This window comes from Petaurus breviceps, unplaced genomic scaffold (assembly GCF_028583685.1).
Source record: "Petaurus breviceps papuanus isolate PSGF00001 unplaced genomic scaffold, PetGlider_PUasm1.0 688, whole genome shotgun sequence".
NCBI classification, from domain to species: Eukaryota; Metazoa; Chordata; class Mammalia; order Diprotodontia; family Petauridae; genus Petaurus; species Petaurus breviceps.
This window is the reverse complement of record NW_027186457.1, coordinates 29,074,192-29,144,862: the sequence shown is the minus strand read 5'-3', so window position 1 is coordinate 29,144,862 and position 70,671 is coordinate 29,074,192. Positions and strand designations below refer to the sequence as shown.

Below are 70,671 nucleotides of genomic sequence, written 5' to 3'. Positions count from 1 at the left end.
TTCTTCCATATGAAAACATTTCAAATCTTTGAAAAAGAAAAAAAAAAAGCAATGTTTCCCAACCCCCTCCAAGTCTTTTCAAAATAAGTATCCTGATTTTTTTAACTGGTCTTATATGGCATGGGCTCCAAGTTCCTTATAACCTCCACACTCAGTTTAATGTACTTCCCCAAATGTGGTTCCCAGAATGTTGCTTACATGTTTATCTTCAAAATGTATTTTGGGTATGTCATTGAAACATGCAATTATTTTAGCAAACTAAGGAAGAATAGTTAAAGGGTTATTGAAAAATGGCAATAATAATAAACGTCCATACATACATAAAAATTCAGAATCACTCTGTTCACAATGACACTGGCATTGTGGGTGGCAAGGGAGGGGGGGGAATGAATCTGCAATTCCAAGTTTTAAAATCAAATGTTAAAAAAAAAAAAAAAATATATATATATATATATATATATACTGTTATTATTACTATTTTACATGTAATTGGGAAATAAGATATACAGGCACTGGGGCATAGCGATCTACCATGCCCTACCAGAAAAGTAAAAAGAGGTATAAGAGAAAATATGGGAGAGAGCAGATTGGAGGAAGGGATAGCCTGTGGGACTGCTATTATGGGGTGGTAGGTAGGGGAAAAATGGGGAGAAAATTTGTAGCTCAAAATCTGGTGGAAGTGAATGTTGTAAATCAGAAGCTAATAAAGCATTTGAAAAAAAAAAAAGAAAACCGCAAAAGAGGTCATGAAGTGCCAGACATGCGTGAAAAAATGACTAAAACAAAATGTGGCTCTGGGTAATTGCCTTAGGGAGAAGGTTCTTGGAAGGTTTGTGTGTGTGTGTGTGTGTGTGTGTGTGTGTGTGTGTTTACCATGTAAGTGTCTGTGTTGTATCTCTATGTGTGTACCTAGGAAAGGTCTTATTTATTGATGTATAAAAAGTTCAAGAGACATAATTTCTGGGTAACAAATCATTTTTATTAATTATTGCTAGTGAATAATTAGTAAAGGGGTCATTTTGCTGTCTCCCCTAAACCAAGGATGGATTGTGCTGGCTTCTTAAGCTTTTATGCCCTTTGAATAGTGGGTATTCCTGAAAGGAATTCTGATTGGTTAACAATTAATGACAAAAATGAATATTATAATGAGAGTAATGAAAGGTGGACCTATTTCAATGAGGAACTAGGGGATATGAGTTTGGTCATGTCACTTTTACTCCCAGACCACCCCCAGTCCCAGCCCAAGGCAATTTAGACATAATGCTCTATTCCCCCAACTCCATGCCCATTCACATTGTAGTAGAACACAATGGGCTTCCATACTTGAGTAAGGTTTGAACAGGATTGAGGAGAAAGCTAATCCAATCTCCTTATCAGCAATGTTCTTCAGATGCTGCCTTAACCTACAAGGGGTTGATTTCTGAATGAAGAAATAGGAAGGTAAAGATCTTGTCTTAATTTTATAATTGATTATTAATATAAGAGAGAAATAATCCTTTTTCTCATTGGGCATAAGCTCCTTCAGGTCTTAGAGAATACACAAAACATTCAGTGCTTGGTTGTAGGGTTGGTATTTGCTGTTTCCTTGCCATGACCTTCTGAGTCCTTTGTTATTCTCTTGGGCCTTCCTCTGTCAAAGATCATAGGACCTCTACAGTCAGATGCCATGGGACCCTAACATCCAATCTGGTAAGCAGAGCAATGTGAGTGAGAGAAGGTTCAATTGGATATAGATCACAACTACCTTTACACATACAAACAAATACAAATCCTTCTGGGGAGTGTTAAACATATTCAGACAGACAGCTCTGAAAGAATTTCAGAAGCCAATTCTGCATACTTCACATCTAACAAATGATACCACCACTGGCTAGACCCATGAATACCAAGAATTCATTAAATTTTGATCATATCCCTTTTTTATACTCTTTGTACTACTAATTTACATGCATCTGCACTCTTGGCTTCAGACCAAAAACAAATTTTAAAGTGCCAAAATATCATTAGAAAAAGCAAGAGTCCCTATCTGATTTTTTGCTCCCAGAGGAACTGGAATGTAGTTCAAAAAAGAAACCAGGGCTATTTCCAGTATATCTTGTATAGCTCACCCAGCTGCAAAAAAGCATATAAATTAGAAACTTGTTATAAATCCCCAGGTCTGCCCAGGCAGTACCCTGCTCTTAGAGCCTCTCTGTTCACGGCATCATAGCCTGCCTGTCTGCATGAAAGCTCTGTCTGTCAAATGGAATGGGGCTGAATTAAAGCTGAAGCTGACTAGCTGTAACAGGACATTGGCCCTGATCTTTTCTTGTGCACTAGAGTAGCTTAACAACCTGATCAATAATTCTAGATAATTACAACTATTAGTAACGTTCCATGTGTTTCCAGTTTATTCAACAAAATGCTAAGGTCCTTCTGTATCCTTCCTTGAGGAAGGTCACTGATAGTCCAGTTTCAAGAGGTTCTTTGCTTAGGGGAGTCACTTAGAATTTTGTAACCCAGGCAGGGTCCACAACTTTTTTTTTATTTGTAACTGTATTTAACATAATTGGTTTCCTTTGTAATCCTATGTATTCATTTTATGCATTTAAAAAACTTTATTCTGAGAAATCCATAGGCATCACCAAATTATAAAAGGAGTCCATAACACAGAGTCACAGAAACACAGAGACACACACATACAGTTATGAGCTCTTACTGGAACGTCCTGGTTCAAATCCTACTTCTCACACTTACTACCCTGGTGTATTTGAATAATTGTAAAGTGCTTCGTATGTAATAGACACTATATAAATATTAGTTATTATTAATATAGGCAAAAATCACTTGCCCAAGGTCACTTGAGCTATGGATAAAGGAACTTCTCATGAAAAATCCCAATCATCCTATAGATAACCATGGATTTTGAGATGGAATATCTAGGTTAACTTCCTCATTTTATGGATGAGGAAATTGAGCCCTTATGGGGTGAAATGACTTGCCCTGGGCCACACAGGAAGCAAACATCAGAGGTAGGACTGGAAAGTAGGCCCTTTGATTCCCAGTCAATGTTTCTTTCTTCTCTTCCATGTTATTCCACCCCCAGCAATGTTCTCCTTTCTGGGCCATCCCACTCTTCATATGTGTGGGACATACTGTACCAAGGATTCTTATCCAGTATAATTTAGATTAGATACTAGGTGAGGTCTCTTACAACTTTCAAATCCAGCAGTTTCTTTATTTTAGAGTTAAAACTAGGAGGGCTTTGACTCAGGGCCTTGACAGGAGATAACACACTTTCTTCCTACAGCAGTCATCCTCTCTGACATCTCCATCCCCCTTCTAGACTTCCATTGCCCTTTTACTCTGCAAGGACTACCCTACTCCCTCATTTAGCTCTGGAACACCATCTCCTGGGTCCTATTGACATTTTTTTTCCTTTCAGAATCACCTCCTCCTTTACATTTTAAAAATTATTTTTGACTGAATATGTATGCATGTACCTAGGTACATATATGTATGTATGTCTGTTCTACTCACTCCCCATATTGAAAAAAAGATGAAAAACAAAGTACTCCAAACTAATATGCAGAGTCAAGTCAAACAGATCTCTTCATTAATTATGTCAAAATGTAGTTATAGATATAGGCAAACAAATGATGGACACAGATGATGGCTAGATGGAAAGATGATTGATAGACAGACAGGCAGGCAGATAGATGATAGATAGATAGATAGATAGATAGATAGATAGATAGATAGATAGATAGATAGATAATGTCATACACTGAATCAATCACCTCTGTCTCAGAATATAAGTAGCATACTTCCTCACTGGCCCTCTGGAATCATGGTTGATCACCATTGATCAGAGTTGTTAAGCCTTTCAAAATAATTCCTTCAAACAAATAATTCTTTTGTTGTTTTCATGTTAATTATTCTCCTGGATCTTTCCCTGCTGTTCATAGGATGACCACATAAAACTGTTAACCCTAACTTTCTAGTCTCCACTACCTTATTGAATACTTTAGTGGACATACTCCCCATAGTCCTGAGAGGTAAGGAAAATATCACCCTTCCTCTTTTCCCTCCTCTAAAATTTACTCTATCTGCATGAGTTTGTAAGCATATCACAACCCTCTGCATTGCATTCAATCTCTTGTCAGTGATTGACCTATCAATTAGCAAGCCAAGACTCCTTTTTTTGCTTGTGGGTCCCTCACTAATTTACTCACAGAGCTGTGCTATAAATGTTTAACAATCAGTTCTCCAGAAAAAAAAGTATGTTACTCACTTTTAAGTTTGATCTGTATTAATACTTTCTTAAGTCTAGACAGTTAACAAAACAATAAATCAAGCTCTGATTCTAGTGTTCGTTGATTTCCAAGGTACACACAAGTACACTGACAATTTCAGCTCCAGCACACCACTGCTTAGAACTAGAAGGATGTTAAAAGTCATCTCAACCACCTCATTTTACAAATGGGAAATCAAGAGACTTGCCCAAGGTCACATCATTAGTAAATAGCAAAGTCAGAATTCAAACTCAGGTCCTCTGACTTCTAACCTGTTCTTCTTCACTGTCTTTAGATTGTCTCCCTTCTTTTGTCTCTCCCCTAGGGCACAGAAAATCATGCTTCTAGGATGTTGAATTGAACAGCTCAGTTGCTATCTTTCCCAAACACAAATTAGTGCCTTTTGAACCCAGGTTAGAATGGGTTGCCCTCACCACTAAGACTTAAATGACTTTTTCCATATACTCTAACCCTCCACTTTCCTTAGGTAATCTTGAAGGATAATCAGTTGATGAAGAAAACTGTCAAACAGCATGAAACTATTCAATCCCCCCATATATATATATACATATATATATATATAGTTGTTTAAAAGAGTCTTGTAATGATATTGTATAAAGCATTGGTCACATATTTAAGAAAAATAATTGTTGGAGTATCGGGGGGAAGAAAAATACAATATATTGCTACCCATAAAAATGCTGTATACCACAAAAGCTATCCTAGCTTTTCTGTGAAAATGTTATTCAACAATTAATTTCAAGAAACATTTATTCAACAAATGTCACTTACCAAGCATTGCCCTAGGCACCAAGGACACAAACAAATCCCTAATTGCAAAGAATTCATGTTCTACCAGGGAATATCACTTAGGATCCTAAATCTAGACTCCAGACTTTAAAGGTTATCCTGTTCAGTCACCTCACTTTACACATGAGGGTCTTGTGATATGAAGTGACTTGCGTAATGACAAACAAGTAGAAGCATCAGTAAGCATCTGAACTCAGGTTATCACTGGAGGCCAGAGTCAATGCTTTTTCCACTGGGGAAAGAAACACCAGTAAATAAATATATGATATTTTAATGGCTTATGGAGCATTAACTGGGAGATGTGCCTGGGTGGATGATTCAACGGATTGATAGCACCTGACTGAATCTTCCAGAAAGAGATAGGGCTTCAAGAAATAGGTGATGCTTGTCTGAATCTTTAAGAAAAAATATGTAATCTTTGAGTAGACTTTTTTTTTGCTTTTTTGGAGGGGAGAAAGCATGGCAATTTGGGTTAAGTGACTTGTACAAGGTCATATCACTAGTAAGTGTTAAGTGTCTGAGGACACTAATTTTGATTTGAATTCAGGTCCTCTTAACTCCATGGCCAGTGCTCTATTCACTGTACCACCTAGCCACCTCTTTAAAAATGTGGATTCTAGGAGCAGCTAGGTGGCACAGTGAATAAAACACTGGCCCTGGACTCAGAAGGACCTGAGTTCAAATCTGGCCTCAGACACTTGAGACTTACTAGCCATATGACCTTAGGCAAATAACTTAACCCCAATTGCCCTACCTTCACTCCTCCAAAAAGAAAAAAAAGGGGGGAGGGGCATTTTTCTTTCTTTTTTTGTTTAAAAATACATTTTTGTAAATTTATTTTTAGTTTTATACAGTCATTTCCACAAGATTTTGAGTTACAAATTTGAGTTACAAATCCTACTCTATTCTATTCTACAAATTCTACAAATTTTCTCCCTGTCTTTCCCCTACCCCAAGATAGAAAGCTAGAAAGCATACCGAATACCCCTTTCCCCAATCTGCTTTCCCTTATATCCTCCCCCATGACCCCTCTAACTTTCTAGTAGAGCAAGATGGATTTCTATACCCCAGTGCCTCTATATCTTATTTCCCAGTTTCATGTAAAAACCATTTTTAACACTTGTTTTTAAAACTTTGAGTTCCAAATTCTTTCCCTTCTTCCCTCCTCACCCACCTCCACTGGGAAGATAAGTAATTCAATATAGGTTGTACATGTGTAGTTATGTAAAATATTTCCATAGTAGTTATATTATGAAAGGCTAGCTATATTTCCCTCTATCCTATCCTGCCCACTGCTTATTCTATTTTCCACTTTGACCCTGTCCCTTTTCAAAATGCGTGCTTCTAACTACCCTTTCCCCTAATCCGGCCTCCCTTCTATCATCCCCCCTCTAATCCCCTTCCCTCCTACTTTCCTGTACAATAAGATACCCAAATGAGGGTGTATGTTATTCCTTCCTTAAGCTAAATTCAATGAGAGTAAGGTTGACCCATTCCCTTTTACCTTCCTGCTCTTCCCCTCCATTGTAACTGTCTTCCCTTGCCTTTTTTATATGAGATAATTTATTCTATCTCTGTTTTTCCTCTCATTATATTCCTCTCTCACCTCTTAATTGTATTTTTTAGATATCATCCCTTCCTATTCAACTGATCCTGTGCCCTCTGTCTATGTATACATGTACACACACATATACACACTCATATATGTATTTATATAAACATATACCCTCCTATACATACATATACATGTATGTACACACATATATGTATATAAATATATATTCCCTTCAACTATCCTCATACTGAGAAAAGTCTTATGAGTTTAAATTATCATTTATCCATGTAGGAATGTAAATAGTTCAACTTTAATAAGTTCCTTATGATTTCTTTTTCCTATTTACCTTCTCATGCTTTTTGTATTTGAAAGTCAAATTTTCTGTTCAGCTCTGTTTTATTCATCAAGAACACTTGAAAGTCCTCTATTTCATTGAATGTACATATTTTCCCCTGAAGCATTATACTTAGTTTTGCTGGGTAGGTGATTCTTGGTTTTAATCCTAGTTCTTTTCACCTCTGGAATATCACATTCCAAACCCTTCCATCCCTTGTGTAGAAGCTGCTAGGTCTTGTGTTTCCTGATTGTGTTTCCACAATAATCAAATTGTTTCTTCCTGACAGCTTGCAGCATTTTCTCCTTGACCTGGGAATTCTGGAATTTGGCTATGACATTCCTAGGACTTTTCTTTTTGGGATCTTTTTCAAGAGGTGATTGGTGAATTCTTTCAATTTCTACTTTGCCTTCTGGTTTTAGAATATCAGGCAATTTTCCTTGAGAATTTCTTGAAGGATGATCATGGATTTCAGCTAGTCCAATAATTTTAAAATTATCCCTCCTGGATCTATTTTCCAGGTCAGTTGTTTTACAATGAGATATTTCACATTGCCTTCTATTTTTTCATTTGTTTAGATCTGTTTTATAGTATCTTGATTTTTCATAAAGTCATTAGCTTCCATTTGTTCCAATCTAACTTTGGAGGAATTATTCTCTCCAGTGAGTTTTTGAAATTCCTTTTCCATCTGGAAAATTCTGCTTTTTAAGGCATTCTTCTCCTCCTTGGCTTTTTGGGCCTCCTTTGACATGGGAGTTAGTCTATTTTTAAGGTGTTATTTTCTTCAGTATTTTTGAGTCTCCTTTAGCAGGCTGTTGACTTGCTTTTCATGATTTTCTTGCATCATTATCATTTATCTTCCTGATTTTTCTTCCACTTTTCTTACTTGATTTTCAAAATTCTTCTTGAGCTCCTCTATGGCCTATAACCAATTCATATTTTTCTTGGAAGCTTTTGATGCAGGAGTTTTGACTTTGTTGTCTCCTTTTGGTTCCATGTTTTGATCCTTTTTGTCCACAAAAAAGGATTCTATGGTCTGATTTTACTTCTGCTTGATCGTCTTGCCAGCCAATTACTTGAGTTTTGAGCTCTTTGCCATGGTAGAACTCTGCTTCCAGAGTGGAGAGAGCTATATCCCAAATCGCTGGGGTTTTCACAAATGTTTTCAGAGCTATTAGGAGGGGGCCCTATCTATAGACACCCCAAGCTTTGGTACACTGGCCACACACCCCAGGACCACCACCCAAGACTGCGTGACCCAGATCCAAGCAAGTCAAAGCAAAAGCGATGACCCTCTGAATAGTCGCTTGGTTCCCCTACTATCTGCAGGCCAGGAGCTCTGGAGGCAGCCATGAAAAATGCAGGTTGTTAATGAGAAATGAGGGTGGAAGGATTACATGCAGAACACTGAAGGTGAGTTTCAGACTTGGAAGAACCAATTTCTCCAAATGTATGAAAGTGGGAGGTGAAATTTCAAATCCAAGAAGCAACATGATATGCATGCAGGGAAATTATATAAAATAAAACAGGAAAAAATAAGACAGAGATTTTGTTCCAGACCAAGAAATTTGTCTTTGAATATGGTGGCAATAAGAAAAATTAAATGTTTTTGAGAAAGGGAATGGTATGATCATAATGGTGCCTTAGAAGTACACTGAGATGGTCTCTGTTTGGAGGGTTTTCTGGGAGAGTTTGGGGAATAGCAATGGTAACACTGAATTACAGAATCACAGAATTTGAGAGTTAGAAGAGTGCCTGCTCCATAGCAAACAAAATCAGGGATAGATGGCCATAATCTTCATCTTGCAATTACCCCACATGTGCTACTTCCATTGTTCTTGGGTCCTGAAATTCCTTTATCCAAGTATAATATTTTATCATTCTATTTCCCCCTCTGCCTTATGACTCCTAATCTTGTTTTTAATCATCAGTATGAACTACAATCTCTGAATCCCTTAGCTCTTTCTCAGACCTTCACCCCTACACCAGCTATACTGCCCTCACTTCTCTGTCACTGACCTTGCTGAATTGGTTCGACTGTACTCTACACTCAAATCCCTTTCTCCCTTATCCTATCTCCTATGATGACTGTCAAGTCCCAACCTTGGATAACTCTTCAATCCACTGTCTTGACTCCTATTCTTGTGTTGTTGAACAAAGCTAGAAAAAAACAGGAAATAGCGTTGCCTGGGTATACTACAAATTTATGTTAAATAATTTCAAATGGGGCCCCACTGCTGCATCTCACACTTTTAACTTTGCCCCTATTCTTGTAGGGATGTCCATCATCTCATACCTGAGTTATATCAATAACCTGTTGTTTTGTCTTTTTGATTCATCTCCTCATTTCCAATCAATCTCCCAATCAGCTTTCCAAGTGATCTTAAGTTACAGATGTGAACAGGTCATCCCCTACTCAATAAAATCTAGTGACTTGCTATTACTTCTACTATCAAATACAAAATCCTCCATTTTTACACCTTTTGCAGCTTGGCCCCTTTCCAAACTTTTCAAACTTCTTCCCCTTTACTTCTCTACATGTTCTTTGTGTTCCAGACACTGATTTTCTAGTTCCTGACTCCTGACATGCCATCTCTCCACTTCTTGACTTTTGTCTTATTGTTCTCCATTCCTGGAATACGCTCCCTACTTGTCTCTGACCCCTGGCTTCTCCAGTTCCCTTCAAGTATCAGTTCAAATCTTACCTTCCACCAGAAGCCTTTTCCAAATTCCTTTTAATACTAGTTTCTTTCCTCACATTTCCTTCAATTTAACCAATATGTATCTTGTATGTTCCTAGTTTTCTCACTATCTGGAATGACAGCTTCTTAAAGCCACGGACGACTTTTGCCATTCTTTGTATCCCCATCACTTAGTACAGTTTGGCTATGTAATAAGTCTTTAATAAGTGTTGATTTACTTGGCTTGTATTCATTTGAACCACATATAAAAGGAATGATTATTAGGGGATACCTAACAGTATCTGAGCTATGAATGTTAATCTCTTCTTGGATTCTAAAACACACACAAACACACACACACACACAATGGTGAGCATGGGGTTACTGAACATTGGGTACTCTGAAATCAGCAAACCTGTTAGACCATGAAATTACCCATCTGTTTGGCTACCTTACATCTATCTTTTAACTTTGCATTTCATCTCAGAAGAAGCAAGCAAAGTCATGCCATGTCATTTAAAAAAAGTTTCATATAAATGAATGTTTGGTGTTCTCATTTGGTGTGATAGCCATTTTGCAAATGAACAACCCCCATGTGTCCAGCTAGCCTAGTCAGTTTCCAGTTCAATGTTCTAGCACATTAATTTAAAGCAAAGTAGATTTCACTTGCATGTCAGGCTTCCAACAATGACAGATATTTCTTAGTCCATCACTCCGTTCAGCTACATGTTCTGAGATCAATAAGTATTTCATTAGTGAATTATTTATGACTTTTTCTAAATAATTTATATTATTAAATCTTTGCTTACTGATTGTCCCTTCATTAGTGGGGACCAATTTTAGAAATCAAGCTGTGTTGGGTTCAGAATTGCTAAGGAAAAGCCTCACCTCTAAGTGTATGTGTTTTCATATCTTTGATTAACTAGATCTCTGTCCTTTCCTCCAATTTGAGAAAATTCTTCTTGAGTTACCTATTTGGCTTTCAGAGGTTTCAGAGAAAAGGGCAAAGGACACTGCCATGAAACATTTATTTTTCCCTTCTAGTGGCATTCCTTTCTGATGTTCAAAATTAATCTCAGGACAGAGATAATGAAATCTATTAAATTAAACCAGTGTATACTCTGGAACCACTGGACATAAGGATGTAGTTCATGTTGTTTCAGGCTTCCTGACACTGCAATTAAAAGTTAGAAGGGATGACACAGCTTATCTAGTCTGTCTTATACCTGAATCAATAATCTCCCTACAACATATCTGACCAATGTCATACATTCTCCTCAGTGACTGGAATATCATCATCTCCCAGGGTAATCATTCCACTTTATGACATATAATTATTGTTCCTGACCTGAAGTCTAAATTTACCTCCTTTTAACTCCCATAAACTGCCTTTAGTTCTTCGAGAACAAATCTAGTCACTATTCCACATGAAAGCTGCCTTCAGATTTTTGAAGGCAGCTATTCTGCCCCCTCCAACTCTGAGCCTCCCTTTCAAAAGTAAATTTAATTTGACTTTTCAATTAACAATTTATTTTCTCTTTGTCCCATACCCACTGGAAAAATGAAAACAAAACTCATTGTAACAAATATGCATAGTTAAGAAAGTTAATTCCCATATTAATATCGATATAAATTTATATTTCTGTCAAAAGTTGTGTGGCATATTTCAGCATGAATTTTCAGGAATCAAGGCTGGTCATTGTATTGGTCAGAATTTTTAAGTCTTAAAGTTATTTGTCTTTATAGTGTTTGTTATTGTATAAATTGTTGTCCTGGTTCTACCCCTTTCATTATGCATCAGTTCACAGAAGTCTTCCTGCTGCTTCTGAAATTGTTTTCTGCTTTTTCTTACAGTGTAACAATATTTCTTCACTTTCATAAGATATTATTTGTTATTTAAATTACATTTTATATTTTCAATCAGCAAAATTCTATATAACATTATTTCATCAGTCATTTCTTAAAAGAATTCTTCATTTTTCACTCTACACATGCCCAGTTTCTTCAATATTGCTTATATGGTCTTCCCTAAATTTCCTTCAACAACTTGACTTCTTTCCTCTGTATATTCTCCAGCTCATCAGTGTCTCTTTTCTAGTTTTGGCACTCATAATTTAACTTGGTATCCTTGAGGTCCAAATTGGGGAGGTTTCTATCCTGAAGGACCAAGGTTATATAAAATATTTCAAATGAGTGGGTTTTTTAAGTGGTTTTATGTGTCAGATAAAATATATATGGAGAAATATCTGTGTGCCAAAGTTTATTAGGAGAACTAAAAATTAGACTGCTAATTTCATGAAAAAAATGAGTTCACCACCTTTCCTTCTAAATCAGTTCCTCCTCTCAACTTTCCTTCTTAAATTAAGGATACTATTGGTCAGTTATCCAGAGCTGAATCTCAAAAAATTTCTTTGGCTATTCTTTCCCCATATTACATCTGCCCAGTTACCATGATTCTGTATTTTTTGTTATTTCATACTATCTACCTACCAAAATCTTACTTCATTTGAGCACTGAAGTGACTCTGGTTCCTAAAGATGGTGTGAGAGCACAGTAAATAATTTTGTGAACAGAAATAAGTGATTAATTACAAATAATCATCATGGCTTCATCAGAAAAAATGATGTGCCAGATTTAACTCCCTTCTTTTTTTTTGACATTATTGACAAAATGTTATATCAGGAAAATCCTTTTTAATATAATTTGCCTAAATTTAGTGAAGCATTTGACAAAGTCTCATGTTGTTCTCAAGGAAAAGATGGAGGAATGTCACCTAAATTTCAGTACAGTAAGGTGAAGTCATAACTCAAGACTGAACTGAAAGAGTAGTTGTAAATGACTTGTCAACTTTTAAGTAACCCTTTAGGAAACATTAATTAATTAAAAATTAACATTAATCTATGGTACTGTTTTTCTTAATAAATAACTTGGATAAAGTCAAGAGAGATGCTTATCAAATGTGCATATGACAAGAAATTAAAAGGGATAACTAATAATGCGCTACAGGGTCCATGATCTTGACATGCTAGAACATTGGAATTGATCCAGTAAGTCAGGGATAGAAATTGAATTACATCTATAATTTCATTGATACAGAAGACTCCCAGAAAAGGTAATATATCCTACTAATGTGGGATCACACCTTCTTTGTAATTTATATTCTTGGAAACTTCTCTAGAGTACTGAAAGTTGAAGTTACTTGCCCAGGGTTAAAAAGTCAGTATGTGTCAGAAGTAGAATTTGAAGCCAAGGCTTCCCTACTCTAGTCAGTTTTCCAATAGCCAGATCTATATCCACACTTTCTCTTAATAAGACGAAATTAAATAGGAACAAATGTGAATATGTTGCAGAACCTTGAATATAGTTGTCAATTTGTTGAACTTTTCCTCAAGTCTTCTCAAGGTTCTTCTCAATGAATTCAACCTCTAGTTTTCTTCACAACTCTGAAGATTTCTAAATTAAAGGATCATAGATTTTATGTTTTGAAATATTTTATTTTTTTCCAATTACATGTAAAGACAATTTTTAACATTTATTTTTAATAAAAATTTGAGTTTCAATTTTTTTCTTCCCTCTCTCTCTTCCCCCCTCCCTAAGATGGCAAACAATTTGATATACATTATACATGTGCAATCATTTAAAACATTTCCATATTAGTCATGTTGTGAAAGAAGAAACAGAACAAAAAAACCCACAAAAAATAAAGTGAAAATAGTATGCTTCTATCTGCATTCAGACTCCGTTACTTCTTTCTCTGGACATGGATAGCATTTTCCGTTATGAATCTTTTGGAATTGTCTTTGATCATTGTATTACTGAGAAAAGGTAAGTCAATTATAGTTGATCACTGTACAAGGCATCATAGATTTTATCTGGAAGGAACCTTAGAGACCACTGGGTTCAAACTTCATTTTTAGAGATGAGGAACAGAGGCATAAAGAAATTAAGAGACTTGCCTAGGAAAACATAATTACCAAGGGTCAGTTGGCAGGATTTCAATTCACATCTTCCTGTACATAAGCCTAGCTATACACTAGACCATTTGTTTCCTCTTCACAATGTTCCCCTACACCCCTGTTCAGCTCAGTTCCTTTTTTTCCCTATATTTCTTCAACAAACATTTTAATACCAAACATTTATCACATAGCACGCACTGTCCAATGTGCTGAAGATTCAACAGTCTAAAGAAAAATTGTCCCTGCCTTCAAGGAGCTTAAAACCAGTTTTTCTCCCACACCATTTTCCAATGGAAGGTGGAATTGGAAAGAACGCATTGTCTAGGCTACTCATTTGGCTGATCATAGACTAGCCCGGGTTATTCTGTATATATGTGTCCCTTCTCCTCAACTCAGATGTGAACATGTCCAAGGAAGACATGAGATCTTTGCATAACATACCCCAGTGCCCAGTATGCCCTGTCCATAAAAATCTCGCCCAAAATATTAGTGACATTTTTCAGTATGACCATTCTGATAAAGTTTGGTTGAAATACAATTGTTATCAATGTATATGCAGAATAACATGGCCAGAGTGACTATACATAAATACATACATGCATGCATACATATGTGTGTGTCCCTTGGTGGGGGGGAGAGAGACAGAGAGAGACAAAGAGAGAGAGAGAGACAGAGACAGAGAGACAGAGACAGAGAGAGAGACAGAGAGAGAGAGAGAGAGAGAGAGAGAGAGAGAGAGAGAGAGGGAGAGACAGAGAGAGACAGAGAAACAGAGAGAGACAGAGAGAAAGAGACAGATTTGCTTTATATCTTTCATGGTAAGCATCTATCAGAAAGTTAATCTGGGATTTTCAGGAGTTAGTGCCTGAAAGAGTTGAAGATGAAAAAAAGGGGTTGATTATTTTAAGGTGTGAGTCATCCCTGTGTTTTCTTTTCACAATGTCAAAATTTCCTTGAACTGTATTATTTGCATGGAAGTAATAAAAAAAGAGTTTGAAAGTCTTTGAAGCTGTTCAAGATACCCTATTCAAAGCTCACAAAATCACCATTGCAACAATTTTTCTGTGACTTTAGCTGACATGGAAAAATGACTCTGGATACAGAAGACCTGCATTCAAATCATGCCTCTGTTCCTTATTACTTGTGTGACCTCGGGCAAGTCACTTAACTCCTTCTGTCTTTAGTTTCCTCATTGGTAAAATGAGAAGTTTAAACTAGGTCACCTCTGAGGCACTTTGCAGGAACAGATCCATGATCCCAAGCAATTATTTTCACTCATTGAGTCTCAGTTATAAAATCATGGAATTTGGGAGTTAAAAGGGACCACAGAGGTCAAACTCCTTCATTTGTCAGATTAGGAAACAAGTCTATGGAGGTGGACTGACCTATCCAAAGTTATATACAGATATAGAACTAGAAGGGATCTTAGAGATGGTCATCCAGTGGTCTCTAGCCACATTTTGTGTCATGGACCTTTTTAAAAGTCTAATAATGCTTGTGGATCACTTCTCAGAATAATGTTTTTAAATATGTAAAATTAAATGCATATGATTGCAAAGGAACCTAAAAGCTAGTGAAAGCAGGCGTTTTTATCCCTTTTAAGTTCATATATCTTCTGAAATATAATTATGGATACCAGGTTAACAACCACTTATCTAATACAGATGAAGAAACTGAGGTCCATAAATGTTCAATGACTTACCCAGGGTTACACAGGTAAATGTTAGTTTGGATTATAATGCTCTGAACTGAAAAAAGTTAAAAAGGGACTAGACTAGATAACCTTAAATACTATTTCAAGTTTGGATAGGCACAAATTAGCACAATTCAACAGGGAGAATAAAGGAAGGAGCTGAGTTTTGGTCAACATAGGCAATATTTTTTGATGTTTGTCCTTCATTCTTGAAGAGGACCATGGCATAAGGAAAGTAATGCCATGACTTGCAAGTAAACTGAGTTTAAGTGAGGGAGGGCTGTACAAAGTCAGCAGCTTCACTTTCTCCTCTGGAGCCATCTGGGTCCAGCAACAAGATATAGATCAGGATGACTGGAGATTGTATTGGTCAGCATAGGTAACTCTCTTCATGGATGCAAGTCAGCAATTCATCCAAGATTTCATTGATCCCCCAAGGCAGAGAATGTGCTGACTTACCCAGAATCAAAAGTGTCAGAGAAGAGGCTTGGATTTGGGTATTCCCAGCTCCAAGACCAGAACTCTATCTACCATATCAAAGAAGTAGTTTCTGAGTTGGAAGGGACCTGAGAGTATGTCTAATGACCTATTTTCAAAAAAGGAAAAGAAAAAAAGAATATATGTCACATTACACCACTCAACCATTCGAACTTTCCTTGAAATCTTAGCTATTAAAAAATAACTTAAAAGACTTTTTTTTTACATTTCTAGGCTTTTAAAACTAGATTCCCCCCCCCCTCTCCCCTTCCCTTCTCTACCTAGCATAATAAACATTCTGAGTTAATCTCATGACGGGCCTTTTTATGATTGTCACAAATCTGTTACTGTTTGTCTTTCCAACACAAGATGACCTCCAGCTCTTCCTGTGTTTGATTTTCTAATGGTTAGAAGGTGTGTGTTCTGTAAATATTTCATTAGTAATAGCTACAACATGTACAGCTTTGGTTAGGAGACTCCTACTTTCTCCATCTTATTCATTACTTGATATGCTGGGCATGCCTTAAGACAGATGAGAGAATTTCTCCAACGAACATATTAGTGGGGTGGCACCCATGAAATAGAATAAAGTAAGCACAAAGAGAAGAGTAGTCTACACAGTGGTGAAAAGAATGACTATAGCAAAATGGAATGGTGGGTAATTGTTATGAACGATAATAATTAGTTCTAGAAATAGCTACAACATGGATGGGTTCTGAACCTTTGAGCTTCCTGGTAGCAGCTATGTGTCCCATTCTGTAGAGTCTTCCTGAGTTTGTCTGGTCTAGACATTAGCTCTGAACTCTGGAAAAGTCATTCAACCTCTGTCTTCCTCAGTTCCCCCAACTGTAAAATGAGGCTAACAAAAGCACCTGTGTCTCTGAGTTGTTGTGAGGATCTCATAAGGTAATATTTGTAAGTGTCTGCTTAATAAAGGCTTGTTTCCTTCCTTTTTTGTCATGGATCCCTTTGGCAGTCTGGTGAAGCCTATGGATCCCTTCTCAGTATAAAGCTCTTAAATACATAAGACCAAAAACAGAAACCATATGTAATGAAATACATATCTAATTTTTTATATTCAAGTTCATGGTCCCCCTATAACTTCCAAGTTTAGGAATTCTCTGGGCTTAGGAAATGTATCTACTCGCTTACTTTTTTTTTTTTTATTAAATCGTTTGTTTACTTTTAGTTTACAACATTCAATTCCACAATTCCTTGAGTTTCAAATTCTGTCCCCTTCCTTCTCCTGCCCTCTCCCATGGTAGCATATAATCAAGTACAGAATCTGCAAATACTTTCACATTAGATATCAGTCAGGTTATAAAGACGGATTATATCAGATGGAATGAAAAATGGTAAAGAGGAAATAAAACCAAACTAGAAAAATATCAGGTAGTTTGCTTCAATATAGATTCAAACTCAATTCTTTCTAGTTCTTTCTCTGGATGTAGACATCTCTCTCCATCATGAGTCTTTTGGGACTGACTTATATGCATTGCTGAGAAGACTCCAGTCTATCAAAGTTGGTCATCACACATATGTTATGTCTGTAATTGTGTACAAATTTCTCCTGGCTCTACTCTTCTCACTCAGCATCAGTTCATATAAGACTCTCCAGGTAAATATGAAGTCCATCTGCTCCTCATTTCTTATAGCAAAATAGTATTCCATTACATGCATATACCACAACTTGTTCAGCCATTCCCCAATTGATGGGCATCCCCTTAATTTCCAATTCTTTGCCACCACAAAAAGAGCTGCTATAAATATTTTTGTACATATAGGTCTTTCTCCCACTTCTATGATCTCTTTGGGATATAACCCTAGAAATGGTATTACTGGGTCAAAGGGTGTGAAATTATTTATAGCCCTTTGAGCATAATTCCAGATTGCTCTCCAGAAAGGTTGGGATCAGTTCATAACTCCACCAGCAATGCATTAGTGTTCCAATTTGCCCAAATCCTCTCCAGCATTTGTCATTTTCCTGTTTTGTCATCTTAGCCAATCTGACTGGTGAGATGTGGTACCTCAGAGTTGTTTTGATTTGCATTTCTCTAATCAAAAGTGATTTAGAGCATTTCTTCATTGCTTATAGATATCTTTAATTGCCTTCTCTGAAAACTGCCTGTTCATATCTTTTGAACATTTATCAATTGGGGAATGACTTGTATTCTTGTAGATTTGATGAAATTCTCTGTATATTTTAGAAATGAGTCCTTTATCAGAGACAAAGGTTGTAAAAATTCTTTTCCAATTTCCCACGTCCCCCTTAATCTTGGATACATTGGCTTTGTTTGTACAGAAGCTTTTCAATATAATGTAATAAAAATTATCCATTTTTCATTTTATAATACTCTCTAATTCTTGTTTGGTCATAAAGTTTTTCCCTCTCCACAAATCTGACAGGTAAACTATTCCTTGCTTTCCGAGATTGCTTACAGTATCAACCTTTATACCTAGATCATGCACCCATTTAAACTTGATTTTGGTATATGGTGTTAGATAATGGTCTATGACCAGTTTCTGCCATACTATATTCCAGTTTTCCCAGCAGATTTTGTCAAATAGTGAGTTCTTATCCCCAAAACTGAGTTCTTTGGGTTTATCAAACTATGTTCATAGACTGCTGAATCTCATGTGCCTAATTTATTCTATTGATCCACTACTCTATTCCTCAGCCAGTACCAAGTAGTTTTGATGACTGCTGCTTTATAATACAGATTATTTTGATGTGAGATTTATCAAGTTCAGAGAGGGGGAGATTAAGGTCCCCCACTAGTATAGTTTGTATGCTACCTATTTCTTCCTCTAATTCCCTTAACTTCTCCTCTAAGAATTTGGATCCTATACCACTTGGTGCATATATGTTAAGTAATGATATTTCTCGATGGTGCCTTTTAGTAGGATATAGTTTCGTTCCTTATCTCTTTTAATTGAATCTATTTTTGCTTTTGCTTTACCTGAGATAAGGATTGCTACCCCTGCTATTTTTACTTTAGCTGAAGCATAAAATATTCTACTCCAGCCTTTTACCTTTACCCTGTGGATATCCCTTTGTTTCAAATGTGTTTCTTGTAAGACAACATATTGTAGGATTATGGTTTTTAATCCATTCTGCTATCTGCCTCTGTTTTACAGGAGAGTTCATCCCATTCACATCCATAGTAATGATTACGATCTTTCTCTTCCCCTCCATCCTATTTCCTCCTCTTCTTATGTTTTTGTTTCTTCCTTCTTCCTTCCCCTCCTTAAGGGTTTTCCTTTTGACCACCACCTCCCTCAGTGTTTCCTCCCAGTGACCCCCCCCTTCTTTACCTACCCTCTCCCCTGACTACTATTTCCCTCCTCTCTAATCCCCCCCCCTTTTTATCCTCCCCTTACCCTCCTACTGCCTATAGGACACAATAGATTTTAATACTTATCAGAGTATGTTATTCCCCCTTTGACCCCAAACCAATGAGAGTAAATTTCATATAGTGCTCCTCTCCCTCCCTCCTTTCCCTTTATTTAATGAGTATTTGTGTCTTTTCATGTTAAAATCTTTAACTTAACTGATTATGTTGATCCCTCTTTGAACCAGAACCAGTGAGAATAATGTTCAAATGATGTTCCTATCCCTCTTTCCTTCTCCTTTACTGTAGTGTGTTTTTATGGCTCTTTGTATGGCATAATTTACCTTTTTCTGTCTCATCCTTTATCCCATCTCATATCTTTATCCCATTGTAGTCCCTTCAATACCCTTAATAAGGTTTTTTTTTATCATCAGATTAGCTCATTTATACCCACACCCTCTATTTATGTATAACCCTTTTAAAGGTGATGATAATCATATAAATTTCAATATTGACAGTTATTAGCTTCTCATATAGGGATGTGAACATTTTGCTCTTATTGCATCCCAAGTTATGTGCATGTGTGAGTGAGTGTGCATGTGTATATGTGTGACTGTGTGTTTTCCTTGTTTACCTTTTTATGTCTTTCTTGAGTCTTGTAATTGGAGATCAAATTTTCCATTGAGCTCTGGGCTTTTCATCAGGAAAGTCTGGAAGTCCCTTATTTCATTAAATGACCATCTCCTTGCCTGAAAGATTATGCTCAGTTTTGCTGGGTAGTTAATCCTTGGTTGCAGTACTAGCTCTTTTGCCCTATGAAATATCAAATTCCAATTTCTCCAATCTTTTAATGTAGAAGCTGCTAGGTCCTGTGTGATTCTGACTGTAGTTCCACGATATTTGAATTGTTTCTTTTTGTCTGCTTGCAGTATTTTCTCCTTAATCTTGTAATTCTGGAATTTGGCTACTCTATTTCTTGGAGTTTTCAATTTGGGATATCTTTCAGGAAGAGTCCAGTGAATTCTTTTGATAACTATTTTATCTTCTGATTCCAGGACTTCAGGACAGTTTTCTTTGACAACCTCTTGGAGGATGTTGTCCAGGCTGCTTTCCAGTAGACCAATAATTCTTAAGTTATCACTCCTGGATACATTTTCTAGGTCAGTTGTTTTTCCAGTGAGATATTTTATACTTTCTTCCAATTTTTCAATCTTCATATTTTGTTTGATTCTTGGAGCATCATAGATACCTGAGCTTCAATTTGACTGATTCTAATTTCTAGTGAATTATTCCCTTCAGTTAGTTTTTGAGGTCCTTTTTTAGGGAGATATTTTCTCCAATTACTTCACTAATTTTACTTTTTAAGGATTAGTTTTCTTCAGGGAGACTTTTTTACAATTTGGTCACTGTAGATTTAATTTGTCTTCTTCCTCCTTAATTTGGCCTTTAAAATCTTTCTTGAGCTCCTCCAAGAATGCTTTTTGGGCTTGAGATCAGTTCATATTTCCTTCTGTGGTCTCAGGTGTGTCTATAGAGTCCATGTTGTCCTCTGTATTTGGTTGTTCTTGCTCGCTATAATAAGCTCTAATGGATTTTCTTGCCTTCTCCTTCTCCTTCTCAGCTCCCTTCCTTCCCATTGTAACTTCCTATTTCCTAATTTCTCAGGCTGGGAGCTAGGTGCCTGATTGTTGGCTTTGTGCACTGTAGTCTCTGGATGTCTAGATTGAGGCCAAGGCCAGGACTTTCAGTGCTTCCCTCTAGTTATGCTGATGCTCACAGAGTAATCTGTGGAGGAGGGGTGGTCTGGCCACTTCAGATTTCTGCCTCTGTGCCCCTGGGCTACTCCTCAGGCAGGCTTTTGCTGGTCAGGTGAGGTAGGGTTTGTTGGGACCCCTCCCCCTCTTCTCTTCAGACTCCTTGCTGCCTCAGTTATACCCCTTCTTAATGACTCCCAAGCCTGAGGCTATTTCCACTATCTCAGGATTTCACTTAGGGTGGGACACTTATCTCTGGGTTTTCTCAGTCAGGGAGGGGGAATAGGAGAAGCCAGAGTTTACTTTGGCATCCTAGCCCCTGAAGAAACAGGCAGGCAATTTCTTAACTTCCAGGCTGGGGGCTGATAGCCCCAGGAGAAGCTGCTCTCTATGCTGGGGTCCCTGAGCCCTCTCTTACCCAACTCCAATGTCCTGTGGTGAGATGCTGGTGAGATGGCTGCTAACTGCCCTTGGGGTGGGTGAGTTCGATGGCTGGGACTCTTTCTCTCTCTGCTGTAGTCTGGTCTCTAGTCCGAGCTGCTGAGGCCCCCCCCCCCCCCCCCTCCCCCCGCCCTGCGCTCCCCTTGCCCAGACCCATGCGGGCACTTTCCTGGGCTGGATTGTGCCAAGCTCTGTCTCCCAGTGGATTCTGACACTCGAAAATCCATTTAGATTCACTTTTTAAAGTTTAGTGATGGGATTCATGGAGGAGCTTAGAAAAGTTACTGCTTCCATTCTACCATCTTGGCTCCACCCTGAGTATCTACTTACTTTCCTTGGAGAAGAGAGAGATGTGTATTTAGAAGGTTATATATACTTCTAGTCTTAGTCACTATGTTGGTCAGTTTTGTTTTCTTGTTTCTATGTGTTACAAAAGAAGGCCCACTGTGTGCTTATTGAGGAAGGGAAAGGGTGTGGAGGACAATCAGTTATCTATTGAACTTAATGGTTTTTCATTATTACGATATTTAAAAAATGTTTTTCACTGTGCTTATTTATTACATGGGAGGGATACACTGAGGGAGGGAGGGATACAATGAGGGAAGGAGGTCTATACTGGGGGGTGGGGGAATCATGGAAAAGTGACAGTGCTATAAGAGTGCCAGCATTTTAAAAGGGGAAGGGGGGGAGGGGAACGCACATCTGAGACCCAGCACCATGATGTTCTGGTGGAATAGAACAAAGAATAGAAAACTGAGAAATGGGTTTCTTTATATTCTTTCCATTTTATCTGTCTAGTCTGGGCATGGTTGGGCAAGTGGGCACCATGATGAGATGAGGAAGGGGCCTTGTCATTGGAGGGCCAGGCATCATAGGCATCATTCTAGGAGGTGGGGGGCATCATGCCAAGGTGACGAGGTGGGATCATACTCCCTCCTAATGGAGGAGCATAGAACAGGTTGGAAGGAATTCTTCCTTGCTGAAATGCAGTGGTTGTTTTATCAGTCAGGCGCTGGGCCTGTTCTTCCATCCATTTTTGATAATAGTCTCTCACATTCTTTTTGTGCTTCCTCCTGCTGCAGTGTGTCTTCCTCCGGGATGGAGAACCATGAGTGGGGTAATTGCAGTAATCACAGTAAAACTTGGGTATGATGATGCACAGCTGTGCCTTGCTCCAGCCAAGGTATCTTCCAAACGACTGGCTGGCTTCCCTGCCTTCTTCACTTTATCGCTTAATAATTTGTCCACATAAAAGGCTAACTGCAGGATGCTCTCATTTGACCAGATAAAAAGGGACCCAGCTCTTCAGACAGATACTCGGCAGGGCAGGGATCCTAAGGGATGGACTGCACCCCAGCAAGGAGGAGAAGAGGGCACACCGCTGCCGACTGCCTGAAGAGCCCGGCCTACTGTGGGAGGGACAGGAAGAGAGGGGAGGAGGAGAGAGAGGGAAAGGGGGAGAGGGAGAGAGAGAGGGGGAGAAGGCAACAGAATGGAGAAAGCAAGTGAATCAACCGCACCCAGCTATCTCTTGGGAGAGAGGGCCGCAGCTGCAGGACTTCCATTACCTCTCAGCTTACTCTATTGTGACATTTTAAAAGCAAGGAAATATTGGCTTATTTTTGAGCATGTGCAGCTTCATCGGGAGCTATCAGTTTTGGCATGAAGGATATTTGCAATGTTTTGGAAGAAGGATTCTAAACTAGATTTTTACCCTGAAATGGGAAACATTACTTCAAGAGAGACAATGACAAGGGGTGTGAAGGAGTAGGGGACCTCACTTAAGTAATGACTGGGATAGAAGAATGTCCTCTGATAGCTTCTTATTTTATTTTATTTTTTAAAGTTAATTATTTATTCACTTTTGCTTTTTTTGGTGGGGGGAAGGCAGGGCAACTGGAGTTAAGTGACTTGCCCAAGGTCACATGGCTAGTAAGTGTTAAGTGTGTGAGGTTAGATTTGAACTCAGTGCCAGTGCATTGTGCCACCTAGCCACCCCTGATAGCTTCCTATTTTAAATTACATACACACACATGTGCATGCACACACTCGTGTGTGTGTATTTAGTATTTCTTTGCTGCAGTAGTGCAAATCCTGCTAGTCCTCTGTTATTGTCAGTGCTTTGGGACAAAAGTCTGTTTGCTTGGACTAGTTATAGCTCTGGTCCTAAAAACTCCCATGAGTCTCCCGGCAGGCCCAGAACAAAGTTTCATGATTTTCACATTAAATTTAGATGAGTCTTCCTGACTATAGGAGCAAAACTTTATTTACTGTGCCACCTAGCTGCCCTGTATCATGCCTACTGTGGCCCTACCATGAGGTTTTTTTTTTTCTTTTTCCAGGATAAATGGCCAAGTTCTTTCAACTTATCTTCTTATAATATGGTATTAGTCCCCTTCAGCTTTCTGGCTGTCATCCTCTTTATGCTTTCCAGAATATGATGGCCCTTCCTAAAATACAGGGTTCAAGTGCAAACACAGTAATCCAGAAGTAGTATGAATAGAGAAGAGGATGATAAAACTGCCATCTACTTCTCCAGGAAGATAGGTTTGTCTTAATGTAGTCCAAAGTCACATGACTTTCTTGGCTCACATATCACAGGGCTATCTCATTGCAATCTTGCAAGTCCACTAAAACCCCAAAATCGTTTTTTTCAGATGAAGTCCTAAATGGCTTAATGAACTGGAAATTCTCTTTTTTAACTCATATTTTACATTTTAAAATATGTTTAGTAATTTATTTTCCCCCAATTACATGTAAATTTTATTTTAACATTCGCTTTTTACAAATTTCAAGTTCTAAATTCTTTTCTTCTCTCCTCCCTCATTTAGAAGGCAACCAATTTGATACAGGTTAAAAAGGTTCAGTCATGCAAAACATATTTCCATATTAATCATGTTGTGAAAGAAAATGCATAAAAAAGAAAACAAGAAAAATAAAGTAAAAAAAATATGCTTCAATCTGCATTCAGACTCCATCAATTCTTTCTCTCAAGATGGATGACATTTTCATCATAAGAACTTTGGAATTGTCTTAGATCGTACTATTGAGAATAGCTAAGTCATTCATGGTTGATCATTCTACAATAGTGTTGTTACTGTGCACAATATTCTCCTGGTTCTACTCATTTCACTTTGCATCAGCTCATGTAAGACTTTCCAGGTTTTTCTGAGAGCATCCTACTTGTCATTTCTTATAGTGTAATAGTATTCCATGGTTATACCCTCACTTTCCAATTTTTATCACTTCTAAAAGAGCTACCATCAACATTTTTGTACCTATAAGCAATTTTCCATTTTTAAAATCTCTTTGGGATACTGTCCTAGAAGTGATATTGCTGGAGCAAAGGTTATACGTGGTTTTATAGCCCTTTGGAAATAGTTCCAAATTGTTCTCCAGAAAGGTTGAATCAGTTCACAACTTCTCTGACAAAGCATTTTTGTCTCAATTTTCCTACACTCCCTCTAACATTTATCATTTTTCTTTGTGGGGTGGCACCTCAGAATTATTTTAATTATTGCATTTCTCTAATCAATAGTGATTTAGGGGGGTGGAGTCAAGATGGCGGAGTAGAAGCAGGACCTTCAAGCGGCGCCAGCTTCCACCTTCCCTAATCAATGTAAAAAAGGGACTCTGAACAAACTTTGGAGCTGCAGAACCCACAAAATGACACAGAGAAGCTAATTTCCTGCTGATGATAGCCTGGCAGGCCAGCAGAAATTGGCCAGGGCAGCGCTCTGGGAGAAGAGCCCAGGTCCGAGCATGAGTCAGAGGTTTTAGCCCCAGGTCAGGCCTGACCAGCCCCTGGCTGGAGGGACTACAGATCAGCAGCAACTGTGGCCATTTCCAGAATTATCAACACATAAATGCAAAGGACAAGGTGAGAGGTCAGTGCAGTCTGGACTTTGGGACCCAGCAAGTGGGAGTGTGTGGCTTTTGTCCCCAGGGAGAGAAGCCTCTGAGATAACCTGCACAGCCAGCCAGTGCCATGTGGCAGCTTCAGCTCCTGTCCTGCAAATTGTAGGGGGACCAAGCAACCAGTCTGAAGGGTAATTGCTCTTGTTTAACCTGCTTGGATCTAGATTTCAGTATAAGGTAGAGATCCTGGGGCATGTGTCCAGCTTGCCACAGCGTGTGGAGGCCTCAGAGAGGGCACCCATCTAATACCTCAGCCAGCTGAGAAAACCCCAGCATTTGGGATGAAAGCTCCCCTGTCTGGTGGCAGAGTCCTACTGTGGCAAAAAGCCCAGGGGTGAAATGACTGAGGGGTAACACGACCAGGCAAAGGAAACAAAGCAGACAGAAGATTCCAACATTGGACTCCTATTTTGGGGACAAAAAGGAGCAAAGCACGGAACAGGAGGAAGACAGTGAAGTCAGAACTCCTGCACCAAAAGCTTCAAAGGAAAATACAAGCTGGTTATAGGCCATAGAGGACCTTAAAAAGCAGATAAGAGAAGTGGAGGAAAAATTGGAAAGAGAAATGAGAACAATGCAAGAAAATTAAGAAATGAGAGTCAATGGGCTCACTAAGGAAAATAACACCTTAAAAATAGACTAACTCAAATGGCAAAAAAGGCTCAGAAAGGCAATGAGGAGAAGAATGCCTTAAAAAGCTAAATATGCCAGATGGAAAAAGAATCTCAAAAGCTCGCTGAGGAGAATCATTCCTTCAGAATTAGATTGGAACAAAAGGAAGCTAATGACTTTATGAGAAATCAATATGATGTTAAACAGATCCAAACAAATGAAAGAATAGAAGGCATTGTGAAATATCTCATGGGAAAAACCACTGACCTGGAAAATAGATCCAGGAGAGAGAATTTAAAATTATTGGACTACCTGAAAGCCATGATCAAAGTAAGTACCTAGAAATCATCCTCCAGGAAGTTATCAAAGAAAACTGCCCTGAGGTTTTAGAACCAGAGGGCAAAATAGAGGTGGAAAGAATCCACCAATCATCTCCTGAAAAATGTCTCAAAAAGAAAACTCCCAGGAATATTATAGCCACGTTCTGGAATTCCCAGATTAAGGAGAGAATATTACAAGCAGCCAGGAAGAACAAATTTGAATATTGTGGAAACACAATCAGGATAACCCAGGATCTGGCAGCTTCTACACTGAAAGACTGAAGGGCTTGGAATATGATATTCCGGAGGTCAAAGAAGCTGAGATTAAAACCAAGAATCACCTACCCAGCAAAACTGAGTATCATGTTTCAGGGGAAAATATGATCATTCAGTGGAATAGAGGACTTTCAAGCATTCTTGATGAAAAAACCAGAGTTGCATAGAAAATTTGACATTCAGATACAAGAAGCAAGAGAAGCATGAGAAGGTAAACAGGGAAAAGAAATCATAAGGAACTTATCAAAGTTGAACTATTAACTTTCCTACATGGAAAAACAATAATTGTAACTGATGAAACTTTTGTCAGTATGAAAATAGTTGAAGAGAATAGAAATATATCTATGTCTATATATGAGGCTATATGGGTATATGAATATATATGTGAATGTGTGTATATATGTTTACAGGTATATATAGATAGAGGGCACAGGACCAATTTAACAGGAAGGGATGATACATAAAAGGTGAAATTAAGAGGTGAGAGAGGAATATAATGAGAGGAGATGGGGAGAGACAGAATGGGGTAAACTATCTCATATAGAAGAGGCAAGGAAAAATGGTTACAATGGAGGGGAAGAATAGGAAGGCAAAAGGGAATGGGTCAACCTTATTCTCATTGAATTTGGCTTGGGGAGGGAATGAAATACACACTCAGTAGGGTATCTCACCCTACAGGAGAGTAGGGGGAAGGGAATGAGAGGGGGGATGGTGGAAGGGAGGGCAGGCTGGGGGAGGAGGGAAGTTGGAAGCACCCACTTTTGAAAAGGGACAGGATCAAAGTAGAGAATAGAACAAGTGGGAGGTGGGATAGGAGGGAGGGAAATATAGTCACTCTTTTACAATATATCTACTATGTTATTATTTTCCATTAGCTACACATGTACAACCTATACTGAACTGCTTATCTTCCCAGTAAGAATGGGTGACAAGGGAGGAAGGGAATTAATCTTTAATTCAAAGTTTTAAAATCAAATGTTTAAATAAATAAATACACACTATTATTGATACTATTTTACATATATTTGGGAATTATTATATACAGGCACTGGGGCATAGAGATCCACCATGCCCTACTGGAAAAGTCGAAAGGGGTATAGGAGAAAATATGGGAGAGAGCAGATTGGAGGAGGGGATATCCTGTTGGACTGCTATTTTGGGGCAGTGGGTAGGGGTAAACAGGGTAAAAATTTGTAACTCAAAATCTGGCAGAAATGAATGATGTAAATCAGAAGTTAATAAAGCATTTGAAAAATAAAAAAAAGAAAAAAGAATGAAATGATCACTCATTTGTAATATTTTTAAATAAATTCATTCCTCAGCATGAATTAATAGTAAAAATTAAAAAATAGTGATTTAGAGCATTTTTTTCTCATGGCTATAGATCGCTTTTGTTGCTGCATCTGAAAACTGCCTGTTCATATGCTTTGACCATTTATCAGTTGGGGAATGGTTCTTATTTTTATAAATCTAATGAAATCTTTATCTGTAAAACTTGCTGTAATTTTTTTCAGTTATTTTTACTATGTACGTATATCCCTCTGTCCTATTTCCCTCGTGTTTATCCTATATTCTCTCTCCTTTCACCCCTTCCAGCCTCAAAAGTGTTTTGCTTCTGACTACTATTTCTCCCAATTTGCTCTCCCTTCTATCAGTCCTTCCCCTTTTCTTATCTCCCTCCTACTTTCCTGTAGGATAGTATCGATTTCTATAACCGACTACGTGTGCATATTATTCCTTCTTTAAGCCAGTTCTGATTAGAGTTCAAGCACTCCTCTCCCCAACCCCTCCATTTCCCCCTCCACTATAACAGCTCTTTTTCATCTCCTTTATATGAGATAATTTTCTCCATTTTACCTCTCCCTTTCCCCTTCCATTGGTGCATTCCTCTTTGTCACCCCTTAATTTTTTTTCGTTATCATTTTTTCATATTCAATGATCTCTTCTGGATCTATTTCTAATTCAGTTTTTTTTTCAAGGAAATATTTCATATTTTCTTCTTTTTTTTGTTCTTTTGATTTAAAAAAAATTTCATGTCTCGTGGAATCATTGCTTCTATTTCACCAATTCTAATTCATACTTTTAAAATGAAATGAATTTTATTTTCATTACTTAATTCTTTCCTTCCTACTTTCCTCTACAATCCACTGAAAAAAAGTGAGGAAAATAGAATTCACTACAAATATGTATAGTCAAACGAATCAAATTTCCACATTATCCATGTTCCCTGCCCCAACCCCAAATGCTTCAATCTGCACTCTGAATCCATTACCTCTCATCAGGAAGTGAACAACATTTTAAATTATGGATCCTTTGGTTATTTTATGAATAAGAGTTCATTCTCTTGGGTCCATTTACTCTGCATCTGTTTATATAAGTCTTCCCAGGTTTCTCTGAAATCATCTCCATCACTTATTATGACATAACACTATCCTATCACAACCATATACCATAATTTTTTCAGATATTCCTTAATAGATGGGTACTCCATTGATTTCCCTTTTTTTGACACCCCAAATAGAGCTACTATAAATATATTTGTAATATGGTTCCCTTTCCTCTTTCTTTGATATATTTGAGGTACAGTAATGGTATCACTCAGTCAAAGTATTTACTCCTACTTATGCCTGCCCAACTAATGGGCCTAAGTGGAAGTCAACACATCTCTCGGGCTTATTTCATCTTGCTAGGGCTTTTGTCTAGTGCTATGCAATTTGATTGTAATTTATGTGGAGTAGATTCAAATATAAAATTTTGATCTGATCCCCAAGAAATGTTGGCATTATCTGGATTTGCTTAGTGCATTCATGCACACACACACACACACACACACACACACACACAGTTAAATAAAGGTCTTCATTCTTAAACATCTGCCCAAATTGAAAGAGGGAAAGAAAAATGTGGTGAAAGTACATCTTTTAGAGTCAAGTCAAATGGGAGCCTATTGTGTTGAATGTACAACCTGAACAAATGGTAATATGAAGATTGTATTCTAATTTCACCAATTAAGAATTCCTTTCTTGTAATAGTCCTTTGTGTTGATGGCTAGAGTTCATTTCAGGAAGAGTTAATACCCATATTTGAAGTACTGTAGAAACCAGTCATATTAGGGGCTTGGCAAAAACTTCCAGTTCTCCTCTGCTTTTTTTCTCCCTCCATTCCCACCTTTCCAAATGTTTTGGGCTTTGGCAGAACCTAAGGGAATCTTTGCCAAGCTTCTCCCCTTCATTTTCTAACCAATGTGTATTCAGAAAGAAATTTAATCTTCCTGTTTCTGATTCATTTACCCTTAACTCATCAAAATGCATTTCAGCAAGACGCATTTGATGTCCAAAGGAATTTGGAGGCTTTTCCCTGTTTATAGAATCAGGAAATCACATTTGGCTGTAACTGGAGCCTGGACCTCAAGACGATGAAACTTAGTCTGAAAACTTCAGAACTCATGAGTTGAGTGCGTAGGCAGCTTGGCATTTTCTCATTCCTAGTTACAATTTGTAGGATCACTTCCAGCTTATTTTTCCATGGCATTTTTAAAGTGAGGTTGTATGAGAAGTGTCTTGATCAACTTATGTTCCTTGTTATTAAAACTAATTTGGAATAGGCGGACATAAACCTCTTGTATTTTCTAGCTGTCTGCTCAAAAGATTAAATGAACCACACGGGGTAAATACATCAGTGACTGAGTTTCCCAAGGGAAACTAAGTGACATTTTACATGAGTCCACATCTACCATCTTAAATGACTTCTCTTGTTTGCATATGGCCCTAAACCAAACTTGTCAACTAGCCAGTCGGTTATGTCAGTTCTGGCACACATTTCAGATGTGGATTTGTTAGAATATTTTTAAACTTTAATTTTTTTCATCTGTTTTTGGGGGCATGATTATTACTGTCACTTTAAAACTTTAGACCTGCAAATTCAACCTTTTGAAAAGGGACTTCTTTACCTTTCCAAAAGCAATAAGATTAAAGACAAGCATATCGATATAATATGATAATGTTGCCATCAGGTATGAGTGATTTCTCAGGTCACAAGACCTGAATGTAAATTCCTTCAATTTGTTTTTCAGAAAAAATACTAAATACCTACTAAAGACATGTTTAGTTTTCCCACATTTTAGAGTAGCAAAATGACAGCTCTTAGAGTTATAGAATGTTAGGACCAGAAGGGAGCTTAAAGATTATTCAGTCTAACTCCTGTAATATAAGTAAGGGATTTGACACCCAGAGAGGTTAAATTAACCCATGATTTGTCTCAAATCTTATATTTTGGAGTACTGTTTAAAGGAATAAATGAGATACATTTTGATATATTTCTCATAAATCATTTAACTCTTACTAATTAATCTTAATCCTAAGTTTCTACCAAGTCTTTGACTAGAATTTTTTTGAAAAATGAATCACATTTTGTATCTTTAAATGGACCTTTTACTGGTTCCTTGGGTTTCAGACTAACTTGGTACATATGTGCTCATTTCCTGGTTTCTTCCTCTCTCAGCTGCCAGAGGGAAAGCTTCCAGTGGGGAGTGCAGAGGAAAGGATGAAGCACGTGATCTCTTCTTGCTTTCTTGATTCTTGTGCTCTACCATTTTTTCTTCCATACCCCAAAAGGAGACAGAGAAAAGCAAGGTACAGGCAGTATAAGACTGCTAGCATATATAAAAAAGCCGTGAATATCTAGGTTCTCTCCAGCCCACCTTTACATTTGAAGAAGAATCAAGTATTCCTCTCTCTCCCCACTCTCTGCTCCTTTCTCTTTCTGGGTGGAAGCTGTAACTTTTCCAAATGACCCAGTAAGATAGTTCTTAGCAACTACTCTTTGAAGGTGTGTCCTTTACCTACACATTGGTCAAGGTTTGGCAAGTGTATGGAAATTGGTTTCATGTGAGTGAATTTCACTACTTTTTTTCTGATGACATTTCAAGAGGCCTTGCTAGGGATTTTTTTTTGTTTCCATAAAGTTTGAGGAACAAGCTGATTGGAAGGCTTTGGTATTTCTGATGACTGAGCATTCCAACCCTGATATTGTCTTATGGCCCCAACATGGAACCTGTCTGGAAGGAAACAATGTTAGAGAAAATGCTTTGAATGGGGGATATGTAGCACCACCTAGATGCCCCTGGGGTTCTCTTTTTTAAAGTGCCCAGGTAACTGATTTCAGTGTCACCAATACCTTCAGTGATGGATTGGATAGAGATCAATTTCATAATAAATCTATCTCATTTTCTAGTATGAAGCATTCTGTCAACCAGGACAGTTTGACAAAAAGTATTATAGATTGAGGTAGAATAATTTTTTAAAAAAGAAAAAATAGACCATATTTTTGTACTCCTTCTTCTGTAAGCATATGTTCAATATTCTGAGAGTTTCTCTGCTATTATCCCCAATTAATGTCCCCTTTCCTGAGAAGACTTCTCTGAAAGATGGCATTTACAAATGGTTTAACCAATGTATGAAAGGCACACCCACGTGCAACTCATAAATTGACTTTTGGCTTAAAGCAATCTCTAGTCTTTAGTAGTTAGAAAACTTAAAAAGAAGAAGTTACCTCTCCTACCTTAGAAAAATCCAGTTTTGTAGTTTTCTAAAGAAATAAAAAAATTCGTAATGATTACAACATAGATGATATTTTTGGGGTGCTTATAGTAAAAATGAACATGGAATAGGATGGAACTAGGAGAGACATATTTAGCACAGGAAACTTCAAAGGGTATTTCGTTGTTGATAAGTTGTTTTCCAGTCAGGTCCTACTCTCCATGATCCTATTTGGAATTTTCTTGGCAGAGATACTGGAATGATTTGCCATTTCCTTCTGCAGCTCATTTTGCAAATGAGGAAACTGAGGCAAACAGGGTTAAGTGACTTGACCAGGATCACATAGCTAGTAAGTGTCTGATGCCAGATTTCAACTCAGGAAGCTGAGTCTTCCTGACTCTAGGGCTGGCACTCTATCCACTGTGTCACCTAGTTGCCCCATGAAAGGGCATTTTACATTTCAAGTTTTAATTGATGGTAAAAGCAGCTCATGAGACATCTGAAGTTGGAGCACCTGGTCCATATCTTGACTCTAAGACCTTAGCCCAGGTACTTGACCTCTCAGTTTTTTGTTCAATCTCTAAAATGAGTGACTGAGATGAGAAGGTCTCTGAGGTCCCTTTCAGCTGTAACTTAGATGCTTTGACCCCTTGATCCTGTGAACTCTAGGCTGCTTATCCCTGATGAACAGAATGGATAATTTGTTAATGGATTATATCTGTAAACATTTTTACCCTTTATGGAATACCAGAGGGAACACAAGCAGGTGGGTCTATGCAAAATTTGGACTAAAGAATGGAAAAATTCCCCAGTGAGAGCGAGCTGTGCTCACAACACATCTCAGCTCTGAAAAGCTGACTGTTTATTCGCTGAGCTCACACCAAGATCAAGTTAAGACTCATGCCCTTCTGAATGCAGCTGAGCCCCTCTATAATCATTCCATTTTAAAGAGTCAGACAAGAAACTGCAAATAGAATGTGTGCTGAGCAACAGATTATGGCATCGCCTTCCTCATTATACTAACACCTCTCCACCTTTCCAGACATGGCTCTACATACTTACCACTACCTGCATACAGTAGAGTATGCTTTTTTGGACAATTCTATGGGGTCAGAGGGGGCCACCTTTAACCTTCATATCTGTTCTCCAGTAATTATAACCATAATCAGAACAACAAAAATGAGAGGGAATTAGCATTTCTTAAATGTGCATTCTGTGCCAGGCACTGTGCTAAGCCTTTTACAAATATTATCTCATTGGATCATCACAACAAATTTGTGAGGTAGGTGCTATTATTATTATCCCTATTTTACATTTGAGGAAACTGAGGCAGATTGACATTAGGTGACTGGCACAGGGTTATATTAGACTAATTGACTGAGGCTGGATTTGAAATCCTGTCTTCTTGGTTCCAAGCCCAGTGTTTTATCATTCATGGTACCAAATAATGAAAACAAAAATAATAACACCCATGATAATAATAGCTAGCATTTATATAGCATTTTAAGTTTTGCAAAGCACTTCACAAATAAGGTCTCGTTTTATTATCATAACAACCATGGGAGGTAGGTGCTATAATCATGCCCATTTTATGAAGATACTGAGGCAGAGAAAAGTTAAATGGTTTGCCCAGGTTTACAGAGCTAGTAAATGTCTCAGGCTGCATTTAAATTCAATTCTTGTTCATTTTAGGTCCTGCATCTTATCTATTGGGTCAACAAGCTATATTCCAAGCACTGTGTTAGAAGCTAGAATCATAAAGAAAAAATTACCCCTACCTTCAAGGAGTTTACATTTCAGGCAAAACAATGTGTACACATATGAGTTAATATAAAAAATATTAAAAATAAACAGAAATTATTTTCCAGGGCTGGAGGTGGGGCTTGATAGAGGTTAGTAAATGTGAGCATCAGGATACAGTTCATGCAGAAGATTGTACCTCAGCTGAGTTGATGGAACCTAGGGAGTCTAGGAGATTGAGGCAATGATGGAGAGCATTCTAGGAATTTGATCCAGCCTTTGTTGAAGTCCAGCGCCAGGAGACAGGCTGTCTCTCTGCTTCTCACACACAACATTCATTATCTTTTCTGCAGGCATTTGCACAAGTTGTGCCTTCGGTAGGCCTAGAATGCACTCCCTCCTTTCCTTGGCCTCACAGAGTCTCTCTTTTCCTTTGATGGTGCACGTCAAGGGCTGCGTTTTCTGGCAAGTGCTTGATCTGACCAACGCTTAGTGATACCACCCCCAACCCCTGAATACTACCTGGTAATTAATTACCTTGCAATCATTTTATATTTATTCTATGTGTGCATGTATATGTATGTGTGAAAATCGGGTTTTTGTGCCAGTTTCTTAAACTATAAATGGGGACTGTAATATGTTTATACACACATACACACACACACACACACATATATATATACATACACATATATCTATATTATTTATATCTTTAACATCTATATTTATATCATCTGTTTCTGTAACATCTATATATCTATACCATTTACCTAATGCAGTCTATATGTATGTAATCTATTTCGTTCTTCCTTTATTTCAGCCATGTCTGATTCTTTGTGATCACATTTGGAGTTTTCTTGGCAAAGATACTTGAGTGATTTGCCATTTTCTTCTGTAGTTCATATTACAGAGGAGGGAACTGAGGCAAACAGAGTTAGATGACTTGCCCAGGGTCACACAGCTACTAAGTGTCTGAAGCTGGATTTAAACTGAGGTCTTCCTGACTCCAGGCCTGGAACTCCATTCATTGAGCCACCTAGCTGCCCATGTTACCTATATGTATAAATATATGTATGTCATCTATAGCTATATCTAGTGGATGAAAGATAATCTGAGAGAGGGCATCAGAAACTGGAGGGACTGAAGGTAGGTGACAGGTTTCTATGGGCTTCCTGCTGGGGATTGCTGAATGGAGTCATTGAGACTGGAGTAATAAGGGGCCACCAATCTGCATTTGAAGGAGCTACATGCCAATCCAGATTTGCACCAAATGTTGACTTTTCTACATGTCTATCAACAGTTACAGGAGGAACTAATATAGTTAACAAAGCCTGTGGACTTTCATTTTTCTGCTTTCTACAGAAAGTGTGATTTGAGGTGAGTCTTGAAAGAAACTAAGGGAATTAAATCATTTTCTCACTTCTCTCAGAGTCATTAGTCACTTACCCAAGTTTGGTGAGTTGTTATCATTATGAGTAAGAGTTCATGGGTATGTTGAATTATGACCATACTCCCACGACCCCCTCCTGTGCTAATAAGTGAGCAGGACTATTCTGCCACAAAGACCTAATTCATGAACTTGAAAGAATGAGAAGAACCAAGCTGAATGTGAACTTCCTGTCTTAATAATCAATCAACACATTGTTGGGCCCTTGGCAAATATCCCAGCACTGAAGGAGCTTAGAATCTCCACCGATTGAGATAAATAAGGGAATGAGCTAGCATTCCCTTTAGAGGGAACCTATTGAGTAGAACAGTTAAGGAAAGACCAGCTCTGTGTGCTATAGATTGCTGGTGTATGGACATTCCCAGTCGAGTGCATTTTCTCTAGCAGCTTTGCATGTTTGAATACTTTCCTTTTTCTCTAACCTTACTTCCAATTTCCCTGACATTATTTTGACCCTTATTTCTGATGGTCTCCACCCTTGAATTTCCTGGCTTCCTTCCTATTGACCCTTTCACTATATTAAACAGAAATCCTTTTGCCTTTGACCTTTTGAAACTGTTTTGACTATCCGCTAAAGAAAAGCTCCACTTCCTGCTCCTCCCTCAACATACTATCAATTGTTAGACTTGGTCTACTTCAAACACCAGTGGAACACCCTTGGCCTCCATCTTACGGACTCCACCCTAGACTCCTACTTAGTATGGGTCAAGCTGAAAACACAGAACTTATCTATAGTTTACTCTTTCTCATTCATTGTTTAGTTACCACATGTCTGAACTTCAGTCTAGAATTCACTTTTCCAACCCTGGGTCCTCGGACTTTGGATTAATGATCATTTATCATTATATACCATAGATGCAGATGCACCATATTACTTTCTGGTCATCTTTATGTAATGACACCCTTATCCCTCCAAAATATCCATTGCTTTCTACCTCTAACTCTGACAACAGTAACGAAACAAACATTCTTGGAAAAGAAGTGCAAACAGTTGCCCAATGACTCCAATCACCATTTTCTCTAATTTCCTTGTTAAAATCATCTTTCCTGCCTTCCTTGTGAAAAATATTGTATACTAAGGGCAGCCAGGTGGCTCAGCGAGTAAGAGCACGGGCCCGGCCACAGTGTCGGGATAACCTGGGGGATCGAATCTTGGCTCAGATACTTAGCACCCACCCAGAAACACCTGTCTGTGTAACCTTGAGCAAGTTACTTAACCCCAATTGCTTAGGGGCGGCCAGGTGCCTCAGCAAGTAAGAGCACTGGCCTCAGTGTCAGAATGACCTGGGATCAAATCCGGGCTCAGACATATAGCACCACACCCAGAAATAACTGGCCGTGTAACCTTGAGCAAGTTACTTAACCCCAATTGCTTAAAAAAGAATATTGTATACTACTTTCTAGGCATACACTTTCCACAGTAGAGTGTAATCTTCTAGAGGGCAGGAGCTAGCTTGCTTACTTGAATTTACACTCCTATCACTTAGCTCAAAGATTGTCCTATTGTGTTGACTATTTTTTCATTCATTCATTTTCTCAATACTCTTGCAAAGAAGGGTCAATTAAGTAGCAAAATCTTTTGACAATGTTGCTCCTGTTTTTACTTTCCATTGTTCTTTACTGACATGCTCTTCTTCAGAGCAAGGAAGTATTGGAGGCAGGATTTGATCTCAGTTCCTCCTGGCTCTACATGCAACATGCTCTCAACTAGTAATACTGTCTGTTGGCAACAAATAAAAAAATAAAGTAAGAGAATTTTTTTTCTTCTCTTAACATCCATCAAATATCTGTTAGGACTTTAGGTATAAATTGAAGGTCTCCATAACTAAAAGTCATGTTTATGTAGTACTTTAAGGGGTTTACAAATAAGATGAATGAAAAGCCTGAGTGACAGAGTTTCTAGGAAATTCATAATCAATTGATTAATCAGGCTAACTTATAATCAATTAATTGACGGTCAATGGTTTCTCACAGTAACCAAAGACAAAAACAGATCACTGAATGTTTAATATCTTTGGAAAAGGGGGGGCCCCTGATAGGGGAAAATCAGCCCTGATTGGTGAACAATTAATGAAGAGAGGGGACTTTCAGATGAGGAGCTAGGCTGAAAACCTTCAGCTCCTGCTGAGAATGTGATTTGATCATGAGACTCAGCTACCTCCAGCAATATGGAGAAAGGAATTCATCTCTACTTAGACCACTCTGATTGGTTTTCTCCTTCATGAGCTGGGTTACCCTAAATACAAATGGGGGTGGTGAAAGGGTCTGAAATTCACCTAGATTAGATTATGTTTATACACTAAACTGAAGTAAAATCTCCTAGTTGGGTGGGGTCCTGCCCCAAAATCTAGGAACATGTTCCCAGAGGATTTGGGCAATCACATCTATTAGCAACGTCGTTTGGAGACTGATTTACAGAGGCAGGTCACTGAATGAAGAATTAGAGGCAAAAAATTAATCCTAATTTAACAATTGTTTATTAATATAATAGAAAATACTAATTTCTCTCACAAAACATTTAACACAACAGTATTCTGAAGCAGATATAGTACTTGATGTTTGACAAAGTATTGTCAGCAGTTTTGGTTTTAATTTCCAAATAAGGAAAGTGAGGTTGAAAACTTAATTCAAATCTGGGACTCAAACCCTGGTCTTCTGACTCTAGTGGTCAGTGTTATTTCTACAATCCTGCACTGTTCATTTTAATAGGTGTGTGTGTGTGAGAGAGAGAGAGACAGACAGACAGACAGACAGAGGCAGAGAGAGAGGGAGGGAGAGAGACAGAGAGAGAGAGAATATGTAGGAAAAGATCCAGAGTAACACAAAATGACAGAACTTGAAAGCTGGAAGGGATCTTAGAAACTATCTAATCCAACTCATGCTTAAAAGGAGTCCCCAGTCTAACATATCCAACAAGTATTTATCCAGTCTCAGCTTAAAAGTCTCCATAAAAGGGAAACTCAGTCCCTCTTGAGGCAACCCATTCTCCATCTGGACAGCTCTATTAGGAAGTTGTTGTTTTCCTGATATCAAGGCTAAAGCTTCTACTTATTGGGTCTTTCTTCTGGAGCTAAGGAAAACAATATAATCCCTTTTCTAGATGCTGGCCCTTCAAAGCATTTTAAAATCCCTGAATTTCAGGAAAAGAAAAGGACTACCTAATTCAATCTGAACTTGAAGACAAATTCCCTATGCACCTTTCCTGTAAATTAATGATCTGGTCTACAATAAAAAAAAGTAAATCACAAGGGGTTAAAAAGTAAGTCTTATAAATAATATTTAAATAAAATGTATTAGTTTGGAAAAGAGAAGGAAGCCAAGAGACAAATGAATTTATCCATAATAAATTATTATTTGAAGACTGGTCAGCTACTCTCCACCAGTCAGCTGCTGCTCATTCTATATTATGTGCAGCTGCATTAAATGGAATTAATTTTTTTTGCTTTTTTTTTTGGAGGGGAATTGGGGTTAAGCGACTTGCCCAAAGTCACATGGCTAGTAAGTGTGTCAAGTGTCTGAGGCCGGATTTGAACTCAGGTCCTCCTGACTCCAGGGCCAGTACTCTATTCACTGCACCACCTAGCCACTCCAACCCTGCCTTTCTTTCAATGATGTACTATGACTTTAGTGGAGACAGAGCATTTCTTGACCTATTCTCATGAACCTTATGCCCACTTCACCCCTGTTGATATTCTTCTTCACCAGATTGGTTCCTATCAGAAGTGTACCTTCTTTCCATACTCACAATGAAGAAAGCCAATGAGAGCATAATTTAGAACTCACTTTTGGTCATTTTTGTCATAGGATCAAAGATTTGGAGCTTGAAGATGGATTAAAAACCATCAGGGCCAACACAGAGGCCCAGAGAGATTAAGTAAGTGACTTGCACAAATTCATACAAGTAGTAGTGTGGATTTGGATTTAGGTTCTCTTATTCCAAAGAATGGTCACTTTCCACCATGACATCTTACCTCACCTTCAACTAATACCCTACACTGAATCCTAGTTCTTTTATTTCTTGTCTGAAACTGACATAAACAATTAAAAGAGGGGGAATTGGGTTATATGTCTAACTCCACCAGCTATTAATTGTATTCCTAGAGACCTATAGTATATAGCCTAGTCGATGGAAGCAATTTCTTCATTTTGTTTCTGTATACCCAACACCTAAACCATGCCTGGTAATTTTGATAATAATAGTATTATTATTATTAGTAGTAGTAGTAGTAGTTGTAGTAGTAGTAGTAGTAACTGATATTTCTCTAATGCTTTAAGGTTTGCAAAACACTTTATACAGATTATCTCATTTTATCCTAATAACCCTGTGATGTAGGTGCTATTACTCTCTTCTTTCTAATGAGGAGGAAACTGAGGCCCAGATGGGTTAAGTAACTTGCACAAGGTCAATTGGACCTCATGGTTCTCCAACTCCAGGTACAAACCTTTGTCCACTGTGCCACCTAGTTGCTCAATGCTTGTTGATCAATTAATAGATTGGCCTCCAGTAAAGATTCTCCAGATGGAGTAGATATCAAAGGGAATTCTTTGCCAGATGTCAGTCTGACTTGATTGTCCCTGTGATTGCTTTCACTTATGATGTTCTATTCTAAGATATAATATAACCTAATGAATATCAGTTTCCTTATCAGTAAAATGAGAGTTAGACAACATGACACTTGAAGTCCTTTCCAAATTGCAGGCTAGTGTTTACCACTTGTATGTCTGTGGGAAAGTCATTTTCAACCCCTGGCTTCAGTTTCCTCTTGTGTAAATGAAGAAGTTGGATTTGATGGCCTCTGAGATCACTTCCTACTCTAGATCTCTGGTCCTATGATTCTAGAAGCCTCTTTGTTTTCCTGGGCTTTAATGATTTCCTTTGTAAGGAAATAGGGTTCGGTTTTTTTTTCATTATTCCGTCCCATCCTATTATTCTATTCTATTTTATTCTATTCTCTTTGCCATTAAACTTGTTTTCCTATTGAAAATCATGCGAGGAAATGGTTATGACCCTCCTGCTTATAAACCTTAGAATGATTTCATTGAAATCGTATAGCATGGCTGCTCTTCAGTGTCTGTCTTTTACCCTAATAAATTGTATTAAATAAAAGTTTTCCACCATCCCTATTTCAATTCAGCAATCTGTACTTCACTTACATACCGATACCTCTGTAGGACACACACACAGTGTTTTTAAATATTATTACATGATCAGCATGTGAGCTATTATCTTCATCTTCTTCATCCTCTTCCTGATGATCTCTACACGGTGTTGCCTACATTGCAGTCACCATCTTCATCTCTCCTCTACCTTACACCCTATTCCAACAGAACCTTTAGTTTCATTACTGGGATTTCAGACTCTGATAATGCAGCTCTCATCTCATCTTGCCTGGAAACAGTCCTCCAAACCACTTCCCTATCATGGTCACACCATGCTACTGTTCCTCCTCCCTGGCCACCTCCCCATTGCTTTCTGGTATTGTTTTACTCCATTAGCATGTAAGTTCTTGGAAATCAAGGGCTATATTGTTTATATGCATTTATATTTCCAGGGCTTAGCACAGTACCTAGCTGATAGGAAGTGTCTAATAAGATCTCTCTCTCTCTCTCTCTCTCTCTCTCTCTCTCTCTCTCTCTCTCTCTCTCTCTCTCTCTCTCTCTCTCTCTCTCTCCCTCTCTCTCTCTTCCTCTCCCTCTCTCTTTCTCTCCTTTCTCTTTCCTACCATCTATGTAAGTATTATCTATATATCTATCATCATAATCATATCTAGGGGGAAGAGTAAATAAAGCTCTAGGCTTAAAGTCAGGAAGATATGAAACCAAATACAACTTTAGCCACTTAATAGCTGTGTGACCCTGGGCAATTCATTTAACCTTGGTTTCCCTCAGTTTCTTCATCAATAACATGGGGGGTGATAATAGCACTTACCTCCTAGGGTTGTTTTGAGAGTATAAAATGAGATTATATTTGTAAAGTACTTTGCAAACCTTAAGCAGTATTGAAATGGTCCTGACAATGATGATGGAGCTTGACCTGAAGTACTAATAACTTCATCCTTATAGAACTCTCTCAGATAAGTGTGTTACATGGGCTTCAGGTTAAGGTTTGTGGGCTGAGAGTCTGATGAGAATCTGTTCACCTGACTGAATGCAATTCTGACACCTCAGAGGTATCTGCATAAAGTCCCCTCAGTGGAAGGACCTCAAGTCTCTTCAACAATGGAAGTGGGAGGAAGATAGGGGATTCAGTGGACAAAGTACTGGGTCTGAAATTAGGATAGAACTGAGTTTGGATCCTAACTCAAACACTTACCAGCTGTGCAGCTCTAGCCAGGTCACTACACCTCTCTCTGCCTCAGTTTTCTCATTTGTAAAATGGAGGTAATAGCATGTACCTCTTGGGATTGTTTTGAGGACAAAATGAAATAATATTTCTAAGATATTTTACAAACTTTATATTACTATATAAATGCTAGTAGTAATTATCATTGTTGTTAATACCAGTAGCATGAAACATCCAGAACAACAAAGAGGGTAAGTGTTGGACTACAAAATTATGTGGGGAAGTCCAAAGCACATAGATTTCAGTCTAGATGGTTGCTAAAAGCTTTTGTAGTCTAATACACTCTGAATTCAAATCCTACCCTTGAAAGTATGGCTCAGAGCAAGTAACTCATCTCTGGGCATTTAACCTCCTCATTTAGAAAATGGTGATGATAATTAGTCCTTCCCTCACTAAGCCATTTTAAGGAGAGAATGAGATAATGCATTTGAAGCTCTCATTTAAGTGCTATTTAAATATAAGCTATTATGTGGATTTTACAGATGGGGAAATTGAAACTCAGAGAAACTAAGTGACTTGCCTAAAGTCATGCAATTGCCTCCACAGTATATTAACACAAGTCTTCTGCCTTTATACCTGACTACCACTCTTTATATTTTGCTATTTCTCTTGAGCGTCTAAGAAGACTTAACTCTACCTTACATAAGATCATGTTGCCAAAAATGAAAGGAACCTTAAGAGTTTGTCTAGTTCTATTTCTCATTTTTCAGATGAAGAGATTGAGTCCAGTAAAGTCTGAGTGACTTGCTATAGTCATACAGATAACTTGTACGTTAGCCATAAAAGCTCTCGCTTTGGCTGGCTCAGTCCCTGGACATCCTCTGCTAGGGAGGCATAATCCCCTTTTAATGAATTTGACAGGACACCAAAATCATTTAACTAAGTTCCAATTGCATTCAAATGATAATATGTTAAAAAAAAAAAAAGAGCATTACTTCTGGGGCTTTATTTGTTTAAATTTTCCAGTGCCTGTAGCATCCCCAGTGTCTGCAAACAGCCATGGTCTCTTTGGAAATTTTTATACATTGGAGTGATTTTTCTTCCCATATTTTATGAGATATGGTGAATGGCCCAGGACCAATTGAAACAGTTGCTGCTTAATTATCTTTCTTCACTATCTTGTCTGTCACCCAATATATCTGCCAAGCTTTGTCCAAAGGAAGACACCAGGATAGAATGAAAAATAGTACTGGATTTTAAGTCCAAAGATCTGGGTTTCCGTTCTGGCTCTCACAATACATGATGGTTGGATATGTCCCTTCACTCTTCTGGGTTTCTGTTTTTGAATCTATAAAACTAGCAAATTTTACTAGATGGCCCCCAAGCATTAATCTATGATCCTACTACCTTTCCCTTGAAGCTCAAGGAGTCAAGTCCTTGGGTAGTTCTGTCCTCCCATCTCAACTTATTGTTATCCCTACTCTGGCCAGCTTTACCTGAATATCTTTACTCCAAAGGATGATTCCTCAGTAAGAGCTCTATAGAAAAACCTAGTTAAGCAAGAGGCTTTATCTACGCCCCACCCCCATCACCTGCTGGGCATCCAGTGACAGTGTCTTCCCTCTCAGAATACCTCATGTTTACAAATCTTGTAAGTATGTTGACTACTTTATTAGAATGTGATTTCCTTAAGGGCAGGAACCATGATCTTGCATTTTTCTGTTTTATCCTTTAATCTCCAGAGCTTCACACAGTTCCTGGTTCACCGTAAGGACTTAATACTTGTTTATTGACTTATAACAGGGATTTTTTTTCTCTTCTCCTTCCTCCATTGTACTTGGCTCCTTTCAGTGAAGACACTCACCCAGCCCAAAACCCAACAGGGTGCACGAAAATGCATCAAAACATAAATCCAGAGGAGTTTGGATTTGTGAGTTAAGAGTAGGTTAACCTTAGTGATCAGAAGTTGAGTTGCAGACAGCCAAAGGGTCAGAGGGCACAACAAAGAACTATGTCCAACAAGGATTCTGTGCCCAGGAGGGAGCGCCCTAAGGACTCCTTCATAAAGGATGGCCATTAGTACAAATGGAAAACACATTAAAATTTTGTAGCGCCAGAGCTGTGAGTCACCTCACCTAAATCTTTATGTGTGTACCTCTCTACAGAGGTAATCTATGTGTGCTCATTTTTCCTGTTTATTTTAAGTGTATTTTTCAGAAAGTCTGCCCAAGATTTATGAGGAAATTAAAAAAAACTTTTATCTTATTTACTTTATGTTTTTGCTTTAGAAGTGTGGACCAGCAACTGGTATGGGCAGTAATTTTCACCTTGGATACCCAATCGAGATGGGAGTGACCAGCCCATAATGGGTGCTACACACTCATGACTGCAAATAAAAGAGTTTGAAACTGATTCAATCTCAATGACAATCTCACTACTTCTTTTTATTATTATTTATTATTTTTATAATAATAAATATTTATTTTTATTTAATTATTTATTATTAATTTTATTATTAATATTTATATTATAATAATATAAATATTAAATTAATATTTATTTTATTTATTATTATTACTTTGCCTTTTTTTTCCAGGAGAAGGGACCAAAGAGGGAAGAATAAAGAGAAAAATCACTCTAAGCAAGAATATTTCAACTCATAAGTATTTTGGAAATTCTAGCCTCTAACTTGTTAGAGAATAGTTCTATTGATTAGATGCACTACAAAGGGCATACTCTGCAACTTACATCAAACTGCCAGTAGCTCCTCCCCATCATTAGAATGCATCTTTCTGGCTTCTTACCATCCCGCACATGTGCTGCAGCTGGTTATTTCTTCCTGTCATAGAGTTTGAGAAGTGTATATACCACAAGTTGTGACAGGAGGAGGCTGGGGGAGGATGTGTTCTTAGTGTTTTGTTGTTGTTATTTTTGCTTTGGGCTTTGTTTAATAGAGTGACTTTCATGAAAAGGTATGAAAATCTACCCCTATAATTAATAAGCTGTCTTCTCAAAGAGGATGAGATAAAGCCCACTTGGTAACATGTCACTCAAGTATCATTTGTTGAGTATTTGGCCTAATATAAGCTGACACTTTGTTTCCCCTGGGGTTATAGTTTAATTCAGTTTCTCCTGATAGTATTTTCCCTTTAATGGATACATGTGTTAACTCTCATCTCTTTAATTCAAGATTTTCTTCTCTCTTTTGTCTTGCTTCTTTGTCCCCTTTTGTCTCTCTTCATCTTCTTTCCCTTTTTTCTCTCTCTTTTACTTCTTCCTTTTTCTTCTAATCTCTTCTCTCCTTTGTTTCCTCTACACTTTTGTTTTCTCTCCTTTCTTTATATTCTCTCTCTTCTCTTCAGTCTTCTCATTTCTTTTCTTCTCTGATATCTCTCTGGCCTCTTCTTTTTTTCCTTATTCTTACATATCATAAATCTCTCTTCTCTCTCTCTCCATTTTCCTATTCCTCTCACTTGTCTTCTTCATTTCTTCTTCTTCTCCTCCTCCTCCATTTCTTCTTCACTTCTTCTTTTACTTCTTCATTTCTTCTACTTGTACCTAATTTTAAGTTTCACTTAATTTTTATGTTAAAAAAATCTAAGTTAATTTTTTTTCCTTAGTGAATTTAAATGACAAGAAATTTGGAACATATAAGTTTGACATTAATATTAGTTTCTTGACTATGATTCCTTTGAGCATACTATCTCTTTTTACATTGTAAAATTTAGTTGTTTGCTTTGTCATATAACATTATTGCAATACCTGTTTTTTTTAACTCGCTCTGTTCCAGTCCATTTTGTTCCAGCTTCTCATTTTTATTCAATTTATAATTTCTTTCTTCTATCCCAGCTCCACTCTTGACTCTGTTCCAAGCTGTCTTCTCAACCTGTAAACAGCTCCTCCCATCTCCTCCTATACCTGAGTTCTGGCTCAAAATGTCCATTTGAAGAGGTACATGGAAAAGTCAGAGGTTATTCCTACTCCTGATTTTTTTTTACTTTTCTCAGATCTACCCTATCTTCTCACCCTGAAGGTGCCACTACCTCTGCAGATGCTTCTTTCCTCCCATTGTTCAGTTTCTGCCTATAACCTTCATTTGAGGAAGTGTTCAGATGAGCCATAGCTAACTTCTCTGGCTTTACTCTGAAATCTTTAGACATTTTACCTTTATTCCCTACTTTCTTCCTTTCCTCAACTTATTTCGTTTCCTTTTATGTGTAGTTTCTCCCATTGGAATGTAAAATATTTTTGAGACTGGAGACTTCTCATTTTTCAGCTTGTTTTCTCATTAAATCTATCATTCTTTTGTTTCATTGAATTTTAATATATTTATATTTAAATTTATGAAAACTAGATTTCTATTTTCCTACATTTGTCTATAATACTATTTTTTCTGACTGAGGATTTTTTTTTAAATTTCTCTTCTTTAAAGGCAATTCTTTGTCAGATATTTTTACTTAATCTATTTTAAGGAAATATTATTTTCACATGCTTTCTTCCCCTTACTCTCAAGTCACCCTCATCTTCCTTTTTCATCCCTTTTGCTAGATATGGAGTTCTATTTCACTTATCAATTATTTTAAATTTATTCACTTTATCAATTTAGTAAATTGCATCCCTCTTTCTCTCTAAGTCAAGTAGTTTAAGCAAAATCCTCCTTTCCTCCTTTCAAACATCCTTTATTATTTTTCCTACATCTATCTAAGTTTCATTTTAATGTTTATGCCTTTTTATACATCTAGAAACAAATCATATAATCAACACTCTGATGTTGTTGTTTTTACTTACTAACCCTGTAAGAGTCTTTAGCTTTTTAGGATTTTTTTTCATTTTTTCTCTCCTGAGATTAATTATTTTTTTACTTATACTTTTGATGGTATCCATATTTATCTTGTGATTTTGTTTTCTGAGGTATTGGAAAAGTGCATAATGTAATCATTTTTTTTTCTTGCAGAAGTGCTTCAAATGCTTCTATTTTGTTGACCATCCACAATTGTAAATTAACGAATAGTCCCAGATTTGCAGATTATATCACATTTGGTTGCATCTTGAGTTCCTTTGCTCTTTGATACACATTATTCTGTTTCTTTCTCTTATTTCTGATAGGTTCAAAATAATCTTGCTATTCAAATTTTCTTTTCTTTATTTTTGAAGGTCTTTCTCCTGGTCACTTGTGGAATATGTTGTTTCTCATTACAATTGTTAAATTTAAATACTGTGTATGATCATCTTGCTTGTTGATTTATTGGCTTGTGGCAAAGGCTTTTGACTGAGTTTTCTTTTTCCTTAAAGCCTCAGTAATTTAAAAATTTCCCTCTCCTTATGTTCTCCTATTATTCTCTTTCTGACTCCTTCCCCTTTAATGGTAAATTCTAAAAGGTTTGAACCTCAAATGTCTCAGCTTCCTCTGAATCTAGACTAGCCTCACTTCCTGCCTCCAGAAGATTTCTGGGGCAACATAATTTGTCTCAGCTGATGCAAATCTTTATTCTTTCAGGCCTAGTGCTGGCCTCCCTCTCCCAAAACATTGTGCCTTGTCCTAGTTCCTTCTGTTCTTTAGTTCTCTGGCTTAATGATACTATAGTATCAGCTCCCCCAGGCAAAGCATTCTGCTTTCCAATACTTCCAACTCCTCTGCTGGGTAGAGGGTAGGGACAGTGTTGAAGTTTGTTGCTTATGGCCACAGAATGGTGGGGTGAGGGCAGGCAGGGAGAAATTAAACAATCATTTTTAGTGCCTACTATGTCTCAAGCATTGTGCTAAGTTCTTTAAAAATATTATCACAGGAGAGGGAGAACTGAATAAATATACAAATCAGCAAGAAATTGCTGCATGAATATCAGAGCACAATCAGGCTTTAGAACACTGCCAGAGGGTGTCTTCTCTTCTATTAATTCATCTAGCTATTATCTTACTAGACTTCTTGGCCTGAAGAAATAGCTTCAACTACTTTACCTCTTGGGTAGAATTCTTATTTTGGCGAAGTTTGAGAGTTCATCAACTTTGGAGTAAATGTCTAGTCTTACATCTTGTTGACCAAGTGACCTATCATTGCCATTTCATTTTCCTTTAAATATAAGTTTTATTTTAAATAATTTCCTTTGAAATGACTTTTATATCTATCATATTTATCAGTTCTCTACTTATGCAAATATAATTTTTCATTGCAATAATGGAAAGCAGTTTGGGGAAAAAAGCACTGTTAAAATTGCCATTCTATATCTGACAATATATGTAATATTTTACCCTTCTGGTCCCCCACATTTCTAACAGGAGGGGAAGTTATATTTCACTATCTCTTCTCTGATACTATTATCCACTTTTTATTTACCAGTATTCACCTTCCTATTAGTGATCTGTTCATTCACATTGTTGTAATCATTGGTTAGGGATTGCTAGATGGCTCAGTGGGTAGATTGCCAGACCTGAAGTCAGAAAGACTCATCTTCCTGAGTTCAAATATATTCTAATATGTTTATTATCCATGTGACCCTGGGCAAATCATTTAATCCAGTTTGCCTCAGTTTTCTCATCTGTAAAATGATATAGAGAAGGAAATGGCAAACCACTCCAGTATCTTTGCCAAGAAAATCTCTAAATGTCATAAAGACTCATACATGATTGAAATTGCTGAACAACAATAACAAAGTCATTGTTTATGTTGATTCTATGTACTTCTCTCTAATTTGTTCATATACATACTTCCCATTAAAAATGTCCTATGCCTCATTTTTTCCATATAATACTATTCCATTGTTATGTCATGGTTTATCCTGACATTTCCCTGGTCAAGGGTCTCTACATTTATTTCCAATTCTTTGCTTCCTCCAACCTCTCCCCCTACATTACTACTACAACTATGGTTATGACTGCAACTACTGCTATGACTAGTACTACAAATATTTAGAGAGAATATTGGATTTTTCTATTTCTGCCATCTTTTTGGTATATACATATATATATATATATAATAGTGAGATCACTGGGTCAAAGAATATGCACAGTTTAGTCATTTTCCTTGAGTTATTTTGAATTGTTTTTCAGAATAGAACTCCCCTCATTTTATGGACAAATAAAATATGGACAAAATAAAATATGTGAAATGACTTGCTTAGGGTAACATAGCCAGTTAATGAAAAAGCTAAGACTAGAATTCAAGTCTCCTAACTCAAAAAAAACAGTGTTTATTTTTTTCCTTTTAATCTTCAGTAATTCATTTTTTACTTAGAAATCCCTTATATGGGAATAACCTAATAACCTTTCTGCAATACACATAAATCAAAATCCTTTGCTCACTGAAATGAAACTATGCCAAAAAAATTTTTTTTAAGAATGACTAGATTGTATACTCAGTAGAACTTGTCATTTTTTTCCAGAACAAAGGCAGCAGAAGCCCTGGGAAAGGGAAGGAACATGATGTGCTTCATTCATTTCCTGGTTATTTTGATCTCATTTTAGTAATATAAACCTCTGTCAGGCATGGGCTCAACAAGTATTTTTCTCATAGGGAATAGGAAAGTTTGTGGGCCATCTCCTATTTTCTTTCCTAAGGTTTCATGAATGACATTTATCTTTCAGGATCCAAATCTTTCTAATCACAGATGTGTTCATTAGCAAGGGCACAGGATTCTAAACCCTTGGGCTGAACTAAGGGAACTAGAATGTTTTCCTGGGGATGGAAAGTAGTGAATTCCCCCTCACTGAAGGATTTTAAGGAAAGTCTGGAAAATCACTTGATGGATGAGTTGTAGGGGGTGTCAGATTGTTAAAAGAAGCATTTCTATGAAATACAAGAACTAAAAAGTAATATATGGAATCAGCCACGAGACCCTCCAATATTCTGAAATAAAGAAGAGATTGTGTTAATGTGATCAGGAATAGAGACTGAGATATTTATGATAGCAGCAAACTTGTCTTATCTAAACTTTTTTATTTCTGCTGTTCTGCATATAGCAAACAATTTGTGGAAAGGAGAACGATTTAAGATAATAGATTTGGACCTGAAAGGGACCTTAGAGGTCATCAAATCCAACTTCTTAATTTTACAGATGAAGAAACTGAGGCACAGAGAAGTTAAGGGATTTACCTAGCTTTGTGAAGCTAACCAGCATCTGAGGCATGATTTGAACTCTTCTTCAATTCCAGTTCCAGCATTCTATCCAGTATACAATTTAGTCATCAATAAAGTGAAGAACTGACAAAGCTGGTCAGATACTTGTGGACAAGTTGGAAGGGAAACTGATAATGTTTTCAGGCCAAAGAAATTAATGGAAAAGCATCATTTTGTAAATCTTAAAAGTATATCCAATCGCAGGCTCAGGGGAGATCCTCCAGCTGCTGCAGACAGAGCGCCCAGGGGACTACATGTCCTCCGTAGCCTGGATCAAGGAGGGAAACTACCTAGCCGTGGGCACCAGCAGTGCAGAGGTTCAGCTGTAGGATGTCCAGCAGCAGAAGAGGCTTCGAAACATGAGCAGCCACACAGAACGTGTGGGTGCCCTGGCCTGGAACAGCTACATCCTTTCCAGTGGGTCTCTGCCTGGCCACATCCATCACCATGATGTCCGAGTGGCTGAGCACCACCTGGCCACAAGAGTGGACACAGCCAGGAAGTGTGTGGACTACGCTGGGCCCCTGATGGCCGATACCTGGCGAGTGGCGGCAATGACAACTTGGTGAATGTGTGGCCCAGTGCCCCAAGTGACAGGGCCTGGGGTCCCTTGCAGACCTTCACTCAGCATGTGGGTGCAGTCAAGGCTGTGGCGTGGTGTCCGTGGCAGTCTAATGTGCTGGCCACTGGAGGCGGCACCAGTGACAGGCACATCCGGATCTGGAACCTTTGCTCAGGAGCATGTCTCAGTGCGGTGGATGCCCAGTCCCAGGTGTGTGCCATCCTCTGGTCCCCACACTATAAAGAGCTCATCTCTGGCCATGGCTTTGCCCAGAACCAGCTGGTCATCTGGAAGTACCCGAGCATGGCCAAGGGTCACACGGCCCGGGTCCTGAGCCTGACCATGAGCCCTGACGGCTGCACCGTTGCCTCAGCTGCTGCTGATGAAATCCTGCGCTTGTGGCGCTGCTTCGAGCTGGACCCTGCGCAACGGCGGGAGCACGAGAAGGTGAGTGCAGCCAAGAGCAGCCTCATCCACCAGGGCATCCGCTGAGGCCGGCCCCAGCTCCTCTCCTGCCCACTGGGTTTTACTTTTCTAATAAAGACGTCTGTCCCCCTGCAAAAAAAAAAAAAAGCATATCCAATCCACTTCTCTCCATTTATATAGCCTCTCCACCACTTACTGCACTGCTATTGTAATACCCTCTTACTTGTATTCCTAACTTCCAATGTCTCTCCTCTCTAATCCATTCTCCATTGCCAAGTGAATATTTCAAAAGCACAAATCTGACCATTTGGAAAGCATTCCCCTGTTCAAGAAGCATCGATAATTCCCTATAGCTTCAAGATGAAACAAATCCTCTGTTTTGCATTAAGAACCTTTCATAATCTGGCTCTAATCTAACTTTTTGAACTGATTTCACAATTACTTCACCTTTTGCACCTTGACTTCTGGAGTCAGGACTACTTCCTGTTCTCCATCCATGATATTCCTTCACATGGCTCTATACTTTTTTACAACACATTCCCCATGCTGGGAATATTCTTTCTCACCTCAAAATTTTAGAATCCCTAGCTTCCTTCAAAGCTCAGATATAGGACAACCCTCCACAAAGCCATTCCTGCCCCCACAGTTGTCAGTTCTACTTACCCCCACTCTAGAATTATTTTTTAACTTTTTCTATATTTTGTACTTAAGTTATTATGTACCTGTAATTTTCTCCAAGTAGAATCAAAGTTCTTCAAAAGCAAGAAGTATTTATGAAGAGCACAAAATAGGTACTTAATAAAAACTGGCTGGATTAAACAAAAAGGCTGCATCAGTAAATTTAGCATCAATAGTCAAAGCAATAGGATTGCTTTCAGAGTTAGAGACAAACTTCACAGAATTTTGTTCTTCATGATCTTCTATCTTAAACTAGTACCTTGGAAGGAAAGACTCCTGCAGCACAGTGGGGAAAAATATTGGACTTGGAGACAAGAGATCTGTGTTCAAATCCTTGTTCTGCCGTTAAGTCATTGTGTGACCTTGGGAAAGTCACTTAAACTCTCAATATAGTCATCTGTTTTTCTGAAGTCGGGGTTGTGTTAGAACTTCAGAGTTCCATTCAATGGAAATATAAGTCCATTCATCCTGTTATAGGAGGGAGCCTTCACCCTAGTTTGGGAATACAGCTGAAGTCAGAAGCTAGAAGACAAGTAATAATGGTCTCTTTCCTGACGAACAATACAGAGAAAGGGCCAGAAAGAGCCATCCAAACCAGAAACAAGCAATGTTCAGAAGACACTACTGGTCTGGTATAGGCTATCAATGCATGAGAACAACAGGGTACAGTGCAGTTTGAGTAGTGTAGGCAGTCCCAGAAAAGGCAGAGAGGTAGGTAGCATAGAATGCATTAATTACCACCCTCTACACAAGTCACCTGGCCATACATGTTGTCTATGTGCAAGCCTCTGCACAATGTACTCTGGTCACATACATTTCCTACACATGTGCTCCACTCAAGTGGCCTGTCTACTCATTTTCCTCATGTGCCTGCTTCATCAGACATCTGATCTGGTAACATATATTTCCTATATATATATGACCTTTTATATATAATTCCTTCCACTAATGATTATGTTTGTGGAAACATGTGCCCTAGGTTAATAAGGTAAATATTTTCTTGCTACATTTTTTACTATGATATTTTTAAAAATGTCTTTACTTTGAATTACTTTTGTTCCCCAATGGACTAATAAAGCATGGGAGAGGTGGTTCATGAGCTATGGTTTTGAGTAGATATTAACCTACATAATAATTTGAAAATGGGATAGCTCTTCTGGGGTGATCCACTCAGTGAGGTGAGTGTGTCCCAGTTGCTACAGAAAACAAAACAAAGATTCCTTCCCTCAAACAGATTGGGGTCTACTGGGAAATGCAGTGTGTTTATAAATAATAAAGTCTAGTCTGGAATGCTTATAGTGAACAGTTAGGGTTTTTACAATATACACAATATGAATATATACTTAATGAAATCATAGTTTTTCATCAGGGAAGAACATGCAAAATTATTTATTTCTATGTTGAAATGCTTCCAAAGTAATCTCCCATTTAAAAAAGTATATTTTGTTGCAATCAGTTTGATCATGTAGACTGTGATGGATGGATAGCCAGGTGTGAAATGGAATAAAGGAGTTCTAGAAAGATCTAGAAGAGAAATTCCAATTAACTTTTTGGAGGCATCTTTCAGCACCACAGTCTTGAGCTAAAAAAATCTCTATGTTTCTTCTTATATTTAGCATCCAAGGCATTATTACCGTCATTTATGAACTCGAAAGTTGTGTTTTTTTTTTTTAACAACATAGATAAGAAAATGGGATGTCCACCTCTGGTAATTATGGGAAGAAGGATTAAATTCCTTTTTGAATGCATAAATTTTACATTTAAATAACAATCCTTCATCACTGAATAAAGGTCTCCTGTGCAGAAGAGTTCATGTCCCCAGCCATATTATGCAGAGGAAATAACAACGGTAATAATGATAGCTATTATTTATATAACCTATGAAGGTTTTCACAACAGTTTATATTCATGACCTCATTTGTAAATGAAAATAATGATAATTTCCACAAGAAAATATATTTTCAGATTACACGTGACCATTGAAAAGAGGTAAAAAAAAAAAGTGATATTTGGAGACCACTTGAAACACTGAATGGGAAATGTACTGTAAGGAGTGGAGAGGAGAACATGAAAAATGATGGGGGAAACAAGGACAGAGGTAGAAAAACAATGTCTTTTGTGCCAAGTTTTCAGGATGGAGCCAGGGAGATAATTTAGAGGAAAATCTAGCAAAGAGAGCTTTCAAAACAACAGAAAGTCCTCTCTTCTCCCCTCCTCTACCCCCTTCTTCCTTGTCTTTTTTCCTGTCTTTTCCTCTTCGATTTTGTCCCTGTAGTCCTTGGATTCCATAACCAAATCCTCTTAGTCCCCAGAAATATCCCCCAGGCCCAGTGGCATGAAGCTTCCACATGACATGGAACATTTTCACTTGTTTTGTGTTGTCTTGAAAGACTGAGCTAAGAATAGCTTGCCTGCTGTTGATGAGCAAGGCTAAACATAGAAAATGTCACCCTCAATTTCCTCAGCCATAAATAATGAGAGGGCTAAAGGGTATTTTGTTGTCAAGTTAGTCCAAGGAAACCAAGGAGTTGTCTTGCCAGTGCTCTTCAATTGGTTTCACCCCAATGAAAGAAATGAGCTGCATGCTGAACTGTATGTTCAAGGCCAGGCTTCTTTATACCCAGATAAAATGGTTACCCACAAAGTGGGAGCTGCATCTCATGTAGTCAGGCTGGATTGTCCTTGTACATCAAAAGAACTTGGATTGTCCCCAGCTACCACAATGCACCTTTGTCATCGTCATCATCATCATCATCATCATCATCATCATCATCATCATCATTCCTTCCATTCAGTTGCTGTGATTTGTGTTTGGTGGTGTCATCTTCCTTATCAATAGCTAGGCTGTTGTTCAGTTTGTAAAACCTCAGCAGACTGGGATGGAAAGGGATAACAGAGGCCATTGAGTTCAATGTATACATGAGTAGAAATGTCCTCCATGAAATCCCTGGCAAATGACCTCTCAGGCATTTCTGGAAGGCCTTCAATGAGCGGTAAATAAATTAGCTATAGAGGCAGCCCATTCCTCTTTTGGACAGCTATAATAGTTAGGACTCTTTTCCTTTGATAATGAGAAGAAATAACTTATAGTAGAAAAAAAAATATTAACTCTGAAGTCAGAGAACCTGAATTCAAATTCTGCCACTTTTACTTATAACTTTGCAACCTTCGAAAAAAAATGTCTCTGGGCCTCATTTTCTTCATCTATAATATCAAGAGGCTGGACTAAATGGCCACTGAGATCTGTTTGAGGTATACCATGCTGCTTCTAGTTCTTCCCAAATGCAGGGATCTCGGAAGGTCATGGGCAACATAAAAATGGAAATAAAACTGAAGGTACAAGTTCCCAATGAAAAAAAGTAGTTAAGTATAGAAAGGGTTCAAGGTGTCCATCACAAAGCAAAATAAATCTGCAATTCTCATTGTATGTACATATATGTACGTGTGTGTGCATGCACACACACAAAATACAAACTAATTTCCTGGGGGGGGGCACTGACTACATGCTACCTATATGACACTGAATATCATTTCTACTCTCTAGAACTCAGTTTCCTCATCTGAAAAATGAGACAAAATAGAAACCAGAATGAGAATACATGAATTGTTGTTTAGTTTCATTGTATTTTCAGCATGGAAATAAATCTAACAAATTCCAAATGTAAGGGAACATCATACTCTTGAGTGAAGGATCTATAGGAAGTAGAATCCCACCCTGAAGCCAAAAAGTCCTAGGTTTAAGTTGTATCCATAACACATACTAGCTGTGGGACCCTGGACAAGTTACTTAACCTCTTGGCGCTGTAGGAAACTCTCTAAGATGATCTGAAGAAAGAATGTCAACATACGTTGGTAGAGGGAGTTTCCTCCTTACAGCAATGAAATCACAGGCCCAGGCCACATGCCCACTTAGCAAATGCTTATTTCATGAACCATACTAAAAATAATTCTTTTTTAAGAGTCTACTATGCTGTTTTGTACTTTAGTCCACTTGGAATTTCATTTGGGTAGTATAGAAACAACCTTATTTTACTGTCTTCTCACACATATGCCTCTTTCTATAATTATATATCTATATCTATCTGTCTTCCATATCTATCTATACCTATATCTATATATATATACACATAAACCTATATTTTTGAGTGAGGGAAGCACTATATTGGGATCTAAGAACCTCATGGTCTTGATTCCAGACTTTCATCAACAAACTTTCTGACCTAAAATAAATCATTTCACTTCCTTACACCCTGATTCTCTCTTCTATAAAATGTGAATGATAACAACTTCCTTGTTTTTAGTAGTGTGATCTGGATGAAGGAGAATATAAGAGGATGCCACTTAAAATGTCTAGAAAACTGATTTTGCATCTTATTTCAAATTTACCCTGGGACCTCAGCATGATTCTCATTCTGTAAATGGATGATGACCACAGACACTAGTTACCCACAATTTAGAACTTCACCAGAAACTGTAGATTTACTAAATTTACTAGACCATATCTCCTTGATCCCTTGACTCTGTACTGATATTTTAACCTGCATCAAAGACAAATCTGTTTCCATAGAAATGATAATAAATTATATTACAAAGCTATAGTAGAACTTCATGGAGGGTTATAAGAGATCAGTTCAAAGGAAAGAATAAGTGCTCTAATACATATTCCTCATTTTAAGCATCTTGAAAATGATTAAAGAGATAATCTTACAGCCAAACACTTGGGTAACTCACTTTATGATCTGAAGTTTTTTTTTCTTCCCATGAGCATGTGTATGTGTATCACATATATACGCTCACATATAAAAGTACTTTTAGTGTATAATGTTTAATATAGATATAAAACACTTCATAGAGGCAACGTTCTATGGTGGAAGTTTATATTTGTGGTGGAAAGACCCTGATATCTTCATACACACACATATATATACATATATATGTATACACACATACATACATACATACATAAGTACACATACTGTATGAGTAGTGAGCTTTGTCTATTCCCCCATCCTAGGAATGAACTCCTTCCTTGCCTCCATTTCTTAGAATCCCTACTTTCCTTCAAAGTTCAGGTCAAGAGTGACCTACTATACAAAGCCTTCCCATGGACCGTTCATCTATAAGCACTGTCAGTCCTAAAATTACACTGTATTTGTTTTGCATATAATTATATGTGCACATATGTAGCCTTCAATCTAAGGTAAGTTTCCTGAGGACAGGGTCTGTTTCAATTTTGTTTTTCTATCTTTAGTGACTAACATAATGCTTGGCATATAAAAGGCACTTAATAAGTGCTTATTGATTGATTGCCATCTCATTCCTAAGAGAAGAAAGCCAAAAGTCAGAGTTGTTGTATTTTTTTCTGGATAATTGTATTTTTATTTTTTTGGATAATTGTATTTTTAAAATGGTTATGGGTCCTTGTTAAAGTATGCATCTCCATCTTTTTCCACTCTTATTTATCATATTTAGAAACTTGAATATTTACTTAAAATTAAATAGTATTTTATTTTATTCCCCAATTACATATGGAGAAAATTTTTAGCATTAACTTTTACAAGATTTTGAGTTTTTAATTTTTTTCCCTCTCTCTCCTCTTCTGAAAATGGTAAGCAGTTTTATACAGTTTATACACATGCTATTATGTAAAATATATTTCCTTATTCATCACAGTTGTAGGAAAAAGCACATCAAAAGGAAATAAAACCATGAGAAAGAATAAAGTAAATGAAAAAGCTATGCTTCGATCTGCATTCTGAGTTCATTAGTTCTTTATCTGGATATGGATAGCATTTTCTTTCATGACTCCTTTGTACTTGTCTTGGATTGTTGTATTGTTGAGAAAAGCTGAACCATTCATTGTTGATTATCACATGATCTTACTGATACTGTGTATAATGTTTTCTTGGTTCTGCTCATTTCCCTTTGCATCAGTTTATACAAGTCTTTCCAGGAATTTTTTTTTAAATCTGCCTGTTTATAATGTCTTAATGCATGATAGTATTCCAACAGCTTGTTCAGCCATTCTTCAACTGATGGGCATCCCATCAATTACCAATATTTTGCCACTACAAAAATAGCTGCTATAAATATTTTTGCACATGTAGGTCCTTTTCCCTTTTTTATGATATCTTTGAGATAAAGACCTAGCAGTGGTATTGCTGGATCAAAGGGTATACACAGCTTGGCTGCTCTATAGACACAGTTTGGATCTTTACTTTGCCAAGCCAATATGAAAATGGATCCTTCCATCATAGCTATCACGAATTCTTCTCATTATAAGGAAATGGAACAAACTGACAATTCCCAAATGCGGACACTTTCCAAAAGGAAGTTTAACTCTACAGGATCTCACAAGTTGTGTCCCCTGGCTTCCAAACAATGAGACAATAAGCAAAACAGTTAGAAACACATGAAGCTTCTCCAGATTACTATCTAACATTATATTTTACATTATCCAAAAGATGTTTTCCCAGATTTCAGATAGATTGTGAGTGATACAGAAATGTACATTGTCATATAAACACAAGAGGGCAAATTCTTGTTAACACATATGAGAATTCTATTTCAATGTGTCAAGGTGGCATTATCATTCACTTACATTGGCCAATGATAGTGATAGTTATTTGCATGATGTCTCTCTCATTAAAATATAAGCTCATTGAGACCACATTTCTGCCTTTCTTTATTTGCCCAGAATTTAGTACAAGTCTGAGGACACAGTAAATGCTTAATAAATGCTTATTTATTGACTATTTTTGGTGAAAAATCAATGGATAATCTGTTCCCCTAAGAGAAAGATTGTTACTTCATCCTCTGTGACAAAAGTAGCTTTCTACAACTTCTCTAGAGTTACAGATGAGTCATTTTACTTCTTATAGAACCTGGAGCAGTAAATTGTTAAGTCAACAAAAAATTAATGTTTATGAACATATATTATTACTACACTCCAGGTACGGGTACGGTACTAAGCCACAAGGTGTGAAAAAAAAAAAAAACAAACAAACAAAAATCCAGTCCTTGCTCTTAATGAGTTTACATTCTATTGGGGAAGACAATACATAAATAACTAGGTACACATAAGATATTTACGTGGTATATTGAAGGTGATCTGAGGGGAAGATACTAGTGGCTGGAAAGATAGCTGGGACTGGAAAAAAACATCGTGCAGAAGGTAAGATTTGAGCCAAATCTCACAGGAAGTCAGCATTCCAGGAAAGGGAAATTTGTCAAAGGGATGATGTTTGTGCCTTCTATCCATATGGGTAAAAGGAAGAACATTGGTTGTGGAATCAAATGGAATGCGTTTGAATCCCAATTTCTTCATTTTTCTAAAGCCCCATTTCTTCATCTGTAAAATGGAAACATTCATACTATCAGCTTCAGAGTTGTTGGAAGTGTAATGCTGGCTTCTAGCCAAAGCTGGGACATTTATGTGCTACTGATATTGTTCCTAATTAGTGGAAAAACTGTTGGTACAATGATATGTGGCTATGTGAGAGGCAGAAGTGCTGTGAGAGCTTCTTGAGCGAGACAGCGATTTAAGACAGATTCTAGAGAATAAAAAAAAGAAAGACTTTGAAAACTGAGGACATGTAAGGAATGCTGGCTCCTCAATATCTCCCCATTTTCATTTTTCCTTTCAAGAGACTTCAGAGACTTTCTTTTGGATGAGATTGTCTGCCTCTTTTAGTTGAACTAAGATCTTATTTTGCTCTATTCTAAAGAGCTCATTTACCATGCTGCCTCCCAAAGGTAAGAGGCTGGCGCCAGCTAGGGAGCTGACCTAGTGGTGGAGTGCTGAAAGGGGGAGAAAGAATGATTTTGCACAGAAACACATCTGTGAAGACTGAAGCATGGGTCAGAACCAAGCAATAATGAAACTTAGAGCCACAATATAGAGGAGAAAAGTTGCACCTAACACTTTTTTGGTTCTCCAAGTCTTATGATCAGTGTGGGTCTGGAGACTATGGTCAACTCTCCAGCAACTCCAAGCCACAGATACTATTATGTATATGTAGATGTACAGAGTATGGGCCATTTGTGTCTTTTTGTGGCAAAAATAAATGCAATTTTTTTCTTTTTCTATATTTAGTACTCCAGTTAGCCTAAGGGATTTCAGGGATTTTTAGTTGAGAAACGTTCTTATGAAGTATAAGAAATTAAAAAAAAAATTTTCCCTGGGGTTATACATGACCAAGGGCATTTTTGTAATTGGTTCCCACATTATATTCAGGGACTTTTTTTTAGAAGCTACTCTCTGAAACTTTTAACTTTTAAAACACTTTCATGCACACCTCTTCATACACTTTTGTGGATTCTAGAACTAGGCTTGTATGTCAAAGAGTTCTAAAGCCTTTCAAGGTTCTTTTCCTTTTTAGTGCTGTTGATATTGTATAGATTGTTCTTATAATTCTGCTCACTTCACTATACATTAATTCATAGAGGTCTTTGACTTTTCACTTGAAACTGTCCATTTCCTCATTTTTAATCACGAAATACTATTTAATTGCATTCATATATTATACTTTATTTAAACATTATCCATTGGTGGGGACCATCTTAGCTCCAGTTTTTAACTATCACAAAAAGAGCTTATTTGTAAATATTTTGTCCATGTGGGTCTTTTCCTCTTTTATTTTGGTTCTCTTTGAGTGGGAATCAGTTGATTGGGGGGGTCCCCAATCAATTCTCCTAACTACATTATAGTGAAACTCCAGACAAAAATCTTTGAGTAAATTGTTGAGATCCAACTAATAATGAATGGGGCTGAGCTTGCAAGATTTCAATATGTTGTTTTTTTCTTTCATCAAAAGAATATAAATAAATTATATATATATATATGTATGTGTGTATGTATGTAAATATACATACATATACACACATGCAAACATAAACACCACTTCTTGGCACAATTAGAAAAAGAAGTGCCCCACATTTGAAAGAAAGTTTACAGTTTTTTAAATTCTATTCCCATTTTGGGAGCTCCATCAATTTCAGTTTGCCAAATAAGTTTGGGAAAAAGATCAAAGTTTTTAGATCACCATCAAAACTGAACACAAATTCAAAACTTTTTTAGAGTCTGATGGTAATAAAATAAATATTGCAAGTCATATTGAGAACATAATCAAGGGTATGAGAGTCTATCTAATATGAACTATTCATGCTAGCAAATTGAGCTAGAGGGTCTATTTGTGCTAGCTAGAAAGAAAAATAAACATGTCTGAAAACTCACTGGGCAACATTGTGTAGTTTCTCTTAGCAAAGCAACTATCTAAGTCAACTCTATCCCACCAGAAAAAATGGCTGACTCTTCAGGAATTTCAGACAACTAACAGGACCAGGAAAAATGACTAGATGACAAATGAAAGACTGAATCAGATTCTCCAAAGTATTTGGAATATAATACACATGAAGAAGCATGCACATTTCAACAGAGTAAGAATGGCAAGATTGCATATAAAACTATGAAACATCATGTACAACTTTAAAGTATATGTTGAAATGTAGGTGATGGTTACACAAATGTTCTGCTTACCTATGCTCTTTTCTGAACTCTCTTCAATTCTCTGCTGTGTATTTGAAAATGTTCCATTGAGACTTTTTCCTTTCTCTTCCCTTCATTCCTTTCTCTTCCTTCCCTTCCATTTGCTTCTCTTCCCCTTGCTTCCTTTCCTCCTATATATTCAAACAAAACCAATCAAACCATTGACCATTTTGGAGGATGAATGTCTCATGTGATGTCTGTCAAGAATCAGGAGGCATGGGCTTCATCATTAGTCTTCTGAAGTCATGACTAGTCAAGGGATTGATCAAAGCTCTGTAATCTTTCAGAATTAATGTGAACAGCTCACAACCAACAAGTATACAAAAGAAATCTAATGCACATGATGTCACAAGCCAACAATGAGATGATGAACATCAGAAAGAGAGGTGAGGAAAGAAGATAGCAATACAGTAGAAAAGGCAAAATAGTCTCTACCTTCTTGTGCCATTCAAAGATCCTTCCCCAGAAGGGCTTTATCCAAGAATGATTACCAGTAAAAGAGGGGGAACAGGGAAAAATGTCTTCCATAAAAAAATAAACAAACAATAGTGTATCTTATCATAGTTCAGCATAATTTTAATGGTCTTTCTAATGAAAAATACCATTAATTTTTTTTTCTAAAATGAAAGTTTATTGATGATGTTTGTTTTTACACTATATTTACTTTCAGTCCTCCCATGTCTCACAATTCCCCTCAACTCCCAGTCAGCAGTCTGTCTTCCCCAAAAGGATTCCTTTTCTTATAGAGAAAATAACTAAGCCCAATCACTCAATAAACCTGCAATGTTACAATGCATGTAACATTTTCTAATCATGATTTATGACTTCTCTGAGGAAAACCTTGTCCAGAGGGATCAGGTCAGGTTGCAAAACGTTAGACTTCATTCTAGCATAGTCATTCTATACATAGTTTTGCTTACTTTACTCTGAATCAATTCATAGTAGTCTTCGTAAATTTCTCTAAAATCCTCATACTGATCATTTCTTTTAATTTAATGACATTCTGTTAATAGAATAAATTCATAGATTTAGGGTGCCACATAATAGGTGCATAAAAAGTGCTTGTTGTTTAATAGAAATTTTGTATATGGAAAATTCCTATTATCCTCATCCCCTGGACCAAGCCAGTGGAGGCAGAACTTGGAGCAAAGGATGGAAATTGCAGAAAGGCAGGTTTTAGCTAAATTAACAGAGAAAAAAGACTTTTACTATTTCAAGCAATCCAGAAATGTAATAGGTAGTGGTTTCATCCTCAGCTGGTGTCTTGAAATATAGACTGGATGATCATTTGCTGGATGTGTTGTAGAGGCAATTTTCAGTCAGGTACAGGCTGAACTGGTCCTCTGAGATTTCATCCAGATCGAATGCGAAGGGCTGCTTCTTAACAATAGAACAGGCTGCAGAGGGCATGACAGAAATATTGACGTGAATTGAAGAAGGAAATGGGAAAGCTGGGTGTGGCCTGAATATGTGACAGCACAAGAAACAATGGTGAGAGAAGGGAGTTTCAGTCTCTGTATTCTTCATAGTGGAACACAACTCTGGGGCAGTAGGTTGTCATCCTTCATAGCAGTAATAGTAACGTTCATTTAATCAGTATAAGTCTTCAAGCAAGAGGTGGAAAGGGGGAGGACAAATACATGGCAGCAGGAAGACATACGTTTATACCACGATGGTCAGGTTGGGGTCAGCGGAGCCCTGGGGCCTGACTGGTTATAGAAGGGTGAGGCATATTTAATGTATTCACTCTGCAATCTGTAGTCAGGTTGCACTACCCCTGGCCTTATACATGAAGGAGGCATGTTATCATTAGCCAATTTGATCAGGCAGAGATGTCTCCAGAGGTCTTCAGTCCTGGACTGGTGCACAGTATGGAGCCGGAGAAGCAGCAGAAAAACCAGTTCCCAGTACCTTATGCCACCTGTTGGTCAAGGGGGAGAGAGTTTCTTTTTTTTCTTCTTTCTCCAACCGACTGAGAGGCAACACGGTATATTAAGGACTGAAATCTGGCCCTGGTACCAGGAAGATCTAGATTCTAGTCTGGCATATGACATATACTGGGTGTGGCACTCTGGGTAATTTCCTTAACCTTCCAGCGCTTTAGGCAACCAGGATTTCCCTATACCAGTGAAGTCATAAGTCCAGTTCCTGTCTCAGTATCTATCCACTTGAGTGACTCCTGCTCAACTTTCCTCATATAAGCTTAGCAATATTGAGCTATGCTCATGCCATTTGATCTTGTCTCTCCCCCAGCCTTCCCTTCGCTCCTTTCTCCTCCCCACCCCCCACATCATAACCTGATAGTTGACACCAGTTAAACCAACCAGATGGGAGAAACAAGAAATGTGCAGACTTTTTCTAGCCTGTGAATATTGGAGAAGCATTTAGCTCCACCTTCAAATCTCTGACAAAATAACCGGTAAATTTCCTGCCTGGTAAATATAATGTCAAATTCACCTCTTCTCCATGAATAGTTGCTCCCAGAGACTGAATGGCCTGAAGACATGGTTGCCGCTAAGCCCTCCATAGGAAAGATGTTCATGAGTTAAGATTTATGCCCTGACTTTTATGATGAATGGAAACTTTTAAAGAATCTTCCCTCTCACTCAAAGGCAATTAGCTTCAGAATTTCACTTTCCTGGGCAGGGTGGCAGGATGAATCAGTGATATTAGCATTCCAGCCTCCATCAGGAAGGGCTGACCTGATCATTTGAGCCAGTGAGATAGAAGACAGGCTCTCCAAAAACTGGAACCTGCCTTTCAGCATGCAAGGCTGGGCATCTAGAGTACTTTATTGCCCTGAGTGTATGGTGAAAAATCCAGAGTTAATTTTCCATCCACACCTCCCAGTCGTCTAGTCTTGATATTGTTGTAAGCACGTCTATTTAGTGGCTCGGGGGCCTACATGCCCTTTCAAGTTGATGATTTGTAACCAGGTTTAGAGAGGAGAGAGGAGGCAGTTAGCAATTATTAGAATCCTGACTGTCAGCAGGGTGGGAGGGGAAACCTTTAGGTGAGGGTAGAGCAGCATTTCTTCTCCTTATTTTTAATGGAATTGCCCTAAAAACTGAAGCTTATTGAAGGGAGATAAGAATATGTCTATCAGGTAGAGGGTTTGTTGCTCAGAACCTAAACAAATGCAACTTTCCAGAAAGATCATTAGCTTTCAGTCTTTCTCAATGTTATTATCACAGAAATTCATACAAAAATCACAATGTTGTTCTCCCACACAATTAATTCCCTTCTCAATTCATCTACATTAAAAGGAACAGGAAAGAGGGAGGGAGACACACACACACATACAGAGAGAGAGAGACAGAGACAGAGACAGAGAAACAGAGAGACAGAGAGAGACAGAAAGACAGAGAGAGAGATTATAGTTAGATAACTACTTGTCAAACTTTTCTCCACACATGCACACATGCATGCACACACAGAAGAAAACTTGGCATCACTTTCTTGCTTTTAGAAAACATGTTTCCTTTAATTGCTACTCTCATTATGTTCTATAGTTACAGCATATATTTACATCACTTCACCTCACTGTCTGATCAAAAGTCACACAGCATTGACTTTTATATTTACAAATACTGAAATTTGGTGGATGTACTTATCAAAAAGCAAGTCAAATCTTGACTGTACCTGGATGTTATGAGGGCACTTTGTGTCCATAAGTTTTTTGATAGAAATATAGAATATTAATGTAGCTATAAATCAATGCAAACCCCAAGAGAAAAGTAATTCTCATTTGAAAAAAGAGATTTAGGGGCAGCTAGGTGGTGCAGTGAATAGAGGACTACTGGAGTCAGGAGGACCTGAGCTCAAATCCGGCCTCAGACACTTAACACTTATTAGCCATGTGACCTTGCACAAGTCACTTAACCCCAATTGCCCTGCCTTCCCCCCTCCAAAAATGCAAAAAAAATTAAAGATTATAAACCTCTAAAAAAAGAGATTTAAGACTTTCTCTTTTTTGTTTCTGTAAAACAAATAAATACTTGATTTATAGAAGCAAAGTTTCAAGGTTATAAAATGCAAAACATCCTCTTTGACTGCTAGTACTTGGGAAAAGAAAGCTAAAACATCAATAGAATATAACTTGGTAAATCAAAATAACTTGGCATAATGTATTACTTAGAAGTAGAGAAAGCCTTTCACCCAAACATACAGCCTTGTTTTTTCACCTTGCTGATCTTTTTCTCTCAAATACTTTAAAATTTGTATCATCTTTATCTGGACAATATCCCTGATGTATATCCCCATATTCAGTCTCCAAGCTGGCTCAGACTGACAGATCTGAGTTCCCAGAGAAGGACCATGACCATGCAACCATGCATGAACATGCAAAACATGATTGCAAGAAAGCAGGGTTGTCATATCAAAGGTAGCTTCATGGCACATCACACAGAGCTCTGGGACTGAAGCTGGGAAGACTTGAGTTCAAATTTGACCTCAGATGCTTTCTAGCTTGGTAATCCTGGGCAAGTCACTTAGTCAGTTGACTCATCTATAAAATGAGGATAATGGTAACATCTATCTTTGAGGGCTATTGTTAGAATCAAATATGATAATATTTGTAAAATATTTAGCACAGCACCTGGCACATCGCATATTCTTGTTTCCTTCCTTCACTACTCTAGCTTAGAGTCCACATTGGTATGCTTCTATTTACACAAATAGCCATTCACAATGACTACATATTTGGGAGGTGAGAAATGGTTATGTTTCCATATTAGAAAATTGGGTGACAAAGAGGAAGTATTTTAGGGGAGGGGATTTCTAAATAGCAGCCAGGGATTTCCAACGAGCAAAAGTGGGATAAAGGTAAAAGAGAAATTCTACTGGGCATGCTTAATAAGGCTGATGAATATTAACTTTCATGCCCCAGAGTAGGAATTAGGTGCCATGGTGTGAGGCAAGTAGGGGTACATATCAAGGGACGTATAGTAGATGTTCTGGGAAGCCTGTGAACTATGGTGACTCCTACCAGTGAGAGTCAGCTGGGGGGATTTGCAGCCAGAAATAGGGATACAGGGCTTGCTCTTCCTTCTGTAGTGTTTATGTGCTCATTGTGAGTCCCACACCCTCTTCCTGCAGGAACGTAATAAAATTTTAACTGCTTCATTCATCTTAAGTTACTGTTTCTACTTGGACACAAGAGGCTCTTTCTAACATATATAAGACAACTATGTACTGTATAACAAGGTAAAACAATTATAATAGATAATATGTTCTCACATAAGGCAAAGTCAGGAAATCTATGTATATATGTATGTATGCACGTATGTATGTATGTATGCATGCATGTAGGATACACTCTCCTATCAGTGTCCTTAGGATCTGTGGGGAAGAGTGGGCCCACATAGAAGCCTGGCAGGGAAGGACACAAACAAGAAAAAATCTCGTGTGATCGGACTAATTCTCAACTGTAAAATTCAGTGACCTCTATCTCTTTTGGGAACCGTGTAGAAAAGTTCCTCGATGAATGTCACTTCTGTGTCGAACAGATGCTTTTACTGCCGGTATGAGTCGATCTATACCATGCTCGGCCAGCGGTTAGAACATCGGTCATCTAGCAGCCAAACTTGCCCATCTTCTGGGTGACCCCTCTCATTCTCTGCTTCCAAGTTCTTACTCTGCTCAGCTCAAGTTCTACAATGGCAACTATAATGTTCATCATTTCCAGCTTCAGGTTTAGTTGATACCTTTAACTGAAGTAGCATTAGGCTTTTTTCAGGAAATAGTGCCTTTAACCTAGAGGGGTGAAAAGCTTATTATGTATGCTTCTTTAAAGGATTCTTTTCCTTCTCAATTTCTCAGAAAGAGCAGGGAATAAGGCAGAGAAATGTCGTCTGATTTCTCCTCTCCTCATCCCACTCTTCCCTGCCCCCCCTTTCTCCTGTTCTGTCTTGTCCTGTCCCGTTCACTCCACTTAATAAATTATTGTTGACTGACTTATCTGAGTGGATATATAGCTCAATCCAAACATTAAAAGGAACCCTCACTGTAACATAATATATTATATTATGGTCATCCAACATTTTCTTGAAGACATTCAAGGAGGAGGAAAACTCCACCTTTCCAGGTTGCCTATTCCATTTTTGGACATTTGTATTTGTTAGGATTTTTAATGACATCATGCTGAAGTATGCCTCTTTGTAACTACCACTTCTTGAATATAATTCAGCCTTCCTTATGCCAAACTGAATATGCCTAATCTCTATTCCACATGATAGATTCCAAATGTATGAAGGCAGCTGTCATTTCCTCCTACCGTGTTTCCCCGATAATAAGACACTGTCTTATTAATTTTTTTGGACAGAAAAACACCAGAGGGCTTATTTTCAGGGGAGGGCTTATTTTAATGAACATTGACAGCAATTTTAATAAACAGGTGAATGTGAACAAAAAAATGTACCTTTATTCAATAAGCAAATCACTGGGGAAGAACAGGATGACGCGCTCACTGCTGCAGCTCTGACTGGATGCAGCTCGGAGCGCAGCGTTTCACGGGAGGGGAGGGGGGGAAGGTGCATACAGAGGGTACCATAATGTAGAGTGTAGCGCAGGGGATCACCTTCACTACAGTAGCAATCTCAATAGGGCTTATTTTCGGGGGAGGGCTTATTTTAGAGGAATCTTACACAGTACGGGGAGGGCTTATTTTCGGGATAGGTCTTATTATTGGGGAAACACAGTAGTTGTCTCTTCTTCAGACTAAATTCTCTCAGTTCTTTCCCTCTCCCTCCCTCTTTTTGTTTCTCTCCCCTCCTTTCTTTTCCTTAATTCCTTCCTTCCTTCCTTCCTCCCTCCCTCCCTCCCTTCCCTCCTTCCTCCCTCCCTCCCTTCCCTCCTTCCTTCCTTTCTCCCTTCTCTCCCTTCCTCCTTCCTTCCTTCCTTCCTTCCTTCCTTCCTTCCTTCCTTCCTTCTTTCCTTCCTTCCTTCCTTCCTTCCTTCCTTCCTTCCTTCCTTCCTTCCTTCCTTCTTTCCTTCCTTCCTTCATCCACTCCACTTTCTCTCCTTTCCTTCCTCCCACCTTTTTGCCCATTGAACTCTATGTTAGGAGAGAATTGACTTGGAATAAAAAAAAAATCTTTCAATATTAAAGAGCACTGGAACATTATTTGCTTTGAGGCATAATTCAACATAAGGACTATGTTTTGTGTCATGGAGACCATCATGGATGTGTCTACCTTAAAATGAGGCTTGTGGGTTCTTTAATTGCTTTTAGGTACAATTTAGTAACTGTATTGGATGGAAATAAACATATTCCCTATTTTAAACTATGCACGCAGGATTTCCCTGTCCTTTCTAATTCCTATTTTTAAATACATGTTTTGTTGCTGCTGCAATTTTTTAGATGTATCTTCCTTTACGACAAGGATCAGATATGTATTTTTCCCTTTCTTAATCTAACAGAATAGAACCTTGTGCAGAGTAGAAACTATTTAAACTGATTTAAAATGGCATTGAATTAACAAGACCAGAGTGTATCATGTTCTTAAAAAGTTATTCATCAGGAATATCTAAATATCTATCTATCTATCTATCTATCTATCTATCTATCTATCTATCTATCTATCTATATCTATCTATCTATCTATCTCTCTGTCTGTCTATCTATATACACAAACACACACACACATATATACACACACACACAAACACATACATATCCCCTATTTTGAGCTTTGAAGTCTATTTTGTAGGAATTCCCATATACATACACATGTACACACAGTCACATTATTGCTATAACCCCATGCCAATGTCCCTACACTGTGTTGAGACAAAATCATTCCAGATCCAGATCCATTAACAGGACAGTGTCTACTGGGATAAGAGAATTTAGATGCATTTAATTCAATAATTTATCAAAGGCTTGACTCTGGGGATAGAAAGAAAAAAACAAGGCATTCTTTGTTTTCAAGGAACTTGAGGAACTACTAGAGGGGGACCCAATGTGTACATATAAGGACTCAAAACAAAATCTGCACAAGGGAATTTCCAGTGGGTGAAAGCACCAGTGACTGGTGGGGTAAATCAAAGACTTCTGTAGGAGGTGGTATCTGAGTTGTGCTTTCCAGGAATCTGGGGAGTCTGTGAAGCTAAGGAATAGGTGCTCTATTTAATAGGCTATAGGAATCCCCTTGATTATTGAGAAGGTGAATGACATGATCAGAACAAATGGAATCATGTCAACAAATTTTTTTGATTTTTAAAATCATAAACTTGCAAATATATGTCAGTTACTATATTCTTAATAGACTGAATTATTAACCTTTTTAAAATTTTTCTGTGATGTATAGTATTTCAAAGAAATAGTGTGTGTGTTACTTTCTTGTATTCACAGGTAAAATTGTTGTCCAGCAGTCTGGCTGTTCTGGGAAGAGATTTGGATTTGGAGTTAGAACTGGGTTAAAATGTTGACTCTACTACTTATTAGCTGTGTGTCTCTGGGTATATCACAACCTTTCTGAGTCTCAGGATTTTTTCCCACCTGTCAAAAGAAGGATTTTAAACAGATGGTTTTTAATTTCATTTTCCAACCTTAAATTTATAATTGCATGAAATCATGTGCTTTTCTAAGAGCCTGAATTAGAAGCAAGGAGTACCTGACACTTGGGAGGGCTTTGTTTACTCACATAATGAAAATTCATCTTGGTTTTACTTCCATTAGCTTCCTTTATGATTAATGTATGAAACTGATGGTGGCTCGTATGTGTATGTGTTTTAGTGCCTTTGTGTCTTTTTTTCAAGTATCATCACTCCTTGCTGTTGCTTATCTCCTTTGATACCAGCAGACGTGAGCTCTCTTGTTCTCTACTCTGGGAAGCTGGGCAAGCTTCCTAGCCTTCCCATTTACATCTCAGCTCCTTATGTAGCATTGGGTTCAGCCAACTTGGCTTCTTCCTCTGAATCCCATGAATTACAGCCATCTCTGCATTCCTACCCCCTTGGTGATTTGGGGAGCTCTGAACATTAATCACCCAGGATCATGAGATCCTCTTAGGCAGAGAGCCATCACCTCTAACAAATAAGTCTAAGGAATGGACTAGAGGAAGAAACCTTAATTAAGCCATCCTTGTTTTCATGGACTTTATTCAACATTCAGTAAGTTGTCTTTTTTTTTTTAAACACATTTTCCTTTTTGAGGTTTTTTCTTTTTTTGCTTGACTTGAGGAAATGAGGAAGAATAGAGTTGCAAAAAAAGCTATCATTTATGAATGATTCCCAGCTTCTTACATAAGTAATCTGGCAATCAAGGTCTCTAAATATTTATGTTATTATTACTTCTACTTTGTGATTTTTTGTTGTTGTTCCATGATAAAAGTTATCATAACTTTATATTAATTGATAACTTAGATACATTTGGACATGTAATCTTGATGATTCAAGTACTCTTTCAGCTTTTGTACCATTACACACATACACATATATACATATATGTATAAAGGTATGTATATATGGAAACATATCCATAATATAATATAGAACATATATTAATATGCACACATATACTCATGTAAAACACATACTATGCAACATAAAACACACTGTGTGACACAAAATAAAATCTCTAGGCTAAGGATTGGAATTGAACCTTTGATTTTGTCAGTGTAAGGACTTCTCACATGAGGAAATCCCTTCTGAACACAAGTTAGCACCTTCTATGTACCTCATAGTTTTAGAGTGTTGCAGAACAGAAGTGTCAAAAATGCCACCCATGAGTGACTCCTGAATGCATCCCCAAAGAGATTAAAATATAATTGAAAAATATTTAACAAAATCAATAATATAATAGAAGAAAAGGAAAAGGGAAGAAGAGGAAAGGGAAGAGATGAGTGGAAAGGAGAAAGGAAGAAAGAAAGAAAGAAAGAAAGAAAGAAAGAAAGAAAGAAAGAAAG

The 70,671-nt window shown here is 37.7% G+C and overlaps 1 pseudogene; it reads left to right on the top strand.

The window, feature by feature from the left end:
• Window positions 1-13,433: 13,433 nt before the first annotated feature.
• On the top strand, window positions 13,434-50,663 carry LOC138174223 (cell division cycle protein 20 homolog pseudogene; annotated as a pseudogene).
• The last annotated feature ends 20,008 nt before the right edge of the window (window positions 50,664-70,671 follow it).